This window comes from Protobothrops mucrosquamatus, unplaced genomic scaffold, assembly GCF_001527695.2.
Source record: "Protobothrops mucrosquamatus isolate PMUCROS unplaced genomic scaffold, P.Mucros_1.0 scaffold95, whole genome shotgun sequence".
Lineage (NCBI taxonomy): Eukaryota > Metazoa > Chordata > Lepidosauria > Squamata > Viperidae > Protobothrops > Protobothrops mucrosquamatus.
In genome coordinates, this window is record NW_015386470.1 from 434,218 (window position 1) to 496,834 (window position 62,617).

The 62,617-nt window shown below is 38.0% G+C and overlaps 1 protein-coding gene across 2 annotated transcripts; it reads right to left on the minus strand.

Moving 5' to 3' along the window:
* Positions 1–18,650: 18,650 nt before the first annotated feature.
* Positions 18,651–47,643, minus strand: SLC5A9 (solute carrier family 5 member 9). Of its 2 annotated transcripts, XM_015812546.1 has the most exons (14): positions 47,450–47,643; positions 44,440–44,511; positions 37,389–37,493; positions 34,311–34,475; positions 33,497–33,602; positions 32,851–32,931; positions 31,283–31,488; positions 29,809–29,944; positions 28,904–29,011; positions 28,652–28,802; positions 27,687–27,855; positions 25,996–26,211; positions 23,127–23,280; positions 18,651–19,233 (listed from the first exon to the last, which is right to left on the minus strand). In XM_015812546.1, exons 1-14 carry the CDS (start codon positions 47,576–47,578, stop codon positions 19,025–19,027), a joined length of 2,007 nt encoding a protein of 668 aa, XP_015668032.1. In that variant the 5' UTR covers positions 47,579–47,643; the 3' UTR covers positions 18,651–19,024. The 2 variants fall into 2 exon arrangements, with proteins under 2 accessions (XP_015668032.1, XP_015668033.1); XM_015812547.1 differs by lacking the exons at positions 44,440–44,511; positions 47,450–47,643 and having other exon boundaries at positions 33,497–33,598; positions 37,389–37,458.
* Positions 47,644–62,617: the final 14,974 nt, after the last annotated feature.

Consider the following 62,617-nt stretch of genomic DNA (forward strand, 5'->3'; position numbering starts at 1 on the left):
CGGAGAAAAGGTGGCGGAACTCAAACCTGGCCACGCCCTCATCAAACCCTAGGACCGCCCCTTTAGAGAACAGGAATGCAAGTAAAATTTGGGAGGGGCTATTTCCGGTGTGGGAGGGGCTATTTCCGGTGCGGCCGGCCCGGAAAAAGGTGCCGGAACGCGGTTCCGCCGCGTTCCGGCTGAAAAAAAGCCCTGAGCAGTATACATATAAAAAGTAATGCAAGCCCAGCAATGTTACTTTATTGGAATATTACATCTTTAAAATTACTAGAAACTGTAGGTTTAATGGCTAAATGCCTCTAACAATTTATATATTCTTTTCCAGAGCAGTTGGTGGGTTTTAAGGTTTTAATGGTTAAGGTTTTAATCATTGCCATGGAAGTCAAATAGGTTATGTGCTATAAGAGTCCTTTAAAAATCTGTAGCTTGTCTAGATTGACTGTTTAAGTACTAATTGAAAATTTAGATGAACTGAGGAGAAAACAAATCTATTTGGATGAATCCAGAGGAAAAATGGATACAGTTAATACAAAGTATCATCAGTGATTGTTTTCTGTGATCTGAAGAAATACTGCATTGTGCTTTTGCCATATTCCATTATGACAGTAGTGGCGAACCTATGGCACGGGTCCAGAGGCGGCACTCAGAGCCCTCTCTGTGGGCACACACGCCGTCGCCCCAATCCTAGGCCTTCAGCTGGGTTTTATAAAACCTTTTCGCTTTAGGCCTCCGCTGCCGCGTGCAAAAAAAAAAAAAAGGTTCAATCAATCAGTCAATTTCAACTTCTCGCGGGGAAAAAAAAAGATCTTGCAAAGTTGGAATTGATTGATTGAACTTTTTAGTCCCACCAAGTCTGCCGTTACCACCACAGCCATGTCCACCCAATGGGCCACCCCCCCAATGGGCCACACCCACCCGGCACCCGACGATGCATAAGTGGGTTTTGGGTTGCAGTTTGGGCACTCGGTCTCTAAAAGGTTCGCCATCACTGCATTATGACATCTGTAACTAGAAATAAAATGTCTGTGGAGAGTCTCAGTCATCCAGATCATGATTGTCCCAAAGGTGCTTTTTCAAAAACTAATTGGACTTTCTTTTTCCTTGAAGGCATTTCGCTTCTCATCCAAGAAGCTTCTTCAGTTATTCATTTAGACAACAAAATCTGATTTATGAGTATAAATAAGAGATGAAAAGCTGCTAGATTATTAGGTTGCTCCACCTTCTCATGTCAGAAGGTTTGAAAATAATCTGGTTGCTTTTTATCTCCTTAAGACCTCATGTTTTCCTCCCTCCCTGTAGACCAGGGAACTCTTCTCTCAGAACTTTCTCAGTGTAGGAGAGCAAACGGATGTGGAGGAATGTAATCTTAGTCCCACTGTGTGCTCACCATCCAAATATTGAAGAAGAATGTTTTCTCTTAAGTGTAACATTAAAAACAGATCCTGAGTTTTATAATGGCTGTTGCTGGCACACAGTCATAGATCTCTCTGTAAAGGAGGGAAAATGGTGGGCTTTCTCCTATTTGGTTCCTGATTTGAATAAATATTCAGAAGCTTGCCCCCAGGTAAAAGTGTTTTGATTTCTAGAACACCAGGGAAGACATGGTAGAGCAGCTGAAGAGTTATTGTCTATTATTATAGGCATTTACTCAGAAAAAATGAGGTTCTGTGTGGCTTCTAAGTAAAGGTTTGATTAAAGGCCTGGAGACTAAAACATAGTCTGCAGGACTTGGGTTTGGATAGTCTAAAGAAAAGAAGAAATAGGAGAGACATAATAGCAGTATTCCAGTATTTGAGGGGCTGCCACCAAGAAGAGGGGGTCACGTTATTCACCAAAGCACCAGACGGCAGGACAAGAAACAATGGTTGGAAACTGATCAAAGAGAGAAGCAACCTGAAATTAAGGAGAAACTTCCTGACAGTGAGGACAATTAACCAGTGGAATAGCTTGTCTCCAGAAATTGTGGGCGCTCCATCACTGGAGATTTTTAAGAAGAGGCTGGACAGTCACTTGTCTGAGATGGTATAGGAGGTCCTCCTGCTTGTGCAGGGGGCTGGACTAGAAGATCTCCAAGGTCCCTTCCAGCTTCTATTCTATTCTATTCTATTCTATTCTACTCTACTCTACTCTACTCTACTCTACTCTACTCTATTCTATTCTATTCGTGGTTTTGAATACTGTCAGTGCAGTCTCTGTGCTTTTAGGCTTGCACTCTCCACAGCATAGTAAAGATAAGGTAAAAGTGAAAGCAAAGTGCTCCTAAACCTTTTGGAACAAGTCTCCCACCCTGTTTTGATACATTACATTACAGAAAATGCAGTCTGATTAAACAGGATGAAATCTGTCTGAAGCAGCTTTAATTCACCTCTTTGAGGTTCTCGGCAGTGCACAAGCACCGCATTCTGTCGTACTGAGGTGAAGAGCTGATACAGTTCATGTTTCATCATTACCTCCCCTGGAGACACTTTCAAGAACTGGAAGAGGCATATGCTTAAAAGCTTTTGCGAGCTACCATAAGCATTAGTGCAGGCAAATGAAGCAAGTGAAGGGTTTGCTCTTCCTTCAGTGAAATGAACTGCCTCCACAAAGATCTGCACAGTCCAATGTTCTCCTGCATAATGCAGTGTTTCTCAGCCTTAGCATGCTGGCTGGGGAATTGCGGGAGTCCACAGATCTTAAAGTTGCTGAAATTGAAAAACATTGAAATAATGCATAAAGCTGCTTCTTGTTGCATGATTGATAAATATCCGGCCTCATTTTTCTCATGTTTTTCAGTTACTATTATGGAATCTCATTGTATTAAAAATGAGCTTGAAATTAGCAGTACCAAAAGTTACAGTAACTCTGGGTAAACATGTTCAAGCTTCATCCAGTAGGATTGTGTAAATTCCCCCCCCCCCAATTTTTTTTTTTTTGCAAGAATTTGCACCAAAATAAAGGTGCTTCAGCAGACACAGGAATGTGAAAGAAGCATCTCTTTCCAAATAGTTAAAATTAGTATGTCTGTTTCCAGCCTTGCTTAAATGAACGTCCCAGCGGTCTCTGTAAATGTGTGGATTCTCAGCCACTTCACATTTTCCCAGCAAAGTGAAGTGGCTGTGAATGTTTTCAACTATAATGCCATCAATTTGGCTTGTTAAGGAGTATTTCAGATGTGAAAAACAGGTAAAAAGCCTGCGATCCGCTCATGGATAAGCCTCAAATCACTTTGACTCTCTGTTGGCTAATTTTCTGTGAGTTGGCAAACCGCTTGCTCGGACATTACTTTTTCCTTGAGAACGGTGTATGGTAACTGATGTTAGAGGCAATGAATCAATGTAGAAATAAAAAGTGATTATTTTGTGCACCATGTCTTGTGATGCAGTTTAAATCCCTTCTATCAAATGTAAATGTTTAAGTTCCCAAGTGGGGTTTTAAATAGCACTTTCCCATCCTTTTTCCTTATCTTGTCCCGTCCACAAAGCCAGTCTGTCAGTGCTGAGGGAACTGGCACAATTCCACTAGCTTCGTTTTGCATTGTTAAAAGAGCTGCTTGTTTTGGGGAAATAAGGATAAATGAAAAGAGCCAGGCTTTACAGAGCATTTCTTTTCTTTAAACAACAAAACTGTTGCACATTGTGAATGTTCCTGCTGTTGTTCTTGCTATAAAATGCAATATAAGGAAATAAAACAAGATAAAATGTATTGAGAAGATTGTGGGTTGGTCAAACTATTTTTATGAGAGAATAGAATAGAATAGAATAGAATAGAATAGAATAGAATAGAATAGAATAGAATAGAATAGAATAGGAGCTGGAAGGGACCTTGGAGGTCTTCTAGTCCAGCATCCTGCTCAAGCAGGAGAACCTATACCATCTTAAACAGGTGAATGTCTAGTCTCTTCTTAAAAACCTCCAGTGATGGAGTGCCCACGATTTCTGAAGACAAGCTGTTCCACTGGTTAATTGTCCTCACTGTTAGGAAGTTTCTCCTTAATTCCATGTTGTTTCTCTGTTTCGTTTCCAACCATTGTTTCTGGTACTTTGGAGAATAGTTTGATGTCCTTTTCTTTGTGGCAGCCCCTCAAATACTGGAATACTGCTATCATGTCACCCCTGTTTCTTCTTTCCTTTAGACTAGCCAGACCCAAGTCCTGCAGCCACTCTTCGTATGTTTTAGTCTCCAGGCCTTTGATCATTTTAGTTGGTCTTCTCTGAACTTTTTCCAAAGTCTCAACATCTTTTTTGTAGTATGGTGACAAAAATTAGTTGCAGTATTCCAGGTGTGGTCTTACTAGGGTTTTATAAAGAGGTACTAATACTTCTTGTGATCTTGATTCTATGTCTCTGTTTATACAACCCAGGATTATATTAGCTTTTTTGGCGGCTGTTGCATGTTCCTGCCTAAATGTAAAACTTTGCTTTTCTCCACATTAAAATTCATTTTGTTGGTTAGGGCCCATTGTTCAAGTTTGTCAAGCTCTTTTTAGATCCTGAGCTTGTCTTCTGGGGTGTTGGCTATTAGTGTCATCTGCAAATTTGATGAGTTCCTCTTCTATTCCCTCATCTAGGTCATTTATGAAGATATTAAAGAGTACTGGGCCTAAGACAGAGCCTTGTGGTACCCCACTGCTTACTTCTCTCCATGTGGATGTAGTACCATTGAGGACTACTCACTGAGTACAGTGTCAGCCAGCTACAGATCCGTCGGCCAGACAATGCCGGCTGGCGACCCCCAGGGGGAGAGCCTTCTCTGTGGCAGCTCCTGCCCTCTGGAATGACCTACCCCCCGACCTACGTACAGTTGCGGACCTGCGCCTTTTTCGCCGAGCCCTGAAGGCCCATCTATTCCGTGCGGCCGGCCTGGCGTAGTTTGATTATGTTTTAGTGGGGTTTTTGTATGGGGTATTTTTAGAGCAGGCCTGTTATTTAATTTGATTTTAGAACAGAAATCTGCGTATATTTATCATGGTTTTTATTATCGCCTGTTCACCGCCCTGAGTCCCGTAAGGGAGATAGGGCGGTATATAAATTCAATCAATCAATCAATCAATCAATCAATCAATCAATCAATCAATCAATCAATAAATAAATAAATAAATAAATAAATAAATAAATACATAAATAAATAAATAAAATCTGGTGGTGATGTTGTCTATCCCACTTTTTTCTAGCTTTCTAAGCAGCAGGTTGTGGTCTACTTTGTCAAACACCTTACTGAAATTTAAGTATACTATGTCCACAGCATTTCCCTGGTCTACTAATTTAGTCACTTTATCAAAGAATGAAATAAGATTGGTTTGGCATGATTTGTTTTTAACAAACCCGTGATGGCTACCAGTTATAACTTTGTTTGCTTTTAGTTGTTTGCAGATCTGTTTTTTGATTATCTTTCCCAGGATCTTCCCAGGTATTGATATTAGACTGATTGGTCTGTAGTTTCCTGGGTCTGTTTTTTTCCCCTTTCTTGAAGATGGGAACCACATCAGTGCTTTTTCAATCCTCAGGTACTTCCCCGGTGCTCCAGGATTTTTGAAAGATATGATGCAATGGTTCTGAGATAACATCTGCCAGCTCCTTCAGAACTTTGAGTCTGGTCCCAATGATTTATATTCATCAAGGTCGGATAGGTGTTCTCTTACCATATTCTTGCTTATTTTAATGTTTGTTTCTAGTTTGTCTTTTGCAGTAGTTTTTTTGGCATGTTGGGCTATAATTTCTTTTTGTGTGAAGACTGATGCGAAGAATGAGTTAAGCAGACCAGTTGCCTCATGAAAAAGAATCTTTGGGATGCTTAAAGAAGCAAATATAGACTGTCACAAAGCTCTGATTATAATGTTGGAATGTTACAGAAAGTATTACCATAATTTAATTTTTTTTCATATTTATTCCAGTATGGAGAATAGTGCTAGAGGAACTGAGTGTTGACATACCTACCTTATAAATCACAGGAAACTTCACACTAGGGATCTCTAACCCCCAATTTTGTAACTTCTTGTTGCACTTTATTTTCTACCCTGTGTTAATGAATCAGTAATCTGAAGAGTTTAGCAGAATCATGGAGACCTGAGGTTTGTGGCCAGTGTGCCTTCCTAATTTCTCCTTCTAACTAGACTTCATGCTTTCAATCATGTCTTTCTTCTACTTTCAGGTTGTGTGCTTTGCCTCCTTATTCATTCCAAACATTCTGATCTTTTCTCTAGAATTTAAATTGCATTTTTGTTATTTAATCAATAAATGTAACGTACATCTTACAAATAAATCAATGCATTTTCTTACAATATATGAAGCAATGACAGCACTGTTACCTATCCTCTTATTTTTGTTTCATTTTGAATCAAATTCTTTGTTATTTTTAAATTCCAGCAATTTATTATTATACTAGTCTTCTATTTTAATTTCACTGTGTTCTGTAGTTAATGTTCTCTAGCTTTCGTATGTTATTTATTTATTTTATTTATTTATTTATTTTTATTTAATTATATTTTTACCCCGCCCTTCTCCTTGCGGACTCAGGGCGGCTAACAGCCTAATAAAAACAAATACAAAAATACAAAAAATATTACCATTAAAAACATTATTAAAAAGAAATATTTCAATTTGGCCTTTGTTATTTTAAAAATTATTTTAAAACCCAACTAAAAATTACCCCTTAGGCCAGTCCTGCTAGCTTAAATAGCCATGTCTTGAGGGCGCGGCGGAAGGAAGGGAGATCAGGGATCACCCTGATCTCTGGGTGGGAGCTCCCACCGAGAAGGCCCTCCCCCTGGGGGTCGCCAGCCGGCACTGTCTGGCTGACGGCACCCTGAGGAGACCCACTCTGTGGGAGCGTACCGCCCGATGGGAGGTAATCTGCGGCAGAAGGCGGTCTCGGAGATATCCAGGTCCGATGCCATGGAGCGCTTTGAAGGTGATAATCAACACCTTGAAGCGCACGAAGTTATGCATGAAGTTTATTTCACATACATGAATCAACTGTGGTGCACTGTTACTAACATTTGCATTGCAGATTATTTAAATCAGCTGTTTGGTATTATACTAGTAAATCATCTTGTGTTTCTAGGAGAAGAGATAGAGCAGGGGTCTTCAAACTTGGCCCTTTTATGACTTGTGGACTTCAACTTCCAGAATTCCTCAGCCAGCAAGCCTGGCTGAGGAATTCTGGGTGTTGAAGTCCACAAGTCATAAAAGGGCCAAGTTTGAAGACCCCTGAGATAGAGGAAGTCCACCAACCTTCATCTAACAGGAACTATATCAGAAATGAATTCTGCCAGGTGGTTTTAACACCTGTAATACCACCTATGAATTTGGGTTTTTGTTTTGTTGGATCTTTTCTTTTACTGAACCAATACAATTTCAGTTGAACTGATATATAACAATATCTGTGTGCCTCTCTGTCTCTCTAGCTATCATCTGTCAACTATCATCTATCTATTATCTAACTTCAGTTCCCCCCAAATTTAAACAGCTCCAAGCCTATTGGATTTTGAAGAGCCCTAATGACTTGACTTTTCACCTAGACCTTTGGGGATGATGACTGATATCTTTTTCTTCCTCTTTTCCCCCACCACCTCGGGTTTGTGTTCTTTGCCATTGTTGTTCTTTTGTCCTATATTTGTATTTTTTTGGTATTATTTTTGTTCTTAATTGTTTTTAACAATTGTAAACTGCCCAGAGTTACTGTATAATAGTTGCTGTACAAGGCAGTTGCTGAATGAGGACTTATTTTATTATTTTATTTTATTTTAATTTAATTTATAAAATTTATTGGCCACCCATCTTATGATAGGGTAATTCTGGGCATCTCACAGTTATATCTAAGCTAAAGCATCTAAAGTTAAAATCGAACATTAAAGCCAAAGAAGCATGGAGAGGGTGGGGATGGGGAGGGGAGGGGGGATCTGTTATTACTCAATCACCTCCATTATGCTGTTCCCCCACTGGGGCTCCAAGCTGGCTGGCAAAGATAGGAGGATTGGGGGCAATCTTACTTGGGGGGGGGAGATGTTCCAGAGAGCAGGAGCAACAGCAGAGAAGACCCTTCTCCTGGATCTCGCCAGCTGGAATAATTGGGTTGACAAGGCCTACAGCATGTCTCCTCTGCCGGCATGATTGGTACGAGTCAATCCCAATGGGGTGAGATGGTTCCTCATGTAACCTGGACCCATGCCATGAAGAGCTTTAAAGGAGCTACATGTCCCCTAGCTCCAAACTCACAAAAGCCTGAGAACCAATTGCTTTAATGAACATCAATGATATTGTCCTGGAATTCACATGCACTCCAAAACACTTTCAATTTATATCAAAACCAGGCATAGTGCTTTCCCAGAATCCCCCATATTACTTTTCCTCCATATTTTCCTAAATGTAGTAAACTACAGTTGCTATCAATAGAAATTGCAGTTCAAAAATCTCGGGGAAGATTTTCCTTCGTGGAAAAGAAGGGTGCTTTATAGTTTAATGTTTTTTTTCTTTTTATCATTTTGAGGTCCTCCTTGCCCATGCCCTGCCCCTCCCCTCCTTAACACGGCCAAACACGGAGGTTAATTTTGACAGAAGGAAGGCTTTTAACCTTTTCAATGTTTGTCTTTGTGCTTTGACTTTGCAAATAAAAACGGAGCAATGTCTCTGTTCTTTTCAGGGTTACAGCAATAACAAAAGATATTGTTTGTGATGTTTTGACAGTTTTTGTCATAGAAGTGATCTATTTAAAAAAGCTACTGTTTTTAAGAGGCCTGGCACCTAAAAAAAAAATAGCACTGTGGCCTTCCTTGTTTATTGGTTTTTAATCATGTAGTTGTCAGAATTAAACAGCTGCTGTTCCTCATCTGATGGAACCAAATGTTAAATCGGTCAGAGTCTGCAGAGACCCAGCAAGGCTCATATTTATGGGTTGGGAGCTTTCTGTTTGTACTCTTCTCAATTTTTCCTGATTTAGAGCTCAAATAGCAGTCTTGTTCCTGCACACCTGAAAAGTGAGGTCTTTTAAAATTACTTGATGATGTTCAGGATATCACACTCCTGAGTTTTGTTCAGCCCCTCGGTGTGTTTCCAGAGCCTATCAAAATTTTATTTGTATCGTTGCATTTAAGAGCTCTATGTTGGGATAATTGGGGAGCAGTAAAGAATGAAATATGCTTAAACACAGTGAGCTGGGCTGCAATTGAGCACAAAGCCACATATGTCAAACTAATGGCATCTGTGTTGAAATACCAACTCTTTTCCAACTACATTAGCAAGGGATTTGGATGAAGAATGAACACAAGGTCCGCCACTCCTGAGAGAATGCAGATCAAGAATTACACCTATCTCAGGAGTCCTTCTCAGGGATTATTCCAAAGCTTTTCTTTTTGTGTAATAAATAAAAAAATAAAAAGTCACTGAATGGAAGCTCAGTTCTGCTTATCGTAGGCAGCTCTGAATAAGCGTTTTGACCTCCAAAAATTCCTTGGAGGGCAGACTTTTCTTTTGTAGCAGGCTTAGAATCCAATAATCTCAAAATCTGATCTTGCAAAAAATGAATTTAAGTGTAAAGGTATTAACAGTCTGGGTGAATCTATGTATCTGTATATAGACTCTTCTATGCTGTACTAACAATATGTACTATTCTTTGTATTAAAATGTTTATTTTATTTTTCTTGGGTTTTTTAAAATCAGGATCACCAGCTTCAATAGCTTGCTTGCCTGTCTCTGAACTAATATATAACATGAAACACTGTATTGACTGCTGATGATGTGATAGACGAAGTAAATCTTAAGTTTGCAGAGCTCCTGTATTTCTGAATGTCTATTTGACCTACCTTAAAGCACAATGGTGCTTCTCTAGCAATTATAAATTCATTAGATTTTAAAGATTTGCTAAAGTTGATTTATGTTACAAGTAGCAAAAATGATTTAATAATGTCCAATAGGAAATTTTACAGAGAACTATTAAAATGGATTGGACAAAAATAAATGTACTTGAACAATGGCCTTCAATTAAAATTCTTAATGGAGACAGAATATAAGGTTGTCTACTAAAACAGAAATATGCACTGAGATCTTACCAACTGACAAAAAAAAGAAGAGTTTAGGCTATAAGCAATAATATGCAAAGTCAAAGTTTTGCAAAGTTGTCTTTTAATCCAAAGCATGGCAACCCACTAATAATAACTATTTTAGTGATTATAAGCTGCAATAATGAATGTGGACTGTGCATCTAAGATATCCCAAAGAGAATTAATTATATATTTGTTCAGATACAATACATGCATGCAAGGCCACACGGATATATCTATATATAATCATAGAAATAAAAGCAATTGTTTTATTTGATCTGTTCTTCTGATATTCACAAACTATGTTTCCTTACAAGGTCACTTCTTAAGCCATCACTCATTGATTGCTTTCTCTGAAGCATTAAGCATTCCTGTAACCAAGAATGGTAAATTTATGGCTTTCCAGATGCTGATGAACTATGGGTCTTGGCATCCTTCAACATAGGTTTGGCTTATGGAAGCTGGGAACTAGCTCAGCATAGAAAGAAAAAGAAGATGGTTGTTCAATTGTAAGCATAAAAAATAAAACTTATTAGCACTTTGGCCTTCATCCATCCTCCTTTTAAAAATAATTATTCATGTTGGTCTTCAGCAGAGGATAGTTAGGGAAGATTTCATGCAGGATGAAAGCTTCAAAGGCTGGAATTGTGTAAATGTATTTTCTTGGCTCTGCAAAAGTAAACATTTGCCAGAAATTGCTTTTCTTCCTTGCCTCATTTTCCACACAATCTTCTAATATTTACATACATCCTAGCTTCTGGTTTTTTAAAAAATATTTTATTTGTCTCATCTACTTTATGGGTATGGGTGATCGTTAAAATGTGAAATCCATCTGTGAAGCATATTGCCTAGTCATGTTGAAGGGTGAAGCCACTTTTTAATTAAAATTTTATACAGCACTTGTAGTTCACTTTGTCCTTTTTTATTATGAAACACTTCAATCTTTTATCTCAAACACATATGTCTTGCATGCTTCAAGATGTTCCTTGCTGTTCATGCAGAACTGGTTTCTTAGCTCTGTCAGCAGAGCTCCATATGCTCAGAGTTCAATTAGCTTCTCTCCCTGGCATTTGTGGAAGACGTATCTTGGCAGCAATGCTTCTCAACTTACACTATACCTCATTATTCTATTTTGGGGGACTTGTCACAGATAAAATAAAAAAGAAACTTCCCAAATGCTGGAAGATAGTCTAGGTCTTGCAATCTACATTAATTTGACCAATTGGGTAATTGGCTTAATATGCATATGGGAGTTTCTTAATAAGACCATGTGCAGATTGTATACAGTGGATCAGGGGTCTTCAAACTTGGCCCTTTTATGACTTGTGGACTTCAACTCCCAGAATTCCTCAGCCAGGCACACTGGCTGAGGAATTCTGGGAGTTGAAGTCCACAAGTCATAAAAGGGCCAAGTTTGAAGACCTCTTCAGTGGAGGTTAGCATCAGTCTCCAGGGTTCTGATACAGATGGTCCATAATGGAGCCTGCCCATCATGGTCAAACTAATGACTGTCAATTTTACAACTTTTTTTCAGTGGTCATTAAGCAAACTTCCTGGTCATTAAGCAAATCCATGATTCACTATGGGCCATTTTTGCCAAATACCGGAAGTAATGCTGGTTTTTGATAACACTTGTAAAACATGATCATGTAACCAGGGGATGCTGCAAATGGCTGTAAATGCAGCCTGGTTGCCAAGCACCCAAATTGCAGTTTCATGGCTGTGTGGGAGGGACTGATCATTGGAATTTCAAATAGGAATCATAAGTAAACCTACCCAAGAACTGTGGTATGTTTCACAGAATATATATTGTGATGACTATCTGAAATTTTAGGACCTCTAGAAGTTGCTATCATAATATGCCTTCTTTCTAATACATGTGTACCCTATCTTGAGATGTGTGTAAGAATTATTCTGGACCTTCTAATGAAACTGTTGGGGCACATTGGTGTGCATGTTGAAGGTAAGCTGCAACTGCACAAAACATAGGAATCAGATTTGGAAAGTCTGCCTGATACATACAGGAAATAAGAGGTTCACGGAAACTCAGTGATAGGAAGCAAAGAAAAATAGGCACTGATGTTTCAGTATGAACCAAACTGAGAACTGAGATTCTCCTTCCTTCCTTCCTTCCTTCCTTCCTTCCTTCCTTCCTTCCTTCCTTCCTTCCTTCCTTCCTTCCTTCCTTCCTTCCTTCCTCCCTCCCTTCCTTCCTTTCTTTCTCTCTCTCTCTTTTTCTTTTCTTCAGATTAAAGTAAACCAAGGCTTCTTCAACTGCTTTTTTTCCAGAATAACCTTTAAAGTTCTCCAAACTTTTTAGCCCTGAGGACTTAAAAGATATTATAACAGTAATCTTACTCATGGCTGTCTGAAAGTCTTCAGAGACAGTGGCTATAGGTTAATAAAAAATTGAAACCGATACTTGTCAGAGCTTCCAGCAGAATGTTTCTTCTTCCATCAGATGTAAACCATTTTGCTGACAGAGAAAATAACAAGTCCCACATGTTAAGTGGACAGAGGTTTTTTTGTTGCTCTTGTGGAACGTTTCCTTGCAACTCACATTTTAAACTATTCATAGGGAAAACAAACAGTTTAATTTAATTGGGTATCACATACACATCTGGGGCAGAAAGCAGAGAAAGCATATTTCTCCTTGCATCATTAAGTCTTTTGTGGAAGAATATGGTTTTGCCTTTTCTCACTTTTGATTGCACTTAACAAAAAGTAAATATTGTAGGAAGCTCTTCTTAAAAATAGTGCTAGGCATTTTGTTCCTAACCCTTCAGAATTGGAATTAAAAATTCAAGGAATCCAAAACTTATTTCTTCTTTTATATCTTATGGAACACCTTGTGAACTGGGATTTTCCAAAAGATGGAGAAAGAGGTGGAGAAAGAGTGAACTGATTTATATTTCTCTGCGTTGGAAATGTGGGAAGATGCTTTCCAAACTGTTGAAGAATTCTGGATTCAATCTGATGTGTTATCCTACTTTTACATTATCTCTGATCATTGTGATAAAACAACAAATGGAAAACATCCATAAGTGTAGTATCAACTTGCTCAAATTGCCCACAAGATTGAAGGAAACGTTTCCATCTATTCACATGTCGGAGTTGGTTGGTTGTTTTAATGGACAATCAGAGTTGTAATGTGACAATTCCACAGTTACTTACCTTCCTTCCATCATCCTTTGTAATGAGGTTCACTTTAGCAGCACTGTACCACCTTTCTGTCAAAGAATCCCTAGTCCTTTCATTGCTCTGTAGCTGCCTCCCCATTTTGTGCAATTTTGTCATGGTTATATAAACAGGTCTTGGGAGAAGTGCACAACATTTATTTATTTTTCTTCTGTGACTGTGACAAGCTGAACAGAATGCTTTTATGAGCATCATAATCTTCAAAGCAAAAGAGACTGTTTTATGCACACCTGTGTTTCCCACCAGAAATTCGTACTTATTATCCAGTAAAGTTGATGCAAATAAGAAGTGTTAAGCTATGTAGATAAATTGCAGGATGCAGGAAACAAAATGCTGCGAGATGGTTGCTAAACAGACAAAGAGATATTGGAAAAAAGATAAGTCAGACCTCCCTAGACCTAGGCCAGGGGTAGGCAACCTTGGCTCTTTTAGGACTCGTGGACTTCAACTCCCAGAATTCCTGAGCCAGTATGGCTCAGCTTGGAAACCTCTCCCTTTCCCCTCAGCATGGCTGGCTCAGGAACTCTGGGAGTTGAAGTCCACGAGTCCTAAAAGAGCCAAGGTTGCCTACCCCTGACCTAGGCTGTAGGGTATAGTTTAACTGGGCTGAGCATCTAAGGTCAGATAGTCACTGTGGGAACAGAAATGAGAAAAATGAAACTGGTGTCTGTGTGTGGGGGGAGGAGATGAATAGCTAGCTTAGAAACAAATGAAAGAGCCAAACTGGGATATTGCAAGAGAGAAGAAGGAGCAAAAGAAAGAAGAAAGAAAGAATGTTTGAAACCACAGTAGCAGTGTCAGGAACACATGTACTCTCTGCTGATTGAAATATTACACAAGAAGAAGAGGAAAAGGAGAGAAAGCACAACCTAAAAGAATTTCAGAGCATCAGTTTGCAGCTCAGCCAATGTAGTTCTGTGGCAATTGACATGTTTATCAATAAGGAGATCTCACAATGGATTTGGGATTTGAAGAGCCATTGAGGGGGGGGGGGAAGAAAAGTGGAGACCTGACCTGTGAAGGTAACCCTAAGCATATCTGCAAAGTGGCTGGAGACAGGAAGAGTTGATTTGTTTTAAGTCTGTACTGGGCTTTAGAAATGTGTTGTATGTCTCAGAAGCTTGTTCATTGAATAGGTTAGTGTTGTTTAAAGTTCCTATCACACCTCAGGGATGTGCCACAAAGAAGAGGGAGTCAAGCTATTCTCCAAAGCGCTTGAAGATAGGACAAGAAGCAACGGATGGAAACTAATCAAGGAGAGAAGCAACCTAGAACTAAGGAGAAATTTTCTGACAGTTAGAACAATTAACCAGCGGAACAACCTGCCTCCAGAAGCTGTGAATACTCCAAAACTGGATGTTTTTAAGAAGAGACTGGACAGCCATTTGTCTGAAATGGTATAGGGTTTCCTGCCTAGCAGGGGGTTGGATTAGATGACCTCCAAGGTCCCGTCCAACTTTATTATTATTATATTATTAAACCTGGGTTTTCTACTATTCATGTGTCTGTATGCTGTTTCTTAAATATATAATAAAAGTACAAAATTCACAATTAGAGGTGGGATATTATTCCTTTTTAAAATTAGATTTCCCCCGAAGGGACAGTAAATCTAATAATAAGTAAATTGTCATAACTTTTTGCTGCCAATTAGTAGTTGTTCAGATGTTTCCAGCCCAGATATGGTGCCCTGTGCTCCCTTGTCACTTTCTTTTCATTTCTTGAACTTTTATTGCTATGTTGCTCCTCTTGACCTGCAGATACACTTGTGCTCTTTTGCTAAATTCTTGGACTTCAACTGCCGTGGGTGCATCTTCTAACTTCAGCTGGTCTCTTCTCCACGGATTTTTATTTTATTTATTAATTTATTAAAATGTATATGCCATCCATCTCACCTACAGGCGATCCTATGTAGTTCACAAGCAAGTAAAAGTAACAAGATAAAATATTTATGATATTAAAATAATAAATATTAACATAAAAATAGACTTAAAATTCATAAAGACAGCAAGGATGGGAGTAAGATACAAGGGATGGGGCTGGAATAGTGTCTTATCTCAGACCATTAACCACTTTCAGTATGATATACCCCCCCCCTCAGGGCCTAGGCCAGGGTTAGGCAACCTTGGCTCTTTTATGAGTCATGGACTTCAACTCCCAGAATTCCTAGGCCAATTCCTAGGCCAATTGCCATAGCCAGGTTTTAAGGTCCTTTTGGAAGGCCAAAAGAGTGGGTGTGGATCTTAGCTCAAGGAGTACAATGTTCCCTTGGGCAGGAGTCTCAGCAGAAGAGGCTCTTCTCCTGGAACTTGCAGGAGAAGACAAAAGATTACTTGACCTCATGGAGAATCTCTGTACCAAAACTCTGCACTGCCATAGAGCCTTTACTGCTGGGTTATTATGTCACAAAATATCCCAAAATACTCATAAATATATATAGCATAGCCAATTGTCAGTTTAATCTCTGAATAAAACTGAGTATTCTAAAAAGAACTGGGATGCATATCAATTATAAAAATGGTCTATTAATAGCACAGAGTCTTTTATATTTGAATGAGCGTTGAACACATTTTGAGTGCTGGACAAAATAGCTTGCAATGTTATAGTCATAAGCACCTTAACTGGTAAGCTAGTATCTTATTAAATTTCTGCGCATTTAAAATAAAAAAAACAAAGAGCAATTTACAGACTTGCTCTTCATCTTCCTTAATATTTTGCTAATTTGTTTTGCTTACGTGTAGTAAAAAAAATTGCCTAACCAAGCACCTAGTTTGAATGAAATATAACACAATAACATTTTAAAACATTTTCCCAATGAATTAGTGTAGTGACTAATTGTAGTGTAGTAAGAGGTTTGTTGTTAATTTCATTTCTTTTTGCTCAGTCAGCCTGACAAAAAAAACCCAGCAAGCCATTCATCTTAGTGTCATGGTTCCGACAGATGAAACTCTTCAAAAGAACTTCAAGGCATTGTTTACCTTAAAGAATCTTTTATTTGAGTAGCATAATATTGGCACTACATAATCAAAGCCAAAAACTGAATTCCTCTCCCCTGGGCACATAGTATCAAAGCACAATCCCCTCCTCCAATTAACTGTCATAAATCACATTCCCCAATTAGTTTGAAGCTTGGGCTTCCTCTCCAGTTCTCCAACCCGCCAATTCTTTATCAGCTCTGGGCTCAATAACCTTGATTCTCACGCTACGTTTAGTGTTGTTATGTCTAGCTAGACTCTCATTTACATCCCCCCCCTCCCAGCATCATCTAACTCTAAAAGCAAAAGGGAAAAAGATGGCTACATTTCCATCTGTTGTCAATGCAAAATATCCGATATAAGAATAACTTATATCCAATATAAGAAAATATCCGATATAAGAAAAAAAGAATAACTTTTTTTCCTGGAGCAGCAACGAATGACCTTGATAGATTAGTCAGGAAAAGGAATGATAATCATTTGCTGATTGACATAGCCCTAGAAGCAATGATTTGTAAAGAAATATAGACTGGGTTCATTAAAAATGTCGGCTGCCTATGGATTCGGTTATCTGTTATAACTCAAAGCACTACAATTGTTTGCAACATACACGTCTTCTTTGCTGTCGATAATTTATTTTCTGAGAAGTATAGAAAAGCATAAATATACATTCAGGTGCTGTGATCCACAAACACCTGCCTGCAGCTGGAGTCTGAAAGTAATGTGCTGTTAAATTGATAAATACTGAAACATTGTTTGCTCTGCTGATACAAGCAGAGCCAGGATTGAGTGCCCTCTGAAAGAATGCTGCTATTACTGTGGCTGGACAGCATGAATCCAATCTATTAAAGAGCAACAGGCTTGCCACCACATCTGGATCCAGAATGTATGCCAGCCAACAAAGACAAAGAAGTGACTCCCAAACTTATATACTCATATTCAGGTAATCCTCAATTTACAATCACTTCTTTAATGACCATTTGAAGCTACAACAGCATTGAAAAAAATGAGTTCTCAATGTTACAACCTTGCAGCATCCCCCACACGATCAAAATTTGGATGCTTGGCAACCGGCATGCATTTATAACGATTGCAGTAGCACTGAAAATCTTGGGTTCAATTATGGTCATAAGTCAAGGATTACCTGTACTAACATTTTGCCCTTTTTTAAAGTTATTTTTTTATAAAAAAATCTCTTTTTTTTCTTTTTCTATTCTTTTTCTTTTTTTCTGCACTTTCTGCACTTTTATTTTTCATTTTTCATCTAGCTGGGTTTATATTAGTTCTTACTATGTTTATTAATAATTATTATATTTATTATATTATATTATATTATATTATATTATATTATATTATATTATATTATATTATATTATATTATATTATATTATATTATATTATATTATATTATATTATATTATATTATTATATTAATATTATAATAATTATAATTATAACTACTGATAACTTGAATAAAATGATTAATGGAACGTATGCCAGTGAAGAGTTGAATCGGAATAATAATCCATATCTGATTGGATACAGAAAGATTGTTGTATTGAAGTGACCATGTAAACAACATTTTATCATCAATTCTGGGAGTGCACGGACCCCAAGAGGAGTGGTTTATTATTATTATTAGCGAATGGTGTTGTCACGGTAGCCAGGAGACCACAATGCTATTGTAGAGGAGTAGTTAGCCACAGGAGACTAAGCTGGCATCGCACTAGAGAGCAAGATGAGTGGCTCTTCCTGCAGCATCACCCAAGGCCCCTCCCTTTCTTGAGCTGCCTTGCAAATGGGCAATGCAATTGGGAAGGTTCAGAGCCATCAGGAATCTGACAGCCTGCACAGAGCACCAACTCAATTTCTCCACCAAAGTGGTTCCTATCTATCTACTTTGCATGCTGTTCAGTGGACAGAAGCTGAGGTGAGTAACAGGAACTCACCTGTCACGCAGTGCTTGAGCTTAAACCATCATTAAGCCACTGAGCCACCATGCCTCTATAGAGGAGTGGTGGAGAACTTACCATGGCGATTCTGGAGACTAAATCAAGAGCTGCCCTCAGGTCAGAAATGAGGATCCAAAGCTGGGCACAGGAGACAAAAATTTACAGTCTGCAACCTTTTGCATTTGTGTCACTAGGTCAGTAGCAACAATAGGTTTAAATAATAGCAATGTTACTGCAGGAAAGCTTTTCATGGACGAAAGTAATTTCATCATTCCTGCTGGAGGAAATTCTAGACAGGAAAAATATTATGTCACTACGCATTCCTTCAACTGCATTACTGTAGTTCTTTTTGAGATTTTTTTTTTCATGTGAACTTTGTGGCTCCAAGGCAATTCATGTAAATATTGTATTTATACTACTATTTATTTCTTTAAAGGAGAGGCTTATTTGTGCCAAAAGGGTTTAGAACAATGTATTACACAATGACAAGAAATCTCTATAAGAACACCTTTGGTATTTGTTTGAAGTTTATCTTGTTTTACAATAACTCTTTGAAGTAAGTCAAGACTGTTTCTTACTTCACCGACAGAAATATGGAGTTAAAAAACTAAAAGCTAAAACTATAAGCTGACTTGAACAGGAGAGATTGTTTTTTCTACAAGTCTGAATATTTTGTTTGTAATTTTTTGAAATTAGGCCAAAGGCCAAATGAAAGTAAGGCAGGCCTTGGGTTGCAAATCATTACTAATGGTCCATTTACTGGTCTAAACTCTAAACAACAATTTATAACTTATTTCTTCAAAGTATGTCCATTGTTATCATTTAGCAATGTGTTGTTCTTTTAAACTAAGCCTAATCTTTTGAGTTTCTTTAGGAGCTTACTCAGCTCATCCAAAGTAACCCCATAAAAAGATATTGATAGCTAAAAGAATAACGGCATTGCTATTACAAACAGCTTTCCACACTGTCTCTTCCTTGATGTCTGTGAGCTTCTTCTGAGTGGCTGCTTCCTCTTCTCTTGTTAAAGTGGATTTAGGATTGACAGAAATTCCACAGAACCAGAAATAAAGTTTTTTCCAGAAGGGATGTTTCACTTCTGCAAGAGAGAAAAGAACAAATTAATATGCATTGGGGTTTTTTTTCTATATAGTACCACTGGAACAGGCATGTAACATGTATTTGAAAAACAGCATACAATAGCAAAGGATGGATATGAACAGATGAAGTTATATGTAGTCCTCAATTTGTGACCACAATTGAGTCCAACATTTCTGTTGCTAGGCAAGGCAGTTGTTAAGTGAGATGGGCCCATTTACAACCTTTTTGCCTTAGTTAAAACAAATTAGTGCAGTTGCTAAGTGAACCATGTGGTTGTTACAAAATCTGTCTTAACGTTAACTTTGCTTGTCAGAAGCTGGCTGGAAAGGTCACTAATGGTGATTATATGACCCTGGGACAATCCAAAAAGTTGACCACTTCTCAAGAACAGTGTTGTGCCTACTCCATCAGCCTACAAAGCAGAAGGAAGAAAGGGTGGGAGAAAAGTGGCTCATAGAAAAAGGCTCCCTCTAGTTTCTGTCCTGTTCATCATTGGATTGAACCTTCCATAAAGAGCTTGTTGCCTTGACTGATCTTTACTGGAGAGAAAAAACACAAACTTCAGTCTTATCCTCTGTAGTACAGAACATATAAGGAAAACTCTAGTTCTGAACTACTTAGTTAAGAAGGGCAACTTAATCCTGGATTCTTGTCATTCAGTCTCCTTTCAGCAAATTCTCTCCAGCAAATTAATTGTATTTACATTCTGATTAGTCTCAGCTGCAACTGCTTACAGAGCATTAACTTTGTGTTAACCAATTATGAGGGTCTCTAATTTTCCATGCATGCTGGCTTTGCACAGTCACAAGGGAGTAGGACTGTTGTGTGCTCTCCCGCCCTTTGTCTCTCTTGACTCCTGTCCTTTTTAACAGTGTCTGCCTGCCAAGAAAAGCCTCATCTGCTGAAGATCTGCATCTCTCTTGGGGTGGGCAGATGAGAAACAAAGAAACTCCCATATCTTTCCAGAACCATTTATAAGAAGAAAGTTGATTGAATGCAATTCTTCTTATGTGTGCATATAAAAAGGTCTCTTTTCTACACAGCTGCTAAACACAGAGGTTCCTTTACCATCTACCTTATTTATCCTACATATTTCCTACCTAAAAGACGAGGAAAGAAGAAGGAAGGAAGGAAGGAAGGAAGGAAGGAAGGAAGGAAGGAAGGAAGGAAGGAAGGAAGGAAGGAAGGAAGGAAGGAAGGAAGGAAGGAAGGATATTGCCCAGAAAAATAATGAGTCAACCTATCTTTGAGTCATGGGCTGATCCAAAATTGTTTAAGGAAAACTCTATATAATCCTCAGTGATATCCAGCTTTGGGGAATCCCTAATTATTTGACTCTTAAGTATACATTTGTCATGAAAAAAACTCATATTTCAGCATATCATTTTTTTCCTGCCTTCTTGCCAGTCTTAACTTCCGGTTACTGTCTGGATAAGTCCAAGCAGTTTTCTTGACAACATTTTCAGAAGTGGTTTGCCATTCTTTTTTTCCTAGGGCTGAGAGAGAGAGTGACTGACCCAAGGTCACCCAGGTAACTTTGTGCCTAAGACTAGAAGCCATCCTCTCCTGGTTTCTACTCCAGTGGTCTTAACTACTACATGAAGCTGGCTCTCTTCTATGGATATTATAATTGCTAATTGTCAGTTTTGTTCTCATTTCCAAGAATCAAGTTCCTCTGCCTTCAAAAGCTGCATAAGCAAGACACTAGCAGCCTCCACTGAGGGATATATGTGTTAAAATGTGTGTGTTATCAGGCGTAAAAACATGATAGAAGGTCCATCCCTTTTGTAGGTATGCTAACATTGAGTCCACAACCAAGAGGGGCAGGACTTTGTAACACAAGACTTTGTAACTGAAGACTTGTAGACTTCAGTTCCCAGAATTCTCCAGCCTGGTTTAAAATCGTATGATTTTAAATTTTGACCTGTTAAGGTGCTATAAAAATGGAAACTCAAATGGAGCTTGTAAGAACTCTGTGCAAGTCTAAAATAAACACACCCACATACAATCTTGTTATTATACAATATTGTTTTTATGAAAAGATGTTACATTTCTTTTACAGTTGGTGCTAATAACCTAATCATCAAGATAACTGTTGATCCTCAGATATGAGGACAGATGAAATGGATTATGTGCAAACAAAGGTGACAAATAATTAACAACTTTAGTCTCAACAGCTGCTTCAGATGTGAATTAAAGTGCCCACTGGAACTTCAGATTATAAAGTCTGGTTTCCTTGTCATTCCTTAGTAGCTATCAAATTTAATTCTTTTGAATTCTCCCAAAATGAAGAACTGCAGACGGTAATTAAGATACCTCTTTTTTACCTCACTGTACTTCTGTTAATTTACTTATTTCAAGCAATTGGAATTTAAAATGTCCATAAACTTTCTTTAGTTCTCAGACACTAAATGATGGGTCAGGGAATTCTAAGTGCACAATTTCATAAATGAAAAGTCACTGTAAGTACAGATAGTCCTTGACTTACAACAGTTTGTTTAGTGACTGTTCAAAGTTACAACGGCACTGGAAAAAAGTGACTTATGATCATTTTTCACACCTATAATCAACGCAGCATCCTCAGGGTCATGTGATTTACATTTGGATGCTTGACAACTGACTCACATTTATGATGGTTGCAGTGTCACCAGAATAATGTAATCCCCCTTTGTGACTTTTTGACAAGCAAAGTCAATGGGGAAACCAGACTCATTTAACAACAGTGTTACTAATTTTACAACTGCAGTGATTCACTTAACAAATGTTGAAAGAAAAGTCAAAAAATGGGGCAAAACTCAACCAATTTCTCAGCAACATAAATTTTGGGCTCAATTGTGGTTGTAAGATGAGGACTACCTGTATTTGACCATCTAAGATCAGCAAGAACTACAGTGGGGATTGGAAAGCTGTTGTTTTATGTTAAGTGTTTATATACCACCAGCCATTTACCATATCCTCAATATACAAAATGGAAAACTACATTTGACAAGTAATATAAAAATAATATTTAAAAAATGGCTTCAGGGTGGCGAAGAAATGAAACATATACTTTCCCATTATCTATTCAATCTATACACTGAATATATATGAAAAGGGAAGCTGGGTTGAAAGAAGAAGAACATGGTTTTAAAATTAGAGGAAGAATCAGTAATAGTTTATGCTATGCCGATGACATTACTCTCAGAGCCAAACATGCAAAGGATTTCAAGGCTCAAGTAACAAAATAAAATCCACCCAAATTGCCATAATTTGCTCTGGATTTGGACTTTGCCCTATCATGTCCTATATTATGGCTTCATGGGACCTGAGGGGAAAAAAACCTCTATCCTATAAATCCCTGTGTAATCTACAAATCAGTCCTCACCTATCTGGCACCTTCCAGATGTGCTATGCAATGCACTTAGAAAAACTTTTGCAACATTTTATTGGCTAATATTATATTTTAACAGATGGAATAAAATTATGGAAATATGCTTTCCATTCATCTTTAGTCAATTGTGTTAAAGAACATACTTCTTGCCTCCTGTGGATTCTGAAAAATAAATACTAGGTATAAGAACATATCACTTGAGATTCAATTGCTATGGGTCCCAATGCCAGGATAATGTCAGCAATAGGGCCCCATGGGTAGTAGATCTCAGTAATTATCCCTCTGCTTTGGTTGGTTTTACCCTGGAGATAACAATTGCCTCATCGTTAATATTCTGGATGATTGTGATTTTTTTTAAAAAAAGGGGGTTTATAGAGACTGATTAATTTTCAAAATATGTGGTCTCATGAATTAGTGGGGATAAGTGGTTAGGATTATTGCTATTGTTTACTTTTGGAAACTGGAGGGGGGAGAGGAAGGAAGGAAGGAAGGAAGGAAGGAAGGAGGAAAATGTTACATACCACCATGTTCTTTGTCTGTTAAATCTATGTTCTCTGATGATGAAATCACTGAATCCTCCTTTTGGAAAGTAAATTCTGTATTTTGATGGGTGCAATTCTCCATGTCTTTTTCTGGAATTTCACTGTATCTAGTCCACCATGTTAATCTGGCAAGCTGAATAATTGCAAAGTAGAAACAAGAAAATAAAAGTTACAGATCTGTTTGAGGGATGGTTTGACAAGGAAGAATACTACTTAGGTGACTATCATTTTGCACGGATAGGACAGAATATACTTGAACTGGCTTTGCAAATGCTTAAGCACAATCTTATATAATTCTACTGAGTTATAAATCCCACTGAAGTCATTGTCTCCTAATATGAAATCAACGAAAAATTGTATCTTAGAAAAAGGCACACATATCACATTTTTAATGCAAAAATGGGCTCCAAACAAAAACTGTCTAGTTTAAACTTGGGCACGCAGACTAGAATTAGGTATCTTATATTTTAACCAAAACTGCTAAGAAAGATGGGAATATAACATGCAAGAACAGTCGATACTATTCTGTATAGCTTTTTAACAGCATATAACTTTGTAATTTGTTTGGAGTGTATATTTATTTAAAGCTTCACCTTGATACATGCATTGGAAACTATTTCTAAAGCTAAGCTATTTCTTTACCTTTCCTTTCTTGGCATTTCTACAGTTTCTAAAATTACTGCTGTAGTCTTTTTATTTTATTGAATGGCCAGATATCCTTCTTCTGCCTATTCTTTGCTTCAGATTGCTTCCTCCCAAAGTTGCTTCTGTAAAAATACATGGACAGTGCAGGACCTCTACATAATGAGTAACTCTCAAAAGGTGCCTTATTATTTATTAATTTATTTATTTATTAATTTAATTTGTACCCCGCCCTTCTCCTCATGGGACTCAGGGCGGCTAACAGCCTCATAAAAACCACAATACAAATACAATGATATCTATATTAAAAACCGAATTAAAAGGAAATATTTAAGAAGGCCGATCATTAAAATCATCCTTAAAATACCCTTAAAAACCCCCGCTAAAAATCCCTAGGCCAGACCCGCTTGTTGAAAAAGCCATGTCTTTAGGGCGCGGCGGAAGGAGGGGAGATCCGGGATCACCCGGATCTCTGGGGGTAGTTCGTTCCAGAGGGTGGGGGCTCCCACAGAGAAGGCCCTCCCCCTGGGGGTCGCCAGCCGGCACTGTCTGGCTGACGGCACCCTGAGGAGACCCNGCGGTCTCGGAGATATCCAGGTCCGATGCCATGGAGCGCTTTAAAGATGAGAACCAACACCTTGAAGCGCACCCGGAAGGCCACCGGCAACCAGTGCAGCTCGCGCAGCAGCGGCGTTACATGGGAGCGACGAGTCCCTCCCAACACCGCCCGCGCGGCCGCATTCTGGACCAGTTGAAGCCTCCAGGTGCTCCTCAAGAAGAGTAGTTTAAATAGTTTGAATCTCAGGCATAAAATATAGAAGATGGTTTCCAGTTGACACAAAAAGCTGTATGATCTTCCAAAGATTTATTTCTTTATTTAAATTATTTTCAAGCAAGGTGAGTATCAGGCAAGGCTAATCTTTCTTGTCACATTGTGCAAAATTGCTTTGATTTGATGATTCACATCTTTCCTAAAGAATGTTTTCAGGAAGGCTTTTTTAGGGGGTGGGGGGTCCAACAGGATTAGAATAAAGTAAAGATGGAGGATGTAGAAGGAGCTGAACAAGAAAAAAAGGATTGAAACTTTATTATCCAGCCAAGGAAAGGTGCTACCCAAGATAATGCACAGAATGATTCTGCGTTCCATTTTCTCTAGAACAACAATCCTAGGAGGACTAGAAGATACAATCTTCCAGTTTCTAGATCAAGACATTAGCCATTACATCAACTGGACTTGTCTGCTGTTATCTCCCCCCTCTCCTCCCCGACTTTTTAGAAAAAGATACAAATCATTTCATACCAGCTTAAGTCCAACAAATGTTTATAACTGAAAAATATACTTATTTATTCTATGTGCAAGTGATTCATGGTTGGTGCTCAGATTAATGGTATAACCTCCCTATATATGGTATCCCCTAAAATTTCCTGAATAGGCATAGACAACTGCTCAGAACAATGTCAAAACTATGAAATTTTATATTTACATCATAAGATTGTATTCAAGTACATAAGGAACAGAGTTAGCATTATCATTGTAATATAGATTTCATCTGCAGTCTGTTCCACCACACACACCCCTTGACATTGCCTATGCAGAGAATAAATATGTATTTATTTATAAAGCCACTGGTCCCAGTTCAGTTGAATCAGGTAGATCTTCTGATTCAGTTTGAGAAAGTGTGGCACAATCTGAATATTCTACTAAGTCTACAGTTATCGTAACAGATTTTCTAATCACTGATAACAGGATATGGAAGTTTCCTATATTGGAAACAAGCATCTAATGAATCACAAACTCACTCCATAAAACCAGTGATATTTAAATGAAATATTTAGGTATTTTCTGGAATAAAACTTTCTGTGTCTGTTTTAAAGCAGCCAAAGAAGTAAAATTCTTTGTTAGTAAACTTTGATTGTACAATGTAATTGAGATTGGTTTGGAATGAAATGCTCTTTCAAAATGCCAGAGCTCCAACAATATTAATCTTCTTAGCTCACAAGATTGATGCTGTCTCTACTGAAATATGAAAGAGGGTTCAATTAGAGCCATTACATTTTACATTTCCTCCTCAGCTGCCTGTTGTAATATAATTTCTTATCCATTGTCTGCCTCGCTTCTTGATAGCATGTGCATTGTGCATTAGTTGCTTCACAATATGGAAACCAGGCTGTTCTCCACTTCCATTTTTATATATATATCACTTACATTTTCTTCTGGAATTGGTGGTGTGCAGAGGCTCACAAAAACTATAACAGCAACTGTAAGTCCAAACAGAATAATAGCAAAGTACAAATAATGAACATCTTTCAATACAGATGGTCTTTGATCCTCCTCGCCACATGAGGGTGCTGTGTAGATAAATTCCATAACCATCCGAATAAATCCCACTACTAATCCAAACATTAGGCCCCAGAAAGCTCCCTAGAAAAAAATACGGGGAGATAATGTTACTGACATAAATCTTGGTAACTTCAGCTTATTTACAGGCTTCATTACTGAGTTTACAGTGAAAGAGGTCCAAGATTTTCTTTACATACTTATTTTTGGGGTAAATTTGATTTAAAGTGTTTTTATTTAAAATTAAACAAAATTTACAGTGTTAAAATTGTAACAGAGAGATACTTATGAGAGCCACTGTTGTCTCAAAACCAAATGGTGATATATAAATTTAATAGAGCTTCCAGATCAGGAGTGCAGGATTATATACCACAAATGGTGTATCCCTTTACTGCCATCTAGTAAGAATCCAGATGTTTTAGCCCAAATGTAATAGCCGTAAATGTAGAATGACTTTTATTAAATCCCTATTTCTAAGCCATTTATTTAGCAGATTCTTTTATCCATAAGTTATTGAGAGATTTACTAAATCTGGATTGCAAAATCTGCATGGCAGCAAGATTATTAGAGTTTTCTATATTCATTTGCTGTCATCTAATGCTATTAAGAGTTTGACACTCCAGATCTGTATGAGAGACTATGATAAATTAAAGGAAGATTAAAAAAGATACAACAACAGGTTTTGTTGGAATCCCGATCAAACAACCAAAAAATTACCTTATACTTCTAACAGTAACCTAAAAGGAGGTACCTATCACTGGTTCACTTTGTTCTTGTGTTTAAGTTGTTTCTTTTTGTAATTTACCAAAAATAAGACAATAGTTTACTTTTACCCACCCACTCTCCATCAGCCAGGCTTTATTTTGTGTAGTCAATATTTGATATGTGTTTTTCCCATCTACTGAAATTTTGTTGTACACCATGGGTTCGAGACATGCACAGCTATTGTTCTTAAAAGAACAAAGGACATGTTATTTGTAAGGGAGGGGTTGCATCATGGAACAACTGCTTTGTGATTATTGAGTCTCGTAGCAAGTTAAGCAGAAATTGACTTGTGGGGAATTATGGAACTTAGGTTGACTTGCTGATTCTAAGAAGAAAAGCTATTTATTAAGTTTATTGAAAAGAGACTAGTGAAATAGCACTTGATTCCTGTGGATAGATTTCCCACATAATTATATAAGGCTTGAAGTCTCAAATCAAAGGAGATTTGATGGCTGGAAGATTAAAGGTAGGGAAATTCTGTCTCAGAATAAGAATTACTTTCTAAACTTTGGGGGAAAATAATAGAATGCAATTCTTTATAATATTTCTTTCTCCTCCCCCTTTCCATTCCTTCCTGAGCCTGTCACTGTTTTCCATTAAACCAGTAATCAAAGTCTTAAGAATCTTTATAAAGTGAAACTGTGCTCTAATGGGACTAAATTCCAAAGATGTTGCATTCAGGAGTCAATATAATTGTAATTAATGGTCTTGTCTGCCCTTAAAAAAACTATGAAATGATGACATTGGGAAGATACTATTATTCATATAAACCTTCTCATTGATTCTGTACTTACTGGCTCATTGATTCTCCTGCAGAAGATTGCTAGGATAAACAGAGCAGTGATGGGTGGCGCTAGGTAACTGGTTATTGACTGAATATAGTCGAAGAGCTGACCGCTATTGGCTGTCTGGATGATGGGGATCCAAAGGATGCTAATGGCAACAAGAATCAGAACAAACACCCTGAGACAACAAGAGAAAATACAGTTACTTTTCCACAACTTGAACAATCTAGTTTTTTTTCACTGCACCTCTTGGAAAATAAAGCAGGAAGGGAAGCATTGCACTGCTGGACAGAAAGACTTGGGGAAAACTGAACAAAAGACTACTTTAAAACTTCAGATACAAAGATATTTCATAGATCGAAAGGGAGAAAGGGAAGGAATTTTATTAAAAGACATGTACAAAGCTACCGTCCAAAATGATTACTTCTCATCCCATAAATGTAAGGCATCTGCTGCGACTATGAACATTTATATACAGAAGCCATTTTCAACCCTGCAGGGCTATCCCTTAAATGTTTAAAAGCAGATAATTAACTTCCCACAATGTAGAACTGTGAATGGAGATTGGAGATTGTCAGTTCTGGAGGGCAGTGCTTGATACGGTTATCTGCTTCGGGATCAAAGGCTTTGTGGTTCTAGTTGGGCTGCTTCAGTTTTTATTTAAAATGGAGCACAAAGCCCTTGCTAGGATTTATACTTGGTTCTATGAGAAAGGCTTGCGGTCTTGTCATCACTGTAGAATTATTTAGTCTCCAACAAGATTTTATCAGAAGTCTCTGTGAAGAGTATCTGGCAGATGGATACATGAAGCTGCAACAGAAGCAGCGAACCAGATGTGGAAGTATATCATGTGGAGCTGAGCGCATCAAATTAACCTTGTCAAATATGCTACCCTCTAAAAGTTTTGGATTTCAACTCCCAGAGCCCTAACCATTCAGGTAAGTGCACAAAACTCTAGGAAGAGGAAAAATTACCTTCCAACAATCATAAGTTCCTGTTCTGTAGCCTTCTTACGAAGCCGCTGCCAGATATCGATGGCAAAGAGAGTGCTGCTGCTGTTGAAAATAGAGGTAAGAGAGCTCATCAAGGCAGCCATGATCACAGCAATCATGAGACCACGGAGTCCTAAGAAACCAAAAAGAAACCTGAGTTAGCTTCCATCTGCAAGTGACCCCTAATCTAGCCAATTCAGAGTCTCCCCTCTTTGTAAATGAAACGTATCTTACCAACTGGCATGAGTTCCATTACCAGCTTAGGATAGGCAATGTTGGAACATCCCACTTTAGTGCCACAGACTTTTTCACAGATTGCTGGATCTACACAGCCCACTTCATCTGCAGTAAGGAAACAAAAGCATTGTGATTCAGCTTTACAAATATCATGGAGAATAAGAGCCCAAAGGACAACGGTCTTTCATACATTCAGTGTTCAGGCCATTCACTCCATATTCCTTAGCTCAAATGTTATGAGCTTTTCATATTTCTGCCTACAACAGAGGTGGGGAACTCTGGCCCCTTTATGACTTATGGACTTCCAGTATTCCTGAGCCAGCATTGCTGGGAATTGAAGTCCACAGGTCATAAAAGAGCCATAATCCCCCCCAAACAAGGTGACTACAGATGGCAGTTTATAAGATACTTATGGGACATGCTTGTAATATTGGTCTGAAAGGCTTCTAACCAGAAGAACATTTGTTTATTAGTTTTTCACCTTCCTAGGACATAGTTGAGAGCAAAGGAGAAAGCAGGATAAAAATATTTGGAAAATTTTTGATTATGGAGACTTCGTAAAAAGTTTATATTGAACAGGTACACTATACCTTCCAGGAAGAAATAAAAGTCCACAGTTGAAAATAGCCTTTTATTGCCAAATATTTCTAATGCAATTTTGGGGGGTGCTCTGGAGACTGGATGTGGAGATATGTGAGTTTCCACAAAGCATTTTTTTTTGGGGTTTCTCCCAGGAGGGCCTTACACTTTCAGCCAAGTTTGATATTCCCATGACTAAACACCTAGTAATGTTTGCTCTACCATGTGGGGATCCAATTCTCTAGATTATTGACTGCTGCCCAGTTAATGAAAAATGATGTCTGAAGGCACACACGACTTTCCCACACTCAGAAGCATCTTACCTGGAAAAAGAGCTCTGCTAATCATTCCTGGCATGACAATAAAAAACATAGGGAGGATTTTCAAATATCCACCCAATACCGATCCACCTTTTGCATGAGAGAGGTTCTTGGCTGAGAGTGACCTTTGCACAATGACCTGCAAGGAGAAACTCGGTGGTAATGGTTTGTTTCACAACGAAAACAAACTGAGCTGCCGTTTTAATTTAACTAATGGAAAACCATCCAATCACCAAAATTTAAAAATTTCTATAGAATGCCCGGTGCTTGTGAAAGACAACATCTAACATTAAGAGAAAGTATCTGCCTAATAAATAGGTAGACCATACAAATATTTAAAAACACATCATCAATTCAGTTAAAATGTAGGTAGCCCTCAACTTAGAACCACAACAAATTTCTGTTGCTAAATGAGACATTTGTTAAGTGAGTTTTGCCCCATTTACGACCTTTCCGGCCACAGTTGTTAAGTAAATCACTGCAGTTGTTAAGTTAGTAACACAGTTGTTAAGAGAATCTGGTTTCGCCACTGAGTTTGCTTTTCAAAAGGTCGCAAAACAAATCACAAAACCTCGAGACCAGTGGTGGGATTCAGCCGGTTTGCACCAGTTCGGCAGGACCGGTAGCTAATTTTTTGTTGCCCAATCCCAGAATGGACTTCCAGAAGCGGCATCCACACAGAGAACTGGTTGTTCACACATTTGAATCTCACCACTGCCCGAGACACTGCAACCATCATAAATATGAGTCAGTTGCCAGGCATCTAAATTTGAATTAGGTGACCATGGGGATGCTGCAAGGGTCATAGGTATAAAAAAAGGTCATGAGCCACTTTTTTCAGTGTTGTTGTAGCTTCAAATGGTCACTAAATGAACTGTTGTAAGTCGAGGACTACCTGTATACACATTTTAATTTAGCATTTAACTACATATAAATGAATTTGTTCCAAGTGTGAATTTTAACTCTCTGAACCAATATACTTGACTTCCCTGCTAGCTGAAGTAGACATTGTTTCTAATAACATCATTACACAAATGGTATTTGGCAACATCAACACAATAGAAATTTGAACCTGAAGTGCACTGCACTAAGGTCCATTAAATCAAGGTTTCACTGTAATGTCTGTTTGATGCGGCTATGAAGATGAATTTGCTTCTTTAACTGTAGTGGTCCCAAAGGTCAGAAATTGTATTTTGTATTTTGTTGTTTCTCTCTCTTCCTGCCCTGCAACAGAAGGCTTTATCCTTCCTATTTCTAAAATCTGAGGGATACAAATTATTCTTGGTGCTGTAAGCGTAAGGAAGGAGAGCTCTCACATCCTGCTCATGCATCTTTACTGAGAAATTAAATGGCACTTTGATTCCATTGTAATGTTTTCCATATGTATTATTCAGTGGGAAGCATTGTTAACATCCTTCTACGGAAGTGGATCGTCAATCTAAAGTTCAAGGGAAAGGGAGAAAGAGATTTATTTTACCTGATCAGTGCACCAGCACCAGAGAGCAAGAACTGAGAGGCCAAATAGAAGCCCAGGCCACGGAATATCCCCAGTGATGGGATCTCTCAACATATGGAAAGCATCTTGCCGTGGCAGGTGGCATGTTGTGTTTGGGACAGTGATGTTAGGTATTGCCTGACTGTACTTCTCTTGCAGTCCTTCATACCACCCAACTTTCTCAAAACCTGTAAAGAAAAAAACCCTATTTTGTCCACTCATTCATTCAATCATTCATTCGTTTATTTCTGGTTTTCCCCCCCCTGTGTAATTGACTCTCTCAGAGCCAAAATAGAAGCTAACTTTGTTATACAGGATGGCCTTTTGTGATTAGTTTTTCTTTAATAAATACCTCACATACATGGGGTGATGGAAGGGAGATGTAACCATTTAACTTTAATCTTCAACCAGTTAACTTGAATCTTATCTGCCATTCAAAATGGGAGGCACTTTTGGTGTGACACGTGCTCTTTGAAAAGTGTGGTTATAGTTTAAAAGAGAAACACAAATTATAAATAGTGCAATATGACACAACAAGCCAAATGTTTAAGTTTACACATTATATAAAAGTAACAACATTAAATTTAAATTACATTTAATTATAATATAATATAATTTTAATGTTTAATATTACTATATTGTTAGAATTTCTGAACTATTGGATATCTAATTGCTACAGTGCTGATAATTGTCTGCAGTCTGAGCCATTGAGCATAATTTCTTTCCTGACCAGACCTTCTGATCTGATGAATAAATATTTCATGGTGACATTGTTCCAAATTTTGAAGCATTACAGCGCCACATTTGTTTGATCAGTACTTGGCTAACATAGGACTTTATACCCATTTAGATCATTATGTAAAAAATGAGGTAAATTAGGCTGAAGGAACCATTTTCATTCAGGTGACCCTGAAGGTACAGATAAACCCCCAGTGGCCTCAATGACTCTCAGAGAGCCAACGGTGGTGCTGTGGTGGTGCAGTGGTTAGAATGCAGTACTGCAGGCTAATTATGCTGACTACCAACTGCTAGCATTTCGGCAGTTCGAGTCTCACCAGCTCAAGGTTGACTCAGTCTTCCATCCTTCTGAGGTCAGTAAAATGAGGACCCAGATTGTTGAGGACAATATGCCAACTCTGTAAACTGCTTAGAGAGGGCTGTAAAGCACTGTGAAGTGGAATATAAGTGTAAGTGCTACTGCTATTGCTATAACAGCGGACCGACTTTCAGAGTGCTAATGGCCAGATAACTGCTAAGGAATACAAATTTCCCACCACTCAGTCAGAACTGAAGAAGCTTCTTGGATAAGAAGTGAAACATATTCAAGGAAAAATACCAATAATGTCTAGTTGCTTTTTGAGAAACACCTTTGGGACAACCATGACTTGGATGATTGAGAATCTCCATAGATATTCCAATCAGAAGATGAACTAATTTTTGCACCACATACTGCAATCCTATGACGCCCTATTCAAAAGCAAAACCCAAGAAATCTATACTATTTTAGAAATGAGGATAAGAAAGTAAGCAGCACAACTCCTTTTTCTTACTTATGAACATAAGAACCAAAGCACCAAGTACCATGATTACAGTTTGTAGAGCATCTGTGTATATAACTGCAGTCAAACCACCTGCAATATAAAAAAGAGAAACAAAGGACCAATTCAGCCACAAATGCTTCTAAATACTAATGATCAAAGTAGCATATTCACATTAGCTATATGCTATGTACATTGTAAATAACTATGTACATTCATTTGAATTTACTTTGACATGAAGAAAGCTAGGAAGCTAATATCAGTTTAGTTCCATTATTCTATTCTCATTTACTTTTATTCAGGCTAGGACATCCATGGTAGAGGGTAAAAAAAATCAAGATGTCAACCATGACCACCAATTGTAACCCTCCTTCTTGACATTTTTTTATTGCCATCCCACTCCAGGGATGCTCCTGAATTCTGGGATAATGATAATGATAGTCTTTCATGGTGACTTTCATGGTGAAAAAAGTAGGAAAATGGTGCATTGTTCTGAATTACGTTGATAGCTACTTCAGAACCTGGCCACTACTTATATCTTTTCTTTTTACAGAGTGTTCTCATCCAATGTAACCCTTGGGCTCTTTCATAAAACTAAATTAGTGCTGATGAGGATCAGTTGTTCATGTACTGTTATACAGCTAGGCAGCATAGTTACCTGCTATGGTGTAGATAGCTGTCACTACTAACAAGATCACAGTAGAGAGATAGAGATTCCAGCCTAGGGACACTTGGATAAAAAGTGCACCAGAAAAAATATCTGTCTGAAGCAAATGGAGAGAAAAAGAGGGGGGAGAGGGGGAGGGAGGGAGGGAGGGAGGGAGGGAGGGAGGGAGAGAGAGAGAGAGAGAGAGAGAGAGAGAGAGAGAGAGAGAGAGAGAGAGAGAGAGAGAGAGAGAGAGAGAGAGAGAGAGAGAGAGAGAGAGAGAGAGAGAGAGAGAGAGAGAGAGAGAGAGAGAGATGTTAATTGTGCTCAGTTATTATAACTTGACTCTTGCAAGTAAAGCAGGTGTCAAAACTAGAAAAAGTGTCACTTTTGATACTGGTATATGGATGGCATCTGTTTGCTGTTGGACTCATCATTGATACAAATAACAGAATAACAGAGTTGGGAGGGACCTTGGAGGTCTTCTAAGGGGCTGCCACAAGGAAGAGGAGGTCAACCTATTCTCCAGAGTACCAGAAAGTAGGACAATGGATGGAATGTAATGGATGGAAACTAATCAAGAAGAGAAGCAACCTAGAAATTTCCTGACAGTCAGAACAATTACTCGGTGGAATTACTTGCCTTCAGAAGCTGTGGGTGCTCCAACACTGGAGGTTTTTAAGAAGAGACTGGACAACTATTTGTTAGAAATGGTATAGGGTTTCCTGCCTGAGAAGGTAGTTGTACTAGGGCCCCTTCCAACTCTGTTATTGAGCATTTAGTAAACCATATATCCCAAGGCTATGATTTTCTCTTGGATACATACCGATATTTTGGTGAATATATACAAAATGAGGGATAATACAGATAGGTAGATTTGAATCCTTTTTCCTCCAAATCTCTTCTTCATATATTCTGGCATGGTAATGACTCCAGAAGAGATGTAAACTGGTACAAATATCCAGCCAAGGACTATCAATGCCCAGGTGGCCTATCAGGAACAACAACAACAACAACAAAAAGATACAGCATATGCACACAGTGTATAAAATTATTTATTGCTAGAAAATGGCAAGAGAAAAATTGTGAAAACAAATAATATAAATGATAGTAGGTAGATCGAGAAATTATTTCTTGAATGGATAGCCCATCTTCTAGAACATAAAAAACACTGAGGCTAGGTCAAAAAATCTTAATTAAGTGGATGGACAGTGTCTCAGGAAATCTAACATCAAAATGAATGATCTTGCTCACACTTTTAAAAACACATCTTCACTTGCATTAAACCATTTTTTCTCCTTTTTTGTTGATTTTTAGGTACAACTTCTTCTGAACTTTTAATTTATTTCTGTCAGGATTTCAAAATATAGATAAAGGGATGAAGCTTTAACACTGGACGTGGTGGCTTATACTATTAGTCTTAACACCACAAAAGCAGGTAACAATGCCTAGAAAACTTTGCTCATCTTTGAGAATCAGTCAATTCTTGAGTAGAAGAGCCTCAGAAAATCCCAGGACAGTAAGATAGATTGCGGAAGTTGGAAAATACCCCAGAAGATTACAATGTCTTCCATTTTATTGCTATGCTTAGAATGGTGTTGACTTCTGGAGATCCTTTTTTCATTCATTACCATATAAGTTACTGGACTCCAGCCTTGCTTCTTTGCTGTTCTAGTAAGTGTGGCCTTTACTGAATGAGGGAATGTATTATTGGGTGACCTTTAGCACCAAGAGAAGTAATTCATCTTAGAGACAGCTGAGCTCCAGTTTTTTTGGCAGCTGAGAAGTTCATATATCCCTCAGGACTGTGCAATGAGTGAAGTATTGTAACTGCAAGCAATGTCCGTTACTCAAAGTGTGGAACAATCTTGGCCTTCAAATAATTCTAAGACAAAGTTGGCTTTTAAATTTACTTAGGTTACTACAAAGGCAGGGGTCAAGAGTCACAATCTTGTAGGGACTTCTGTGCTGGGGCAACACAATTTAACCTGAATTTGTCATGAATTTATGTTCAGTATGTTTTAAAATGCCAGTTTGAGAAGAATTCACTTCTGGCTATTCAGTGGAAAGCTGCCTTTTCTTTAGAATTAACCCTTTTCGTGAATACTCAGTAAATTCTTTTCAACTCAATGAGGTCAATTCTTTCTTTAGCTACCACAGAGACCATATAATCATTATAATCACATGGAACTGATTAAAATTAAACAACATTTGCAATGTGCAAAATAAATCTTTAGAATGTTTAAGAACTATGCCTCAATGAATGGATCAGGTCATATCAATCTGCTAAAGTTAATAATCCAAAGATGACATTACTTCTCCATTCAATTACATTAATTGTGTTATTACACTGGAAGCTCTGCCCCCTTTGTACATATTGTGTGACATAACACAATGGATTATATTGTACTGTTTCTAAACATTAGCACATACACTTTCTGAAATGGACAGTGAAACTATAATACATATAGTCCTTGTTTAATGTTCCCTCACTCAGAAACCATTCAAAGTTATAATGGCATTGAACAGTGGTACTTATAATAGGTGCTTGTAGTTGCAGCTGTTGTTACATTCCTGTGCTCAAGTGATCACAATGTACATACTGATAGGTAGCTTGCAATTACAACATTGTAACATCCTATAATCTTGTGATTGCCATTTGCAACCTTCACTGCCAGTTTCTAACAATCAGACCAGGGAATCTCAAATGGTGATCCTGTGACCATTGTATGCTGTAATTGGTCAGAGGTTGCCTAAAAACAGCAATTGGGACTGCTGGAACTGTAAGTTGGTGTGGTCACATAAACATTGCATCTTACGATTGTGTTGCTTAGCAATAGTTTGACCAAACCCACATAGGAGTGAGAGTGAAGGTTCATTCTCTGAGCTTGTGGGTTGTTTTCCAAACGTTTCGTTACCAGGCTAGATAACATTTTCAGTAGAGTTTAGGGGATGTCAATGTTCTTCTGTTTATAAGGGCTTCTTGTGTCAGTAGGTCATGTGATGGTGAGGTCACATCAGGTGAGATTCCCATTAGGTTAGTGTCTTGTGATGAGTCAGGTGTGGGTGTGTCAAGTGAAGGTCTTGTGGTGGGTGTTGTGATGGGTCAGGTGTGAGTCACCAGTGAGAGTTTTGTGGTGGGACTTGTGATGGAGAGGTTACATCAGGTGAGGGTCATTGAGAGGTGAAGTGCTGGTTGGGGGGGGCTTGCATGGGTTGGTTGAGGGTTGGGCTGGCTGGTGTGTGGTTGATTTGGATTCGGAAGGGTTCGTAGGCTGGTTGTAGGTGAATGTGCCATGTATGAGCATGGCAGGTAGTAGCCTGGCCAATGATTTTTGTGTTGCTCCAATCAAACTGGTGTTGTTTGGTGTTGGTGTGGGTAGAGATGAAGGATTTGGAATCGTGGTGCTAACTGGTGTTTGTGGATCCTGGTTTTTAATTGATGTGATGTTTGTCCCACATACAATTGGTTGCAATCGTTACAGTTGATTTTGTAAATTACGTTGTTTCTTTCATCCTTCTATATTTTGTCTTTGATTCTGGATAATTCCTCTCTTTGGTTTTAGACAATTCCTCACTTGACACACCCACACACCTGACTCATCACAAGACCCATCACAAGACTCTGACCTGATGGGATCCTCATCTGATGTGACCTCACCATCACAAGACCTACTGACCACATGAAACCCTTATGAACAGAAAAACACCAACACTGACATCCTCTAAACTCTGCTGAAGATGTTACCTAGCCTGGTAAGGAAACATTCAGAAACTAACCCACAAGCTCGGAGAACGAACCTTCACCCTCATCCTACACCCGAGTTACAGATATTCACCACTATTGCAAACCCACATAGGAGTCCCCCAAACTGCCCATTCGTAAAAATGAAAGTCATCTCACATTCCATTCAAAGCCCCCAACTGCCAGTCCTCCTGCAGCTCCAGTGCCTGCTAGACCAATAAATAGGCCACTTCCCACATTGCTTGACATCAGCGATGCGCCGATCTGAAACATAAAATGTCCAAGGATTAGCTAGGAAAAATGAGCATGCATGCAGCAGTGAATAAACATAAAGGAAAATATCCAGGACTGTTCCTTTGATGGTGGATTTTCTCTGTCTTAAAAGAAAATCTGAATAACCTCTTTTGTATGGAATCTTGCCAATCTACGGTCTATTGAAATATAATTCTGTAATAATTCATTTTAAATAGGAGTTAAAATGAACTAATCAGAGCCAGCTTTGTAACATTCTTTTTAAAAATAACTTCATTAAGATTTTAATAAGACAAATAAAAATTAAGAGAAACTAATATTTAGAATAAAGAAAATAAAGAAGTAAAGAAAGAAAAAAAAGACAAAGATAAAAGTGCAGGAGAGAAAAAATGGAAATATTAGGAAGTAATTTTTGATTTTCTTTTACAGCAATTATAAGGGTAAATGACCCTCTTATACTATAGTTACAGCATGACTCATTTTTCTATAATCTATACTTTTTATGGGCATCAAAACCATTATATCATAAGTTTATTTTTTCTGTTGGATGCAAAAAGTCTATAAAGAGTTTCCAGTCTGCATCAATGTCTTTTTTTCTGATCAAATATATCAATTTGATTATCTTAGCAAGTTCCATCAACTTCACCAACCATTCCTGGGTCCTGTCAAGCCTTTCCATCTTTCTGTTTATAATAATCTCTCTAATTATCATGTATATATAATAAAAAGTTCCATAACTTTTTTCCAACTATCAATCAATCCCCTAAAGAATTCAATTAATCTTTAAAATCTTCAGAGTTAGTGTCTATAGCTGAGTCCAAATTATTATTATTTTGCTTTTTTATAAATCTACTAAGCATGGTAAAATGTCGCACCTTGTTATTCATGGATACATCCAGATAGTTACCACGAACCAAGTTTAATTGAAAGAAGGTATTATCTTTTATTGTGCTTTTACAAGGAAGAGCAATAGAGGGCAGTGATTGGAAGGGAACTTGGAAAACCCATGTTCAAGTACACCTTTGATCGTGGAAGGTCACTAACTGTCATGGTCTCAGTCCAACATATATCAAAGGACTGTAATTAGGGGGTGGGGAAACAGGAGAGAGTGCTATGTATACTACTGTGAAATCCTATATCTTACTAACAAATAAATAGGAACGTGGAGTCCAGCTGACATATGCTCTGTTTCATTGCTTCCTTTTCCAATTATGTTTTGAAGCATATTTTTGGTCCATTGTTTTTCCCCCCCATAGGATCTATAGGAAAATTGTCAAATTTGTATAGCTTATGTAAAGATTTTTTTTTTTAAATGCACAAACTGGTTTGGTGATGGATTTTCTTTGTTCCTTTCTTTAAACTGCTAAAATGCCCCAAACATTGGAAATGGCATGACATTTTTTCCAAGAGGGCTTGCTTTAATTATAGCATTTCCTGATTTGTTCCAGCACAAGAACCATCTCATCATTTCATTACATTTTAAAATGCTGGTGGATTCTCTGCCTCCTGCCTATAAGGAGTTGAAAGGCAAAGACAAATGCCCACTGAATTTGGCTTGTGCATAGCATTTAGTACTGCTATTGATCTGTTGGGCTTGATTTATTTTATCTATTCCCAGCAGAACCTACAAAGCAATTCTCGGACATTTTTATATATAATCCTAAAGATTCTGTATAGTCTAAATCACTGGTCTCCAAACTTTCTGGGTTTATCAACGTCATCAGTAAAAAAAAAAAAAAAAAAAAAAGAGAGAGAGAGAGAGAGAGAGAGCGTGAATCCCAAATGCATGTGCTTTTATTTATTGATATATTATATGCACGCACTATTGCATATATATTGATATACTGCATGTAGTATAAAATATCCCCCAAATACATATATTTTATATATTCAGTTCACTGTTAATGCAGCTTAATTTTCTACTTTTTAAAATATAAACATTAAATGGAAATAGAACATTCTAACATTTTCTTCCTGCATTCCTGGACCATGTATATACATTTAATCAATCAATAAAATAAATAATTGTACACCCCACTTTGGAAACTATTCTAGACAGCTGAAATCAGTATGGAAATCTGTAATGCCAGTTCAAGCAGCTATCTTGGGCATTTGAAAATTGATTAGAGCCTTTCAAATACTTCCTGGGTAGCACTCCTGGCCAAATAGAGATGACTTTCAAGACCTCCGTCAATAAGGCACCCCATTCATCAGATTTATGATTCAATTATTAAAACAATTTGGGGGGGTATTTGGGAGAGGGGATGGGGATTAAAAAATGTCCATATGGTAGGCTTGACTATATAATAGAAGCCCTATCCCTTTTACTATTTTGTAGCACACTTTAAAAAAAGATGAATCTTCAATCACATGGTCATGTCTACCATACTGAATTTCTTATCGCCTGCTAGCTATACATACTTTAAAACTGGTTGGCCTCCTAAATATAGAATATATAAAGTCTGGTGCTATCAAACATTTAACAATAATAAAGCATCATTAAATAACACTGGGGCAAAGATGGCACAAATATATTGAAAGCAAACATGCTGAGTAATTATTTGGAAACAGAGACAGTAAAACTACCATTTTTCAAACAATCAACAGGCAAGTCACATGACTATTAAGAAAACCAGGGAACATACTTTTCAAGTCACTGAAGATCTGAACAGGAGAAATTGGTCCTGCTCAAGCCATCTGAGAATTTGTCAAATCTGCATGAATGCTGGGTTTCAGTATTACCCAAAACCTAGGTCAGACCAAACCTCATAAGCCAGAGCTGCTCAGAGAAGGAAAAGAACTTGCTCTAAGCTTTTGCAGGATTAGTGCCCTCCTGCCTCCATTTCCGTATATAACATTTGCCCTATTCAGCAATGTCCCAAGAGACCCACCATGATGATTAGCTCCATAAACTTCTGAGTGGTCCCATAAGAAGCAGGAACTTCTCAAGCCCAAATGTTTGTGGATTGGAAGTGCTACAGTATCTGTTCAATGAAAATAGATCATTGGGCAAATATTTAATCAGGATGATTGACGCTTCAGTTTGTTCTGCTGTGAAAGACAATGCTTCCTTAACAAGTAATAAAGTGCCTAGTTTAAGGAGCAGTACAGAAGGATGTCTCTTAATAGTATTGCCCCAATAATCTGGGTCCTCATTTTTACCGGCTTAGGAAGGATGAAAGACTGAGTCAACCTTGAGCCAATGAGAACTGAACTGCCAAACTGCTGACAGCTGGCAGTCAGCCAGTGATGGAGCACCTGAAATTTCCAGAGGTAAGCTGTTCCTCTGATTAATTGTTCTCACTGTCAGGAAATTTCTCCTCATTTCTAGGTTGGATCTCTCTTTAATGATATTCCACCCATTACTTCTTGTCCTGCCTATCAGGTGCTTTGCAGCATAGGTTGATCCTTTCTTCTCTATGACAGCCCCTCAAGTACTGGAAGACTGTTATCATATCACCCCTAGTTCTTCTCTTTGTTAGACTAGACATACCCAGTTCCTGCAATGTTCATCATATGATTTAGCCTCCAGCTCCCTAATCATCTTCTCTGCACTCTTTCTAGAGTCTCAACATCTTTTTTATATCATGGTTGACCAAAACTGGATACAGTATTCCAAGTGTAGTCTTACCAAAGCAGTATAAAATGATACTAACACTTCATGTGACCTTGACACTATGCCTCTGTTGATGCAGCCTAGGACTGCATTGACTTTTTATTATATGTATGTATATATGCAGGGTGGGATAAAGGTGTCCATAGGCATGCAAGCATACATAGGCATTGAAAGCTACTTGAAGTTGCTTAGTATGATTGAGGTTGTTTTAAAATGAAAGTTCAGATTTTTGGACAAATGGATTATATGCTGATGCTTACAATGAATCTTTTAAGGGTTATCTGTCCAGTCCTTCGTTCAAATGAAAAGAAATATGGCTGTCAGAGATTAGATGACTTAATTTGCTTCTTAGAGGTATAGCATCTCATCAATCTTTCATAATGAATAGTTAGGTTTTTTTTCTTTTTAAGAATTAGAAACACAAAGCAACACTTGGTCTTCTTTAGGGCAGAGCTCAATTAGTTGGGAGGGGGTAAAAAGTTAATATAGGGTCTTCACAAAAACAAATCAACATATCTCTTCTGGAACTCTATTCTCATGAAATTTGCCTTTTCCCTAACGAAATTTAATCTAGCAAGGAAGTTGTTCAGCATAGCTGGCTTCCTGTCAGTCTTTTAAATTTGCCACAATATTACGGTAGATAAACGAGAGTTTAAATATCACTGGAACACAAAGCACATCAAAACTTTATACATGTGTATGTGTGTAATTCTGTGTCTATTAAAGGCATGGGGAAAACATTGTCTATAGAATTTTCAGTTAATGTAACCCAAAGTTGAAGTTCAAGGCCATATTCAGCTTGCAGTTAAAAACTCAAAAGATCTACAGCATTGTATTTTTGAGGGAGGGTGAAAAAGATATTTATCCCACTGACACTTATTTCTCTGGGCCTTTAAATTACTGTTATATTGCCTTTTTGCGCCAAAGAAAATGTGTCCTTCAAAAGGTTTATGGCTTTGCAGTGAATCATTTTAGAGATTTAAATCCAAGTGGTTTAGCACAGAAAGCTACAATCTTTATAAAGTTGCTCAATAAATGAAGAAGTTATTAGACAGTGGGAAAAAATATATTTTTGCCCTCATTTCAGGTAAGAGAACAGTAGCTCTTCTGAACCTGAGGGATGTTTATTTTTATTTTAAAAGAAAAATCTTGAAAATCTCCATTATATCCCTTGTGGCTCTACAAAGTTTCCCCTTATCCCCATTCTTTTTTCAAAGCCTTGGTGATCATATTTTAAGAGCCAATAATACTTTATAAATCCCAGGTGGCATTGTACATTCCTTTGTGTACAAATATGAAGTTTAGCTATTTAAATCCTCAGTTGGCTGCCAGCAATATAATGCTGCTTGAGATAAAGTTTTTCATTGCTTTCCTTGGTCTTATTGCATTTTAAATAGCCTACCTGAGTGGCAATGGATTTGATTTCCCTCCCTCCTCCCAGTGCTTACCATACTAATTATTTGGCCACCAGAAGTATTCACAGAGTATTATAAAAGGTCAAGATGGTGGCAACAACTGTGTGATTGAAGCCTTAATGTGTTGCACTTTATGCAACCCACATAAACACCACTGGACACTCCAGACTGCAACAAGGCTATGATTTGCAGAGTTGAATGTCACTTACTTGCATATATATACTATAGCTACTAATATCTAAGTCACCTCTTTTTTTTACTTCTTCTTTTTAATTAGTGTAACATAGGGTTCCCCAAAGTAATTAGTGTAACATAGAGTTCCCCACCAAGTGGCACAGTGGCCTACAGGTGAAGATGCTTGCCTCCCACTCGGTAGGTTGAGAATTCAATCCTAGGCAGCAGCAGATGTCTCTCTATCAGGGTACAAAGAGAAACTATCTGCTGTGAACTCCACATAGGTATCAGGAAGGGCATCCAGTCAGTAAATGCTCAGCTCCATTCAGTTGCCCCGGCTCCACCCCGAATAAAGGGATTAAAGGGGCATAAAAATAAAGTGATTGATATTGATTCTCAAGGGTCAGTGGAATCATCCGAGGGGTCAATAAATGTCTGGGAGGATCAAAAGAGGGTCAGTTAATGTCTGGGTGATCAGCAAGTCATTTATAAATGATGGAAGGTTGATTGGGGTGAATTAATTTGGGGGGGTCTCTGTAGAGCTGGATGCCAGTCTCTAGTCTTAAAGGTGAGGTTGCTAGCAGCAAGATAGTATTACCCAGGGTTGTATAGTCAGCCACTAGCAACAGCAGCTTTAAGTTGTCTCTGTGCATTGTTGCTGACCTTGTTTTTCTATTATTATTATCTGCAGTACTCTTAGTTAAAGTTGTATTCATTAAATTATTTTCATATGCTAGTAGGCTTTATTTAATGACAATTGGGACCAGCAACTCCTTCGCTAAGTGAAGCAGTGGGAAATGACTGTGACTGTACTTTGCTTTCCTCCACTCCACTCCACCACCCTTTGAAATGTTCAGCCCAGAGAGTAAGCAGGCACACAATGGGGAATACATTTGGCTGTTTGCACAGTGTACTCAAGGCTGCCAGAGACACTACATTCCTTTCAGTGTGTATTGCAATGTCCCCATGGTCACCTGATCGTGATTTCCACTGCTCCCTCCTAACTTCCCGCAAGCAACGTCAATGGAGAAGTCAACTGGAAGTCAGAAGTTGGTCCCACTCCCACTGTTGTTTTGCCCACTTGTGTGTCATTCTATTTATCTGTTTAGGTAAGTAAAAATTGACTTATTAAATTTTGCTTGCCACTACAATTATTTTTCTGTTTAAGATACATACTCTTCTTAGATGATCTTGGAACCATACAATATTGGGAAAAAAATATGGTCAGCTTAAAATTTAATGTTTTTTTCTGGTCGCATCATATTCCGCTACCTTTCTCTCAAAGGATGACCCAAGAGAACACAGGGTTGTCTAGCTTATGCTAAAGACAAAATCTGAACTTTGAAAAAAGGGTAGTCTGTGAATCTGTTTGAGTTTGTTGTTCTGTTTTCTTTTAGGATTTACCTGTACTGACTGCCATTACTATTTAAATGCATAAAACAAAATTAAAACTATACTGGTAGTTATATGAAGCAAGACTGTTTTTTTAATCATGTCTCTACCTCTTGCACTTAGAGTTAGAGCTGCCAAAGAGTCACTTTATTGAGGAAATAGGCAGTATATAAGAATGGAATGGAATGGAATAGAATCCAGGTTGCAAAAATCCAAATGACCATGAGGTCAGTTTAGCATTAGTTTTCTGTGTCTCAACTGCCACATGATGGGCATCTATTTTGGGGGGAGGGGGTAGCCTTAGAATCACAGTTCTGATATTTTCAAAAATATGTAGAACTAATAAAGTATTTATACTCACAGGCCACCATGTCATGGATCTTCCAGCCAAGAAATAGCCTCCAATTGTTCCTCGACTGGCCCGAAAAGAAGACTAAAGAAAAAAGGAAAAAAATACTGAAATAAGGAAAATACTGGCTTGGATTTTAAGAAAATTGAATGATATGACATTCACTGAAGGAGGAAGGAATTACAATTACTTTTATAAAAGATTTGAAATCCTTTATGGACTTTTTGCTACAGCATGGATAGAAATGAACTGGTGATTTTAGAATTTATTTACTAAAAATGTTTGCTTAAGGAAAGAAGGTGTCAGCTTTCCCAGATAAATTAGACGAGAAACATGGCCAGATAATCTAATTACACTTTATTGTAAAGCTACATTAATAGGATCTTGCAAGTCTGAAAAGATGACGGTCATTTTTTCAGCCTAAGGGTCAATCCTGAGTCTCTTGCTCTGCTCACTATGCAGCTGTAGGCTCTGCTCCCTCTTATCTGACTGTTCCCTGGACAGCATCTCTTTGCTTGGTCTTCCAAAGTTATTCCCACATACCATTACAGAAGGGAACTATATAATATATAATTTGGGTGGGTGAATACGATAATTATGTTTATAACTGCTGCAAAGAAGATTGGAACTCATTTCCTTAGATATTTTTCTTTTGCTTTTTTCTTTTCACCTATTTTGAATTCTTTTATACCTTCTTTTTTCCAACTTTTCCTTTGCTTCTGGAATTTTTTAAAAACCTTTATAAAATCTTCTTATAATAAAATTACTTCTAAAAAAGGAAGAAATATTTAACAAAATAAGAGATTTATTCCATTCCTTCTCCTTTTATATCCCCCAAAGTGTCTAAGTTGTGAGCCTCTCTGACCAAGGTGGATGGCACTGGGGCTACATTTAAACATAGATGGGACAGCTCTGAGCTGAAGAAGCTTCTTGGATGAGAAGCAAAACATCTTCAAAGGAAAACAAGAAAGTCCAGTTGCCTTGTGAAAAAGCATCTTTGGGACAACTATGACCTGGATGACTGAGAATCTCCACAGACATTTTAGGCACCATTTTAGGGTGGGGGTGAATCAAAAAGATCAAGATGGTGTATGAAACTATGGGATAAAAGCTCCACTGCTTTTTTATGTGCAACTACAACTGCATAGCTCTTTTGATCTCACTGTTGACTTCTCTGGCTAAGGTGATGTTCCACAAGTGTCACAAGTGAGATTTTTTCTTGGAGTTGAAATTTTTTACTTTTTAAAATCCCTGTTAAGTTTACTGTGGTACTGAAGACAAAAGGGATATGGATATTGAAAATAATGGGATGGGGGTATCATACGCAGCTTGGAGGCTTAACCCTTGCTGTATAATCACCTTCCTTCCCCAAAGAGGCTTTTCAAAGGGTATTGGCAGCACAAGTAGAAACAAAGATAGAAAAATATTTCTGGATGAAATTCTCTACAAGGAAGAAGTGCAGAGAAATAAATAGAACAGAATCACGTGTTTGTTTTACCTGCTCCACCTTTTTTCTTAAACCTTGATCTATTGATTTATTTATGAGTCTTTTATATAGCCTCAACCATATGCAACACAAAGCAGGCATGTCTCAGTACCTATTCCTTACTATGGACACTGGCATTCAAGGTTTTATGCCAGAACACAGCGAACCTGAGAGCGATACTGTCTTCAAGACTGGCACACAATACATTCATTATGTAAGGAATTAATAAATTCACTACTATAAGTTAGCATAGATGGATTGTGATAGATTTAATCACTTCAAAGTGTGTATACTAAATGCAAAGTTAGAGAGAGAAGGTTTGCATTTATCAGATGCTGGATATGAAAGAGACAGATATGGCTGCTGATACTCTGAAGGCAGAAAGTTGGAGTGATGGATTCAGAAAAGGGCAAGGACAGTCTTTCAATGACAGAATATCTCCTTTGCATGCAGAAGCCCTCAGGTTCAATTGCCCAGCATTTTCAGATAAGGGTTGATAACCCCTGCCCAAAAACCTTGGAGGCTATTGTTAGTCATTGTCAGCAATAGGCTAAATGAATTAATGGGCTGATTTGGTGTAAGGCAATTTCTACTGGTCTCATCCAGGGCCAGCAACTGTTCTGAAACATACTGTTACTATTGTGATTGCTTGTATAAGGTTCTAGAGCAGTGGTGGCAAACCTATGGCACGCGTGCCAGAGGTGACACTCAGATCCCTCTCTATGGGCACGGGCACCCTTGCCTTAGCCCCGCCTTCCCCCATGGCCCCTTCAACAGCAGCCCCCCTGGAGGAGAGTTGTCCCCGGGCACGGCCCATGTGGAGCAGCGCAGCCAAGGACATGGCAGCTGAACAGCAGGGACAAGACTCTACCCTCATGTCCCATTGCACTCAGATGATGCTGTGGGGTGTGGGTGGAGGGCATGGCCACCATGGTGCTGCAGGGCCTCCTGGGCGATCTGCTGCAGTGGGCTATGGAGGCGGTGGGTGGCTCTGTGAGCAGGTGGGATGGGGGCAGGTGGGGCAGAGCAGTTTTTGGACACTCGGTCTCTAAAAGGTTCACCATCACTGTTCTAGAGCAACATCAAGTGACGTGTCGCAATGTATCATGACTTCTTTGCCATTGCCGGCAATGGGGTGGGCGCGGTTTTGCTATGATGCATCTGGCCTGCAGGCCAGCAGTTTGACACTCCTGTTCTAGAGCAACAGTGAAAATAAAGAACACTGTGGAGAATATTCAGCTATCTTTCATATTTGTGGTATCAGGAGAAAGGTGTATAAATTCACCTGTGAAACTAAACAGTTGTCTATGTGATAAATAACATAAATAAAAAGCCTCCCTTTTGCAAAGAGAATGATTTCTTTCCAGCTAGGGTTTGTGTTAAGAAGGGAAAGTCATCAACCTTAATGCAGCTATCAGGCCCAAAAAACATCAGGAACAAGAAGCCTGTGACTTTCTGCAGAGCCATAGTATTGTCCACCTAAAGGATACAGATAGAACTTCCCTTATTGCCAAAATGGCCATTTAGAGGACTTACCCATATTCCTACAGCTAGGACAAAGATGAAATAAATGACGACAACAACAATGTCAGGAACTCCAAACGCAAAAGTCTTTTCTTCAGACTTGTCATCGAGTGGCTTAGATGGGGCTGGTGTCTGGCTCATGATCGTCGAAAAGTGTTGGCTGTTGCCTCTACAGTTCAGACTGGACTTTGGCACATTTTTCTTTATTACTTTCGCTTAATAAATATTAACAGATTTGAGAAAGCAAAAGTGTTAATCTATCCAAACATACCAGTTCTGGGTATTTGACAGCCTTCAGCTTTACTGAGCCCATGATACGGATCTGGGTTATGTTTCTGGTACTTTTGTAATGTGTGGATTAATTGCAAAATATATTTTTAACAACTAGGAAAATTGCCCACAACTCTATCTTGCCTTGTGTGATAATATGTTGGCATTTCTAATATGTTTTAGCAGTTGTACAACCTAAGTTTCTAAAGCAATGCTGGAGAAATTAACATTTGGAAATGTTTAAATAGGGAATAATGAGAGGCTTAACCATGGAAGTAGACCCATTCAAAGCATGGTTCAATATTTGAAATGAACCAATAAATCAACCTGCTTCATTCAAGGAAATTAAGCCATTATGTATTTTTTCTATTTTGGCTTCCCCAGACATCCCTTTTTACAGGGTTAGGATTAGCCCACTAAAAACAATGAAGAAAAATTCCACAGTTTGTACTGGAAATGAAGATAGATAGAATGCTGACAAATGAATTATTCTCAAATTCTGGAAAAGTCCCCTGCCTGCCATTCAAGATGATAGCTATGTAAGGGATTGTGAAGATCCTTTGTCACGTACAGTGGCATGGTGATGTGCAACTAGTCAGATCCAAAATGGAAGGGAGACTTTGGAGGGGAAGGGTGCTCAGTGCCTCTTTGGGCACCACCTTAAGCTTGTTTCTGGGTTCATACAGCAGCTGAACCAGCAACTCCCCCAAAACACTGCTTTGGATACAAATAGGTGCATATTCCTACAGTGGTGCAAATGAAGCATTTCTCTTCAAATCATTAAAACAGTTCCATTTTTCCCCCAGGCTTCTGCAATTATTTTGGCAGCTGTTCCCAAACATGAATGCGGGCATGGTCACTTTGCTTTTCATTTATCCCAGCCTTCTTGAACTCACAAAGTTATATTGTCTCATTGAACTCAGTGGGATTTAATTTGTAGTGAGTAAATATTAGACGAGTAAGTTATAATGTACCCATCCTAATAAAACAATTTCAAGAAACCTTTTAGCAAGGGTGCAACAAAAAGCGGTATGCATTAAGACAGCACCATCTTGTGGGTATAAAGCAGAGAAAAGAAAGTTTAATATACAGCCAGAATTACTTTGATCTGGTCAGTAAAACATTCATGTTTTTCTCTTTTGTTCCTGTGTCCAGAATTAATGGCTATTGGAGATGTGTTGGGGATTGTTTCCATTTAATCTTTCACAATGTTCACAATAATAGAAGCACATTGCCAGCTGTGGGAAAAACTGGCAGTTAGGGAAGAGACAATCTACAAATTCAGCAAAAATAAATGTGAGTAAGCTGAAAATGATCTCATCCTGAAAGCCTACCTAGCATCAAACTGGCTTATACCTGTCATTATTCAACTATCCACTTTTTTTAGTACAAGAAAAATAACCAAATGTTTAATCTTTCTCTCTCTCTCTCCCTCCCTCCCTCTTCCCCCCCAATCTATCAGATTTTTAATGAAATGTCTTAATGTCACTTTTAGCCATGTTATCACTTTCACTATATAAAAATCATCAAATTGATTCAGCATGTAAATGATGGCACTGCAGAATTTATCGGAAGTTCCAAAGTCAGACACAAAAATATATTCCCTTCCCTCCTCTATTTGTCTTTCACCTTTGGAAAGCTTGAGGAGAAAGATACAGTTTTTTTCAGACACCCTCTTGATATCTGAATCACAAACAAACATTCTGCACAGTGTGGTAAAAAAACAGTCAAGTTGGCAGCTGTCATAGTACGATTAAAACAACACATAAAATACAGGTGAAGTCACAGTTGCCATCTTGGTTGTTTGGTGCTTACTGGTATCCTGAAGACAGTCCTGAATTTAATTTAATTCTAGAAATGACAGAAAAAAATAGAACACTATTTTTTCTTCTCATTCTGCCCTTCCAAATGCATCATTAGAGATACAGAAGATTAACTGAGACCCATCTAACTCACCTTCATATTCTTTGTATAGTAGAAATGACCCTAAATCTCTGTATCATCCTACAAAGAATGCTATCAATTAAAGTATACTATAATCCTGGAACATTTGCAACTGACCCTTCCAGTTTGTTACAATGATAAAAACTTAAATACCATTCTTAAGCATAACAGAAGCATAAGAACTGCATGCTTTCTTTAAGAAATGGAAAAATCTAACCTTTCATCCTGACACTTGCTTCATCATCATCATCATCATCATCATCACCACCACCACTACCATCATCATCATCACCATCTGTTCCTGAGTAGCACAATACCTTGATCTCTTTTCCTTCCTTTGCTTGGCTGTTTTCTTCTCAGTATTATGTCTGTCTTGCACCATCTCAGTTTTGGTTCATGTCAAAGTGAAAGTAAGCAATAAGCTGGCCTGGGAATCCACCTTTACATTCCAGGCTATGTGCCCTCCTTCCTGGTACACCCTCCTTCTCTCAGCTGGGTTTCACAACTTGATACTTGGCTGAATGACATTTGCTTTGGCTTGCCTTATTTATCATATGGTGCTAACCTCTGTCAAAACCACCCACCCAGAAAAACTGGCCATTGATCATTTCAGTCAGTGTGCTCCACCTAAGACTTTCAGCTTTATCTGGTTGCATTTTATTTCAAAATAGTAAGAGAGCACCTTTAAAATGGAAACATTCAATATAAATGTGATTCTACATAAACAGGCAAAATAATTGAGATTGACTTAGAATTCAAAGCAAGTTCAAGACATTTGTAATATGTGTTGGCAGATTGGAGATCAGGTCCACAAATGGCCCTTAGAGAAGGTTTTTTTTTGGGGGGGGGGAGGTAGCCTGTGTGGGTATCCAAAACACTTCTGAAATACATTTCTGTCTCAACTCTATTATGAATTGTGTTCTCCAAAGTCCCCCCCCCCCAGATTCAGCTCTCCATGTGATTTGGGATTTATTAGAGTAATAGTCCATTTTACTAGATGTAATAGTTCAGAAATTAGGCCACCATTAGAAAAGAAGGAACAGAAATGAAGAAAAACACACAATCTGTTGAAGAGCAAGGAGAAAACAGTAACCCTACTCTACTGCTCTAAAATAATGCCATTTATTCTTAAATTGTTCTGATCATTATAAATTATAAACCAGAACATATGATTTGGGCAATAGAGTGTGAGAGAGAGAAAGAGAGAAAGAGAGAGAGACTAAGAAGACCTGATCATGCTTAAAAGAGATAATAAACAACATGGAGGGACTAGTACCCACATTACTAGTCTTTTACCTCAACACAAACAGTCTACAACACAGATAGCAGTGGAAGCAAGACTTTATATTTGTGGCTGATAAAGAGAAGAATGTGGTAGTAAAGCTATTTTACTAGTTACTGTGGGAGAAAGGCCATACAGTGCATGTAACACTAATGCCACAGAACCCTGATAAAACTAAAATAACTAACAGAAAGGATCAGTAACTTCAGAAAAAAATGAGTTATAAACCGATACCAGTTTTAATCCAATACCAAAAGGAAAGGATAGACTTTTACATCACAGCAGTCATGACTCATGACTCTGGAATTCATACAGAACTTGGGAGAAATTAAAAGAGTCTTTGTATAGGCTATTGCTAGGTATTGCTTGAGAGGAATACCTGGCACTAGCCTATACAAAATTTTCTCTCTATTGCCAGTGAGGAAATAGATCTAAATTTCTTTTGTTTAAAAAAATTAAATTGCAAATATACAGAATTGTTTAAACAAAGAATCAGCACTCTAGCATTATCCACATATACAGAGTAGGTTTATAGGTTTGAGTTTCCGGACTGTGTGCTTGTGATAGAAAATAAAATGAAATTTTGGCACTGTTTTTTTGTTGATTAGAAAGGTTTGTTGTTACAGAAATGGCTAGTATATACTATTGTATAAAAGTAAAAAGTTGAGGTTTTTAATGTTATTATCTTCTACTGTGCCAAAGAGAGTTGGAAGTCAACACCTTTTTTTCTCTTTTCTCTTCCTACTGCACATTTTCTCTTTTTCCTTTTCCCTTCCCCTAGAGTTTTCATTACTTTTCATTTTTCTTTGTATCTTATATTTTGACAAAAATTGATAAAAATTTGACAAGTAAGAATTAAAGGACTGAAAATCAGGAATCTAGCAGACCATCTCTGAATATGGAAGGCTGTGTGGAAAAGGAGAATGAATATCTGGCTTACACAAAACTACAAAAGGTTGAGGGAAAAACAACTGTTTCAATATTTTTTCTTCTTCTGGTACATTTAATAGGAAAAACAATACAATACTATTTATACAGTGATGAGGAAGCTACAGGCTCCTTATTTAAATTAATTTAAAAACTGAGCAATAGGCCCTCAACACTTAACTGCTGTGATCCAAAAGAACACTTGATACTCTAGTGCAGGGGTAGGCAACTTTGGCTCTTTTACGACTCATGGACTTCAACTCCCAGAGTTCCTGAGTCAGCATGGCTGGCTCAGGAATTCTGGGAGTTGAAGTCCACGAGTCATAAAAGAGCCAAGGTTGCCTACCCCTGCTCTAGTGCATGGATGTCAAACTCGATCACATAACATTACATATCTTGACGTATCATGATGTTTTTTACCTCTGCAGGGCTGGGGTGGGCATGGACTGCTCGTGACACATCCGGCCTGCAGTCCGCCAGTTTGACACCCCTGCTCTAGTGTAATACTTCAGAAATTGGTATTACAGTCAGCAAATAGCTTTTATTAGTAGAGTATAAATACAATACACACAGTTAAAAATGAAGTTAGTAGCAGTATTGACTGCAGTATTCAGAAATATTGTTAAAGCAATGTAACATAATACAAAGTAGGAAGGTGTACGTAAAGCCTGTTTCATAAAGCATGGAATAACATTCTATTTTCATCAGTGCCCTACAATATCTCCCAAGAGAAAGCGTACATTTCTAAACTAAAATGGAAATTCCCATACAAAATGTCTCTTAGGTATTCTCAGTGTTATGGAAAAACTGAATCAAGAATTAAGATTGCCAAAAGAACATTTTTATAAGCAACTGAGACTCCGAGGAATCCTTACCTGGCTCTACTGAAGCACTGCAATACACTTATCCTAATATGAATTGGGTTAGGGAGACACATTGGCAATTGTATTTGAACACATAAATGGATGATGTCATCTTGAGATTGTCCCTGATGCATCATGAAAGCAGCAACTTGTTTTTTTTGTTCCAGTTCTAAAGTGGTGTTTTCAAGCATTTCTGGCACAAACTGGGCCATACAATCTATAGCACTACATATCTAAGTATTCCTTGGTGCTGCTTGGCTCCTATTAGCCCCTGGAGACCACTGTGGTTATCCCTCCATCTAGTCTCTGATTTTCAGGGCTTTCAGGACTCTTGGCAATGGGAGAATCAGGACTTACCACTGTGCTAAACAACTCCTCTTTCCTACTGCTCTTGCCAGACCTAATAGCAGATACCTCAGCTATCTAAACTTAGAGGAATGTCAAGAGAAGTTGTGTATCTTGGGTGGGGAAGCATCTCTTTAGCCATTAGTAATTCTATCTGACAATAAAATTTTACAAAATCATGGAACTGTCAAAGGGAGGAAGTGGTATAGTACTTGAATTTGTGATGGGATTCTTTGATGAGAAACAGGGTACAAATATTTTCCATCAAATGAACAAATAAATAATTGGTACTATCGGTCTGAGGATTTATACACAGTTCCAGCTACTGAAATATATAGCTATTCTCAACTGATTTCGTGTGCCTACTCATAAAGCCAGGATGTCAACAGAGTCTGTTCTTGTTTTTCTGGTTTCTCCTGGAAAGGATTTGAGTATAGCTTATGAGGAAATATGCTCCAGTCAAAATCACTTCCTGGTAAAGTACAAGAGTGAAAGAACAGCTCTGCGCGTATTATTTAATGCATTCGCCTTTTCAGCCTCAAGGAACTCATAACAGTAATTTAATAACTCTCATATATTCTTTTCCCTCTCTTGCTCCCTCCATTTCCCTCATGGATACACAGAGGCAAGTTCTATAGGTAAGCAGGGATATGAAATCTGTTTCTCCAGACAAATCCAGTTCTTAAGTCTCTACACCACATTGGTTTTGATTAAGCCTAACCCTAACTTTAAGGTATATCAGGCAGAACAAAAGTAGTCTAACAGTAGTTATCATTCTGGTTATTTCTAATGAACCATCTCTTGATTGTGTAGATAATAAGCCAAAAGAATCCAAATATCTACCAAATCAGGTTCAAAAAAAGCTTAATGATGTTCTAATATTCCAGCCTATCTTTGAGTGGACTTTAAAACATTGTCCTTTGATGTGCTTCATTTATAGGCAGCTTTGTAACTTAACTCAGAATTGCCAATTGCAAAAAAAAACCCTCAAAAGTTTAACATGTCCTTGTTTGTAGCAATTCACTAGTCTTTTTCTGAACTCTGCTTTTTGGCTTTTTCAATTGTTAAAATCTGTTATAGTATACTTGAGTTTATGGTTTTATTTGCACTGTAAGTGTTACATAATAAGAGGAAGGCATAAGAAGAGTTTTGCTGGATGAAGAATTCTCTATAGACAGAATGTTCTTTTTGAGGTAGTTGGTACTTAAATTATGCTGCCTGTAATCCAGAAGGCAATATTCATCTATCATCCATGATTCAGAATCCCCTATTGACTCATCCCCTTTTCATAATTCTAAATTATCAAAATGTGCTGTCATTTTTTTAAAAAAAATAATAAAATCCATGTAATCTGTGATATTATATTATGCATGTTTGTATATGTGCGAGTGTAAGTTTATACTGAAAAGTGAGGATTGGAAATGTGAAAGGTTTCTGATAAACCCAACCAATTATCACACAACCTTAAGAAATAGCATGTAAACATTATTATGCTACAAAAGATTCATTTTCCTCACAGGGAAAAAAAAGTGACAGTGCTGTAAATCCAATTAAAACCAAGGCATAGCCATTCTGCTCTACTGAAATCTCAAGCTTGTATGTTCTAATGACACTTGGTTCTTTCTCTGGAACTTGATTTCAATTGCATAATTATCGCTTGCTTTCTCCATTGAGCAAGAAGCAGAGCAATTTAAAATCAGAATCCCAGCCTAGATCTGAAACCAAACTACTACACTGAGCACCAGTGAGAATCAGGTGGAAATTAATTCATTTAAATTCGCAGCAATTTCAAACTGAGACCAAAAGACCCCCATGTGAGGTTCTGTGCCACTTCGTAGCATAGCCTTTATTATTATTTTTCCTTAAACAACAACAAACTGTGTCTAACATTTTCTTCTTCTGCCCAAGATGCCACCTCATTCTCAGCATGCTTTAGAATTTTCTTTTAATGGAATTGCTTTCAGCAAGCTATTTAAATTTTACCACACTATAGTACACTTTTTCTTTTTTAATTTTCTTCTACCACTCTCCCACCTTCTTGGCTGTGCTTGCTTTCTGAAGGTAATTTTAAAGGAGAGGTTTGCTAGTTTTGTTTTCCTTTCAGATTTAATTTAACCAGTTTGGCTGCAGATTAATTGAGTAATGACTGTACAATTAAAAATCAAACAGTCACTCTTTTTCTGCTCTAAGATTAAAGTAAGTTTAAGGAAGCCACATTCTACCTGGGAGAAATTTTCTATGAATTTCTCCTAGGTAGGATGTGGCTTTCTTAAACTTACCTTAATCTTAATCTAGTTTTCTATCAAATTGATGAGGAATGGATTAAAATGCAGAGTAATGTTTGGCATGTCATAGTAGTATATTTATTTCCTTGTGTTTTCTTGTCTTCTTAGTGAGTTCCAAAATGTATGGATTCCATGTGCATCCCAGGGTTCACGATGTTCTTTAATTCGGAGCACCCAAATTATGCTTAAAATGAAGACATTATTGCAAGCTCTTCCTTCCATTGGTTCTGTCCTCACAAAAGTAAGTTTGAGAAAAGGATCTTAAAAAATGCTTTTGAACATATTTACACCATAAGAGCCCTGGTGGCACACTGCTTAGAATGCAGTACTGCAGGCTACTTCTGCTGACTGCCAGCTGCCAGCAGTTCGGCAGTTCAGTTCTCACTGGCTCAAGGTTGACTCAGCCTTCCATCCTTCTGAGGTCAGTAAAATGAGGACCCAGATTGTTGGGGGCAATATGTTGACTCGGTAAACAGCTTAGAGAGGGCTGTAAAGCACTGTGAAGTGGTATATAGGTCTAAGTGCTGTTGCTATTGCTATAAAGTCTGGAATGGCTGCCTAGATATTTCATATACACTGTGGCATTTTTAAAACTAACTATGCTTTAAGAAATTGCTTGGGTGCAAAATGGACGACTGCTTTCTACAGTCAGTTAAGCTAAATGGATGAGATAACCCTGTTGAGGGATCATGTATATAACAGTAGGTTCTCCAATCTAACTTACTTTGCTGGTGCACCAAGAGCTGAAAATTTTGACTCACTGATAACATAACAGCCTGACACAAATCTAAAAAAATTATAATGCTATCAAGTGAATTTGCCTTGACTTGTATAAAAGTACTGGGAGTCAATTGGAAAATCTGGCAAATTGCTAGCTTCAGGCTCTAGCATAATTATCACACTAGAAAGATGATACTGGCTGAAGACATGTCACTCACTGTCTCTCACACAAAAGCAATTAGAGCAATTTAAACAATTTCTCTCAACTCTATTTTCATGAGGACATGTTCTAACTGGGGAGACGACAGAGAAATCCTACCTCTGGATAAACAACTACAGGATTTCTTGGCACCATACTTCTCTGCACCAAATACACACATAGTTAGCAGGAGCATGAAAATGGCAAAGACTAATTACTATCTTGCCAAGTGAGATAGGGCAAGACAGATACCCATCATGATTTGGGATTTAGCAGAAGGCTAGAAAGCACCCATTTTTCTCAAGGCTAAAAGACACCTTTATCTCTAATTATTTCTAACTATATGCAGATGAATACATATGAAAACAAATATTTGTGTCAACCCAGGCTCCATCCTTCTAATGGCATTCTTTGCAAAAGCCTTAATGCTCTATTTCAGATCTAGAGATAATATTTTCCAAGGTTGGTTTATGCAGCTGCCTTAGATCCAAGAAAAGATTGAAGTGGGCAAGCAAGAGCATATCTCCACCAGTCTGCCTCTGAGAGGGTATTATGAATTTGCCTTGGGCTGATGGGATTTCTAGATAAGCAGGTCTCCCAAAGAGTTACATACCTCCATGTTAATAAAGGTAGTTCTCAACTTACGACCACAATTGAGTCCAAAATTTATGTTGCTAAGTAAGACTATTGTTAAGTGAATTTTGCCCCATTTTATGACCTTTCTTGGCACAGTTGTGAAATGAATCTGGCTTCCCCACTGACTTTGCTTATCAGAAGGTTGCAAAAGGTGATCATCCCAGGACACTGCAACCGTCATAAATATGAACCAGTTGCCAAGCATCTGAATTTTGATCACATGACCATAGGGATGCTGCAATGGTTGTAAGTGTGAAAAGCGGTCAAAAGTCACTTTTTTCAGTGATGATGTAATTTCAAACAGACACTAAATGAACTGTTATAAGTCAAGGACTATCTGTATACAATTAGACTTAACCAATGTGGTCTTTTGTTAGCCAATTGGATAGCTTGGTCTAAAGGGAATGTTACTACATGGTGATGTTTATATCTACTCCTTATAGATACATATTTAATTTTTTTAATTCAGGCTGTGGATATTCCTTTTTGAATACAGAATTGTGCTATCTTATTTTTCTGGAATCCATTTGCTTTGCTAATCCGAAGCACTCCATAGGGGTGTAAAATTCAAGCTGGATATTGCATTGGATCCCTTAATTCTTAAAACAGCCCTGGATTTTCCATAAATCAGTACTCTTCTTGAATAAGTGAAAGGCATACGCCCACCACTGTGTTAAAATACTGTCATCACCTTCTTCAATCATAGAAAACAACAGTAACATTACATTTGTTGTTCTGATTTTATTTATTTATTCTATTTGGTTTATATGACTGCCCTTCTTACCTAAGTGATCCTGGTTGGCTCTCAACAGTTAACACCATCAATCTAATAAAAACAGATTTAAATAGATGTACAAACATACCACACCATCAACAGCTACATTAAAATAACCTTGATCAGTGCAAAATCCATTACTGCATCAAACTCAACAGAGCATTGTAAAAGCTCTCAACTGTTACAGACGATTGTCAGGCATGATGGCACAGCCAAGTCTTCGAGGCCTTTCTTAAAAGCCTGGAGAATCAGGGCATTCTAAGATCTGGAGGAATAATGTTCCAAAGAGTGGGCACCACTGCAGAAAAGGTTCTCTTCCTGAATCCCACCAAATGACACTCCTTTGGACATAAGACTCATAAAATGCACTTTCCCTGCTGGACCTGATGGGATATGTAGTTGTAATTGGAAAAAGGTAGTATCTCAGATAGCCTGGTCCCAACCCATAGGGGGCTTTACAGGTTATTGCCTCCACCTTAAATTGAACCCCGAAGCATAGTGGCAACCAAGGCAGATCCCAGATCAGCATAAGCATATCCTGATCGAATGCATATAACTGCCCATGCCACAGTATCCATTTTCTCTATTCTCAGTAATTACCAGTTACCCTCTAGGGCAGGGGTAGGCAACCTTGGCTCTTTTATGACTCGTGGACTTCAACTCCCAGAATTCCTGAGCCAGCCATGCTGGCTCAGGAATTCTGGGAGTTGAAGTCCACGAGTCATAAAAGAGCCAAGGTTGCCTACCCCTGCTCTAGGGTAGTGGATTAAAAAAAATCTAAAGTGTTTAAGCACTGTCTCTGGATAGTGTCCCAATAAGTGGAAAATATAATACCAGCACATATCTTTATTATTTGATATATTAAAGTTATATAGCTGTCAATCTCAGATTTGTGATTCTTAACACTATTTGATTGTTATCAGTGATATCACAACAATGTCATGGGCACAAGGATGACATTACTATAAGAATTGCTTGGGCATAATAGTGCCGTGGTTAGGTGGGGATGGTTAGTGTTTAGGAATGTGAACCGAAACAGATACACTGAGACACACGTTCTCTTTTATGATAGATTGAGCCCCCAGCATTCCATATTTGTTCAAAAAGATCGTGGGTTATCAGCATTTATTTCTGAGGTTGTTATTTTAGAGGTGTGAAATCCAAAACTAATGATTTAGACCTGCTGGTGATCTACAGCATCTTAACTGGAGTAAATCTGCAAGTTATGTAATCATTATGTAAATAATGTAACAGTTAAATCATTATGTAAATAAATAAACAGGTAAAAATTACTTAGGAAGTAGGTATACTTGTTGAGCTTTTTTCAAAGAAAGGACGGAAGGAAGAAGAAAGGAAGGAAGAAGGAAAGAAAGAAACAAATAAAGAAAGAAAGAAAGAAAAAGAAAGGAAGGAAGAAATGAAGAAAGAAAGAAAGAAAGAAAGAAAGAGAAAGAAAGAAAGAAAGAAAGAAACAAAGAAAGAAAAAAAGAAAGTATAGCCACAGCATTCTTTGTATCTATAAGGCTTGCTCTGTTTTGTTAAACAGCAGCCAACACAATGACCATTTATTGGTTCAGTACAGTAATGTTGAGAGCAGACTAGTTTTTCTTAAAGTTAATGATTTGATACTTCTTATCTAGTGTGAGAAGATCTAACATCCTTTCAAAACAATTAAAAGCCAAATTTTTGAGAAAAAAAAAACATCCAACCTGTATGGGCTTGAACCGAAACAATATCTGCTAGTTAATCATATGAAATCCTTATGTAAGAAGAAGGAATCTAGTGGAAAAGCAGTGAAAATCAAAGCACTCAGCATCAGGAACTAGAACTGAGAATATCTCTTTACATCTACAGTACATTATGGAGAAAACATAATTATCATCTCTTTTCTGCTGGTGAACTGCAGAAGAAAGAGAAATAGGAGTGGTTTTCTTTGGTGTTTTTCCAACAATTCCTCAGCCAGCCAAATACTAAGGCAACCCATTTGACAACTGAATTGTTAGTGGACAATAAGGGTGAGCAGTAAATCTAAAAGTCTTGCTTGAAATGAGTGTTGGTGCCAGCTCATATTTTCTGAGTAAGCAGTTTCTGGCAATAAACTTGTTCAGGTTGATTTATACAGCAAATAAGGAACATTTGAAAAGAGTCCCGTTTGTTTCTAGAGTCCCAGGGTAATTTTCATTTGTGTGTGCATTTTTGGGGAAGAAAATCCTACCTCTGGATTGTATCCTTTGTATCACATGAATCTGTAGTTTGTGCCATTTGTCAGCTGGTTAAAAGGAGTTTCCATTGCTCTGTGTTTCAATTTTAAAGTTTGAACCTGGCATGTCATCTGATCACAACATTCCATTCAAAGCCTATGTTGGTAGTTCAGCTAATCTCGGATTTAATCCAAACTGCTTCAGAAGAATGCTGGTTCTTCACTGGACCAAGAATATGTCTCTAACATAGGTCTCAGTTTTTGTTCAACAGAGGCTCTAGAGTGATAAAAAAAGAGAGGAAGAGAAAGGAAAAGAAAGAGCACAAAAGCACAAAATGCTTTTGTGGCGGAGCAGAGGCAGGCAGGAGGTGGGGCATGGTGGGGGAGGGCAAGGGGGCGGAACGGTTTTTGCGCACTTGGTCTCTAAAAGGTTCGCCCTCACTGGTTTAGAGCCTAACAAATGGGGGGGGGGAGAATGTAGAAATTTTAATAAATTTGCAAACAAACAAAAGGATTAGAATCTTTATGGGAAAAAGATCCAGATTCAGTTAGAACTATGGCTCAGTCCATAAGATTTGCCTTTCTCATGATATTCATTGTCTAATGACCCTTAATGGTATGTATGCAAAAACCAAAACCAAAACCAAAACGCTAATGACAGCAATACTGAATTAGGCTGGTTAAGCAAAATATCTCTGTAGAAGCTCAGAAAAAATGTATTTTAAATGTTTTCAGTAAAGTTAGAGATCTATTTCACTCACAGCATAGTTCTGTAGGATGCTGTGCTCACCTTATTCCCTGGATGGCTGAGCAGAGATGATTGCATGCCTTGTTGCTTAAAAGTCAGGAAATTAAATTGATGTTTTGATTCTACCTTGAAGGAATGATGTGCAGATGAATTCTCTGTCAATTGCAAATTGCTTAAAATTAAACAGCAAGTCTCAGTTGCTTCTTGATATGGATACTTTTGTGCCTTGAAATGATTTTATTATGTAATTGGACCAAAGAAAATAATCTGACAGCTATTTCTTTGACTTGGAAATGGCTTGTGTTCTGTTCCCAAAGAAGAGGCATGGAGACGAAGTGGAGTAACAAAAACAGTCTTCCTTTATTCAATTCACCAACAGAATAACGAACTAAAATGGCGCAGGCCCTTTTATAGTCCCCTGATAGGGACAGCATCATTCCACGGCATGTGTGCAAGGCAGGAGACAGCCTGTCTGGTCCCGGGCAACCACGTGGTCTGCCCTGGCCTCTCTGCAGCTTTCCTGAGCCTGCTGAACAATTCAGCAGGCCCAGGACATAACAGCTTGGAATATTTTTTTCCCCTAAGTTCACCAGAAATAAAAAACATTGTATGAGCATTAGTATATAGTTTGATAAAATGAAGCTCCGTGTTCTATGTTTTTATTGTTTTATGATTTCAGTGTTCAGAAAAGAGTGGCTCTTTAGCTAATATCAGCCAAGTAATACCAAAATCAAGTTTAACGACTTATTATTTGAAGTTCTTGGATTAAGAAAACAAATATTTGATATCACTTTGTTGAGGTTTTATGTCACAGGGAGACTATCTTGGTTTTTGAATTAAAAAATTGGACTCAAGTCTAAGGGCAGAGGTTCTTTCAAACTATCCAAATATTTTAAAAATTCCAACTCACTTTGAGATACAAGTACAGCAAAGGATAGGAAAGGAAAGAAAAAGAAAAGACACTCCACAGTGATGATTCTATCCCAATTTGTTTGGTAATATCCATATTGGTCTATTTTGCCACAAGAAAACATTAGGAAATCCTTTCATTTACATATTTGATCTCTAAAGCATTGGGTCTTGTGCCAAAGTGGATCCCAGTTTCCCCACAGGTGGATTGTGTTTCTGGGATGAATGTAATGCTCCAAAGCTGGACTGTTCCTAGCTGGCATGTTTGACACGTGTCTAGGAATAAATGCATTCGGAATTCTTCATTATCCTGTTGCCTGTTTCTGTCTTGTGTGCAAAACACTGTGCCTGTTTATTTTTGCCACATGCTTCAGTTCATTTCACCAATTCCACTCTTATTGAAAAAGTAAACATTAAGTTGCATCACAAGGCAGCTCTGCTCTGAGATAAAGTGAGGCAGCTTCTCCTGGGTCTTTTTCTGTAGATGTTTGGGGAAAGTAGCCATAGTTCTCCTGTGACCTTGTATTTGTTTTCCTGTTAAATATAGAATTGTGGATAATATCATCTGCCTTTGTCTTCCTGCCTAGATGTCGTTGCCCTCAGATGAGGTGGAAGGTGGTTTCTGCCAGAAACCTGAGAACTCTCTAGTTGGTTTCTATATATGGAAAATATACAAGGGAGACACCACCTGGCATTCTGCCCCAATCATCAAAATATCACAAGATGCCTTTGGACGAAAGAAATGGAAAGCTTCAGAAAACAATGCATGCTTTTCAAAATTAATTTTATTATTATTTTATTTTTATTTTTTAAACTTCTATGCCGCCCTTCTCCCCAGAGGGACTCAGGGCGGCTCACAGCATGTTAAAAAACAACACAAAAAAAAAAAAAAAACATTTCCCCTATAAAACCAATTAAAAAGCAAATATATTAATGGCTGTGTCATATTTAAAATCTTTAAAAAATTTTAAAAATTATTCCCTATTTAAAATTCACCCTAGGTCAGTCCCGCTTGTTGAAAAAGCCATGTCTTGAGGGCGCGGCGGAAGGTTAGGAGATCCGGAATCGTCCGGATCT

Coding starts and splice junctions, on each gene's coding strand:
- SLC5A9 (XM_015812546.1), bottom strand. CDS start 47,578: ATGAGCCAGACACCAGCCCCATCTAAGCCACTCGATGACAAGTCTGAA. Junction 33,603..34,310: donor ATATATTCACCAAAATATCG/GTATGTATCCAA, acceptor CATTTGCTTCAG/ACAGATATTTTTTCTGGTGC. Junction 26,212..27,686: donor GCAGGAGAATCAATGAGCCA/GTAAGTACAGAA, acceptor ATTTTTTTCTAG/GGAGCTTTCTGGGGCCTAAT.